The sequence below is a fragment of the Pelophylax lessonae genome, assembly GCF_965119305.1.
Source record: "Pelophylax lessonae genome assembly, chromosome: 12".
Classification (NCBI taxonomy): domain Eukaryota; kingdom Metazoa; phylum Chordata; class Amphibia; order Anura; family Ranidae; genus Pelophylax; species Pelophylax lessonae.
This window is the reverse complement of record NC_138779.1, coordinates 126,140,630-126,201,577: the sequence shown is the minus strand read 5'-3', so window position 1 is coordinate 126,201,577 and position 60,948 is coordinate 126,140,630. Positions and strand designations below refer to the sequence as shown.

At 43.1% G+C, this 60,948-nt stretch overlaps 1 protein-coding gene across 1 annotated transcript; it reads right to left on the bottom strand.

Moving 5' to 3' along the window:
* Nucleotides 1–2,421: 2,421 nt before the first annotated feature.
* Nucleotides 2,422–32,105, bottom strand: THY1 (Thy-1 cell surface antigen). Its single transcript, XM_082274462.1, has 4 exons — nt 32,007–32,105; nt 15,228–15,283; nt 8,851–9,198; nt 2,422–2,762 (listed from the first exon to the last, which is right to left on the bottom strand). The coding sequence occupies exons 2-4, from the start codon at nt 15,262–15,264 to the stop codon at nt 2,653–2,655; spliced, it is 495 nt and encodes a 164-aa protein (XP_082130588.1). The 5' UTR covers nt 15,265–15,283; nt 32,007–32,105; the 3' UTR covers nt 2,422–2,652.
* Nucleotides 32,106–60,948: the final 28,843 nt, after the last annotated feature.

Genomic DNA, 60,948 nt, shown 5'->3' with positions numbered 1-60,948 from the left:
TAGGGGCTGCTCACAGTGAGTGCACATGTGGGGCTGTGTAGTCATATACACTTTGAGGGGTTGAACGAGTTTTTAAGGATAGTATTTAATTCTATCAACACATAACTAAGGGGTTAAATAATATAGGTAAAAATAGTGCTAATAATGACAATAATAATAATAATATTAATATTAATAGTCATAATAATTATTTTGAGTGCGCAAGTGGGAGCGTATATTCATATAACTAGCTTTTTTAAGGTAGTATTTAATTTTATCAACACACAACCAAGGAGTTAAATAATAGAAGTAAAAATGGTGCTAATAATGATAATAAGAATAATAATGGAAATTCTTTTGAATGCACAAGTGGGGCTGTGTATTCATATACACTTGGAGGGGTGTAACAAGTTTTTTAAGGTAGTATTTAATTTTATCAGCACATAACTAAGAAGTAAAATAATAGTAAAAATGGTGCTAATAATGACAATAATATTAATAATAGTAATTTTTTTGAGTACACAAGTGGGAGTGTGTATTCATTTTCACTTGGAGGGGTGTAACTAGTTTTTTTAATGCAGTATTTAATTTTATCAACACACACAACGAAGGAGATTAAAAATAATAGTAAAAATGGTGTTAATTATGACAATAAAAATTTTAGTAATTCTTTTGAGTGCGCAAGTGGGAGTGTGTATTCATATACACTTGGAGGGGTGTAACTCGTTTTTTTTAAGATAGTATTTCATTTTATCAATACACAACTAAAGAGTTTAGTAATAATAGTAAAAATGGAGCTAATAATAATAATAATTATTTGAGTTTAATCATATACAGTAGTAATAATAATAATAATAGCAACCATAATAATTTCTTGAGAATATTAATAATACAAAGAAAAATATTATTAATTATTCTACTTTGCAAAAAGGAAAGATCAGATGATAAGTTGTTATATGTAGCATAACTGTACACCCAAATGTATTAAAAAGTAATTTTATGTTTATTTTGAAAAGAATGTGGAAGCATTCGATTCTCTGTTTTTTTCTCTGGTTTTTATTGCTGTCTGTGTCTCAGCTGGAAATATTCATCCTCTGTATTTGTCCTAGTGGCCAGTGTCTTTGGTACAAAAAGTTATAGGAAATAAACATTTTTGAGTTTGCACAGAAAAATGAGGTGAGGAGAAATCATCTAAGGCTGGGTTCACACTTACGCGAATTGGATGTGGGTTTCCCTGCATCCAATTTGCATGATAGGAGAGTGTGACGTGCTCTCAATGCGGTCCGCATTTGGAAAGGGTCCTGTGCGTCTTTGGCTCTGGATCAGGTGCGAATTCAGGCAGAAATTCAGACCTGATTCGCACTTGATTCGGTGAACAGGGATGCACCGGACCCTTGCTGTGAACAAGGACTAATGGGAAACCTGTTCTGGTGACAGTTGTCTCAGAGGAGACTTCTATGTACTAAGGATGGATTCCTCTTTTTGCTGTGTCTCTGGGACAGGGCATGAAGGGAAATCTCCTCAACATGACATAGATGGCAGAAAAAAAACGTATTACCTACTCCAGCCAAAATGTTTGTTTTTTTGGTTAAACATACACTTTAACAGTGCTTTCTATTCAATTGACATCGTCAGGTATAAACAATGTATCTATTGCATTATTTATTGAGTAATATGGCTTGGTTTTTAGTAGATTTGTTAAATTGAGTACACTTTTTGTTCAATCCTTTTGTATTTGAATGTTTTATTGTAAACTTATTGAATTGCACAGAACATACAGTATTGTAATCATGTTTAGAAAATGTATGATCTGGAAGATGCGTTTTATATGCCCCTCCATCCGTAGAACAAAGCCCATCAGTAAGCTTGTCCACTTCCCCTCCAACCATAGAACACAGCCCATCAGTAAGCTTGCCCACTGCCCCTCCATCCGTAGAACACAGCCCATCAGTAAGCTTGTCCACTTCCCCTCCAACCATAGAACACAGCCCATCAGTAAGCTTGTCCACTGCCCCTCCATCCGTAGAACACAGCCCATCAGTAAGCTTGCCCACTGCCCCTCCATCCGTAGAACACAGCCCATCAGTAAGCTTGTCCACTTCCCCTCCAACCATAGAACACAGCCCATCAGTAAGCTTGTCCACTGCCCCTCCATCCGTAGAACACAGCCCATCAGTAAGCTTGCCCACTGCCCCTCCATCCGTAGAACACAGCCCATCAGTAAGCTTGCCCACTGCATAGTCCTTTAGAAGGTCACATATTTTTTTCTCTTACAATAACACATGGACACCAGATCAAAAATCTTTTTTGTATTTTTATAGGTTTGTATTTTTTTATGAGGGTGATGAGTTGTTGTGTCACAGCATAGCCAATTGTTGGAGCACTGAAGAAACTGAGGGTCACACATGGTGCTGTGGAGAGGAATTGGTCCAGCAGTAGCCCTGGCCTTATGTAGGGATTTGGCATTACTACAATGTACAATGAATAATTGTCTTAATTGGGTTACATGAAGAAGTTATATAATTGATACTACTATGTTGCCATATACATTTAAATGGTATAGAATATGCTGAGATAATAATGCACATGGGCTGTTTATAAAACAATATGAAATCAGAACTTATCTTCTCCATGTTGATATAAAACATTTTTTTCTTCAAAAGGTTATTTTTACTAGTATAAGGAGACTCCAGCTTGGAGAATAGGCAGGAAGAGGGGCAGAAGAAGAGGCCACGGTGTACAAAGGGAAAAAATGCTCATTCCACCACACGTCTCGAGTTTGTCTGTAGAATGATAAAGAATAGTCAGATGCTTTGTTTAGTTCAATGTAAGTGCTTACACAGAGACAGTTTGCTCAATACATGCATTGACATGTGCTATACAGTATATAATCAGAAGCACCAGTAAATCAAGGCACCCAATGCGCAACTCAACTCAACATGACTGATTTACTGTTGGAGTTGAGAACCTTCACTCAAAAAATCCCTCCTGTTGAGTGCCCCCACAGCAAGCAGCTTGCTTTGGGGGCACCCGAGCCGAGTCGCTGCTCTGTGTATCCATTCAGACACGAAGCTACCGTTCAGACCCCCCCCCCTCTCCTGATTGGCTAACTGAGTTTGACTGACAGTAGTGGGAGCCAATAGCGCCGCTGCTGTGCCTCAGCCAATCAGGAGAGAGAGTCCCGGACGGCTGAGGCACTCGTGGACATCGCTGGATAGAGAGGGGGCTCTGGTGAGTATTAGGGGGTGCTGGGGAGGGTGCTCCACACAGAATGCATTAAGATACAAAAACTAGGGAAACCTCTGACTTTACAATCCCTTTTAACTTCAGCTATCCAATTATATGAAAAACAAAAAAAACACCCTTTGATCCCTTTCAACATGATTAGATAATTAAAGTTGATAAACATTCAATTTTTTACTTTCAAATTCCCAACTCCTTTAGTAAATCAGCCTATTTATGTATATTCATTTGACTTTATACAGCTCCATGCACACTGGGCTTAAAAAAACACCAGTTCCCTTGGCAGAAAAAAAACGTTCATATAGAGCTTTTCATGTACATAGTTTAGATGAGTTTAGGAGAGTTTTAAATTTTTCTGCCAGACAGCGCCAATCAGAAACGCAAACCAGAAGTATTTCTTTTGCTGCCTCTAAAGGTTGAGCTTAACCACTTACCGACCAGCCGCCGTACTTATACAGCGGCAAGCCGGCTCTGTCCCACAAAACGATGTACCTGTACGTAGTTTCACGGGACAGCTAGTGGGGGCGCCCACACGCCGATTGGCCACAAGGGGAGCCAATCAGCAGGTCCAGCGGACGTGATGTCTGCCAGGCACTCACGATTGCTTCCTATGGAGACAGAATGGCGGTCTGCTGATGTAAACACAACAGACCACTGTTCTGTCTGTAATGAACACAGGGATCCTGTGTTCCTCCTATTTAGGAACACAGGTCTCTGTGTTCATCCAGCAAGCCCATCCCCCACAAAGTTAGAAAGCACCCCCTAGGGACACATTTAACCCTTTGATCGCCCCTGGTGTTAACCCCTTCCTTGCCAGTGTCATTAATACAGTAATAGTGCATATTTGTAGCACTGATTATTATAATAATGTCACTGGGTCCCCCCAAAAGTGTAAAAAATGTCAGGGGTCCAGTCTGTCTGCCGCAATGTCGCAGTTCCGCTAAAAATCGCTGATCGCCGCCATTACTAGTAAAAAATAAAATAAAAAAAATGACATAAATCTTCACCTAGTTTGTAGATGCGATAACTTCTGCACAGTCTACCATGATTCAGTAATGAACGAACACAGGAGTGATTGGTACCGATAGCTCACTGTGTTCATTCAGGAAAGGAAGGGACCAGTAAATGACATAGTTACTTTCTCCGCTTTCCATTCTGAAACATCTCCCTATGTGCCCATAGCAGCTGCCAGCAGGAGAGGAGAGGAGGGGTCTGGACAGAAAATGGAAGGGACACATGTGCCAGGACCAATCCTCCTGCAGTTTAGCCAGAGGGAGAAAGAGGAGGAGAAGCTGGCAGCTTGCAGGGGAAGGCAGAAGAGGATTCATGTCTGCGATAAGACAGTACAGTTGGCCCTCCTGCTCATCAGGTGCCTGGGCCCCCCTTTGGAGCTGATGGGTGCTTGGGCCCAGTACAGGAAGGCTGGTTGTACTGTCTTATCAGCGGCCCTGCCTGCGCACGCCTATGAGTGCAGTGCCTCTGCTGTGAACTTTGAGGATGAATTTATTAATAGTGCCTGCAGCTACATAGCTTTGCAGGAGCTTGTAGAATATCTAAACATCTCAATGTCTGCAGCCTGGCAACAGGTACACTTTGAATGCTTTACACATGAGTCAGCAATGTCAATAATGAGCAATGGTAAATAAAAACAAAATGTATCCTTTTTTTTTTTTCTGCAACGGATTGTATTTAAAGGTATCATTACTATAGGCTAATATAGCCATACTGTGATGCCGTGAATTCATTTTAATGTCTATGGGAAGGTTAGCAGGTTTTGTTTTCCTATAACTGCCATAGATATAAGAAGCTGAACTTGATTGACATTGGTGTTTTTTCAATTTGTATATGAAAAATGTAGCTATTGAACAACAATCCAGCTTCTAGCCAACCGTTACAAACATCAATGCTACCCACAACCTATGTTGGCGCCACCTCAAACTTAGCACTGCAAGGGTGATGCTTCACGCACACGGCCAGAAAAAAAATGCTGCTTTTAGAAGCTTTTTTTCTGAATGCAGCTCTGTTTCAGTCCATGCACATTGTGGTGTTTACATTTGTATTTTGGAGCAGCGTTCAGGGGCATTAAAAAAAGCCCCAAACCAGCGTACATGTTTATTGGACATCTCCATTGTCTCCTTGCTGGAGGGGCTATCCCATAGAACCGGATCAGCATCTGGAGGAGCTGCGGCTCCTGAACAGGAAGGATACATCTACACAGTGGACAGTTCCAATCAGGAACAATCCTGTTATCATTACTACTCTATTTTTCCAAACTGAGAGGATACTGAGCACCATATGTCTATTATCCAAACACCAATAGGATCTCCTGAGGAAGTTGCATAGCGAAACGCGTAGCGATCCATTGGAATCTATACAATAGACCGCTTCTGACCCGGACATAGGAGGTCATTTGTCCCTGTGGTCCACAGATATCATACCCTGATATTTGTCGGGCCATGCATGAGTTCTTTTGGTTCAGGAACATGCTGTTTAGCACTTTTCTGCATACTCATTCATGCAATGGTTTTTATGAATTGAATTTTTCTACTGTTACTACAATAAATTTTGTAAGTTTTTATACATTCAAGTGTCGTATATTTTTTTATGAGATTAACAGTGGGTGCCTTTAAAGTCCTATCACCCTCAGGTGTCCCCCCCCCCTTTTTTTCTTTCTACATATTAACTGTTTTGGCACCACCACATACAGGGTCATGTCTCAATTTTTGCACATGTTTATTCTAGTGAATATAATAAATGAATAATCTAGCCATTAAAATGTGTTTACCCATAAACACTTCCAAATGTCAAATGCCTGTAAACATGCAAAACTAGCATTTTTTTATTTTTATTTTTTTCTGGCAGAATAATGCAGCATAGATAGGAGAAATTTTTGTTAGATATGTGCATAACGAAAAACGTGTTTCGTTTCATTTAGATACGTTAATCTAGTTGCTTAGTTTGGATAAATTTGGTTGATTCATTTTAGTTTTAGTTTAGTTTAATTCGTATTCAGAATTCGTTCTATGTATTTTTCAAATTTACAGATTTTTTAAAAAAAAATTTTCCTCCATTCAAAATATCTGAATCGATAAGTTTTGAATCGAAAATTTTAGATTTTTTTTTTCCAATGCGGCAGCTGAGTAACCAAACATCTGATTGTTATTGATACACATTGATCTTTATTGTATTAATAATGTGTTTATTAAAAATATGTAAAGTGTTCTAATTAATAAAAGTAGTATCTTACTTTCAACATTTTACTATGTACAATACTGTGCAGAAGTTTTAGCCAGCTGAGAAAAAATAATGTTAATTTCAAATGCTTTTAAATATTTATATTTTACCGGTTTCTTTTTATCGGTTTTAGACTTGCAAAGGAAACAAACAAAAGATAAATCTTCATCAAATGATTATAATGACTCTTTAAGGCCCCTTTCACACGGGTGGTTGTTGTGGCGCTGGTAAAAGCATGTTTTGTTATTTTGAGATTCCAAGGTTCCTGGCACAAAGATTATTCACATTTGTACATTGCAATTATGTGCGATTACGTGCGTTTACATGCGGCTGCGTTTAGCTGCAGTAGTAAATTCTTGCCCTTTGTATAGCAACTGTTTACTTATTTTTTCTTTGTACTGCGATTACCTACGTTTATATACAGAAAGCTGTGGTACATCACTCCTGGATGCTGTCAACTTTTTTTCTTAACCTCCCTGGCGGCATGATTCTTTTGGATTTTAGGTGCTGAAAGCGGTACCATTATTTTGCATATAATTCTTGTGACTGAGCAGCCCAAACCAACTGTATACATTTATTACATATTATAATATATATATATATATATGTATATATATATATATGTATGTATACATATATTATGTATACATATATTATATATATACGTATATACATATATATATATATACGTATATATATATATATATATATATATATATATATATATATATATATAATGTATACAGTTGGTTTGGGCTGCTCATTCACAAGAATTACGTATATATATATATATATATATATATACGTGTATATATATATATATATACTGTATATATATATACATAAAAAGTACAGTAAAACTGCAGGAAAGGGCACTGAATGGTATCAGTGTGTTTGGTGTGTTTTTACATTTGAATTTGCCGCCGGTTCCACCCCCCTGCGAACGTCACGTCGCAGGAGACGGAAGCCGGGGCATGGAGAGGATCGGGAGGAAGAACCGCCGCTAGACACCGCCGGACACATCGCTGGATCCCGTTGACAAGGTAAGAAACCTCTTTTACAGGATCCAGCGATGCTTCTGTCGGTACCCCGAGTTTGTCTCGGGGTTACCGCTTTTGGCTCTGAAATTTAACCCCGAGCCACGCTCGGGAATACCGCTAAGGAGGTTAAACGGTATGTTATTAAAACGTTGCTAAATACAGTGTGTGGATGGGGCCATAGGGATGCATTGTCTGCATTTAGCTGCTGTAAATAAGTTCCTCTTTCCACAGCTAAAAGCTGAAATCTAAGGCCCCTTTCACACAGGCGGACAATCCAGATCCACCTGTCATTTTTTTTTGGTTTATCTGAGCGGTCACACCATACATCTCTATGGGGCATCGGATGTCAGCGGAGACATGTCCGCTGACATCCGATCCGATCCGTCAAATCTGGACAGATGGAAACCCTATTTTCTATCCGTTCAGCGGATCGGATGGGATCAGACGGTCTGTTCCCATCCGACTCCCCCATAGAGATGCATGGGGACCTGACAGCTCTGTCTCCACACACAAGGCTAAGGCCCCTTTCACACATATGGTCCCGTTCAGTTCATCAATTCAGCCACATCAAAATGTATCCGTTTTTTCATCCGTTTTTCATCCGTTTTTTTTTTACATCCACTACCAATGCAAAAATGGATGAAAAACAGACCGTTTGTCCATTTACATCCGTTTTTCGTCTGATCCGTTTTTTTTTTACAGATGAAAAATAGGGCATTCATCCGCTTCAAAAAACGGACATTAACAAAAGCGGATGAAAACGGATGTTAACGGATGATCATCCGTTTTTACGTAGAGATGCATTGATGTCCATTTTTCATCCGTCAACGGATGGATGAAAAACGGACAAACGGACCGTATCTGTGAAAGGGGCCTAACCGTTCATGTGAAAGGAGCCTAACTCACCTTTGGCTTAACAAAAAACAGCATCTTTTCTAAATAGTACGCTAATAACACACACAGTCTTTGGTTTTTAACAATGTGTTTACAGTTGGAATTCAAATGGAATTCGATGAAAAATTCATCATCGAATTTCGGAAATTCGGACAAATTTTGTTTTGTTATTCTGAGAATTCAGTAAAATTAGTTTGTACTGTAATTCGGGGATTCGGATATATCCTAATCTCTGAATAACAAAAAAAATTTCCGAATATTTATTTGGAACGAAACGGACCGCACATGTCTAAATGTAGTACCTCGTGTGCATGAAGTCCAGGACACCACAAATGCTCCCAGACTCCAGCAACTAGAATTTCCTGATTATCAGTCCATGCATGTGAAATGATTGCATTTTTATACATACAGTATATTTTCATAATGTCATGCAATTCTCCAACAGCATTCATCATCTCACCTTTTTGGACACTGATCTGGGCTGTTTGGTTCACAGTGAGGTCATTAGGAATGTTTAGAGTACAGTAATAGAGACCAACGTCAGAGGCATTGAATCGCTCAATGTGCAGCTGAACAAGACTACGTGCTGTATAAATAGTGGCTCGGTTGTGATATTTGTCAGTGAAGAAGTTAAGGTTTATTGTAGAAACAATGATCTCGGGCTCTTTATTACGTTTCAGTTTGAATTCATATTTTAAGGGACCGTTTGTAACGTTCTGATATCGGCAGTCAATCCTTAGTTTTGGACCACGTCCAGTTAGACATGCTGTGAGGCGTGTGATTTTCTGCTCATTGGATGCCTGCAGAACTAAAAAAAAATGAATATCTGTAAATAAACAAATTAAAACTTCCTCTGGTTAGCATATAGTACATTATGAGATTTACCTTGAAAAGAGCACCTGCCATACATTACATACCCCCCAATGAGAAAGAGGGATATGTATAGCACTAAATGTGTAGTGAAAGAGCACACCTCTGCCTCATCATACCGCCACCCCCCCCCCCCCTTTCTTCACAGTTATGCAGACCACAAAGAAATATTATGCAAAATAAGACCCCGTAACAAGTTTTAGTTTTAATAAAGTTTTAGGTTGTTTATCGACGTTCAAATATTTATTTAAAAAAAATAAATAAATTAAGCAATACTACTTTAACTAATAGTACTGTAAATTATAATAATATAATTATATTAATATGTATTTGGTAAACTTAATATTCTTGTGAGCACTAGCAACTCTTCCAATTGTATTCACCAGCTGCCATGGTTGTTACAGTGATGATTTTTAAAAAAAATGCATAGCAATTAGCTCTTTGATGCCACTCCTATTGCTATGGATGTTAAGTAGGGTTGGGCCGAACACCCCCCTGTTGGGTTCGCACCAGAACATCAAAAACAGAGAAAAAGTTCTAGCGAACAGGCAAACTCTATTAAAGTCTATGGGACATGAAGATGAAAAAGCAAAAGTCCTAATTTTAAAGGCTTATTTGCAAGTTTTTGTCATAAAAAGTGTATGGGGACCTGGGTACTGCCTTGGAGGACATGTATCAATGCAAACATTTTTTTTTAAAAACAATTGTTTTTAAAAGAGCAGTGATTTTATTGATGCTTAAAGTGAAACAATGAAAATGAAAAATTCCTTAAAAAATCGTGCTTGGCTGGTCTCTTTAATGTGCCTGTAAAGTGGCGCATCTGTACGATATATGGAGCCTGCTGCAGGAATACTGACATCTCTAGAAGGAAAAAATGTAATTTAAACTTGCTTGCGGCTGTAATGTTTTGCCGACTCACAGCAATACAGATAAAAAATAAATAAAAAACAAAAAAAAGCGTGCGGCACCTTGTCGACATGTTGATGGGGACAAGGGCCTCTTCCCGACAACCCTGGGCTGTGGTTGTCAGGGTCTGCGGGTGGGGGGCTTATTGGAATCTGGAAGCCCCCTTTAATTAGGGGGCCCCAGATCCCACCCCCTCAACCTGAATGGGTTTTAAGTAAATCGTACCTGTACCCATTAACCGAAAAGTGTAAAAAGAAAAAAATTTGTGTCCCTCGATGTAAATCCATCAGCAATCATGTATTGTTTGTGGAGGGAACCAGAGGAAGCCAGCCTAAGGAATGCAAAGGAATGTCCTGGAGAAAGAACCTTCCCTCTCGTGATCGTGCCTGTGATGAAAGTGTGTTTTTTTTGAGTCGCAAGAGTAGGCCTCTGGCCACTTGTGATTAAGCAAATCCCTGAAATCACAGAAGTTTTGTTTCCCAGCCCTGACACCAGTGGAAACAGGCCTTCTACTTGGTTTCAGGAGCAAATCACTATGCTCCCCCCCACTTACCTAGTTGAGGGTTCTGCAAAGTTCAGATACTCACCCACTCAATGGATCCAGCGTTGTCCTGCAGAATCATCTTCTCTTCTGCCACTAATCGAATCATGTGCCACCATGTTCTTTGTGACATTTTCAGGAGGCTGCCAACTCCGAAAAGTAGTTAATGGTGATTGAGAGAGTTTAGATCCACTTTATTTTACTTTTAGTTCCTGCAGTCTCTTCTGATATGTTTTATTCCTCTAGCCTTTTACCAATTGTGCTCTCCGTCTTTGCACTCTCTCTCTCTTATCAAAATTTTCAAAAGTAAATTCTCCAGAACTGAAAATAGCATTCTAAATGAGTTCTATCTAAACTCTACATAGTGGAATTGGGTATTAATAATTTGAACAGTATGAACAGCACTTTAGGCTTCTTTTACATGTGTTTATTTGTCCACTTTTAGCCTGTTAATAAAAGGTTTGAGTTGTAATTAAGGCCCCATTCAAACTTGTGAAGGGACCGTGTGCGACTACATTTGGGAACCCCAAAGGGGGTTTTCAGCTGTTAACTGTGAGTGGCAGCCCAATGGAAGGTTGACAGCTCCTGTAGCTAATCGCAGCCACTCACATGTTGTTGCTCATGGCGCGGTTACTTGAGAGTGATCGGCCCTTGACGCAAACTGCAAACTCCATGAGCAATTACAATTACAAGCAAATTGGTGAGGAGGAGGCTAGGCAGATAGTGATTGTAATTTTTTTTTTTTTTTAAATAACATGTTATACTTACCTCCTCTGTGCAGTTGGTTTTGCAAAGGGCAGCCTGAATCCTCCTCTTTTTTTAGGGTCCCTCGTTGCTGCTCCTAGCCCCTCCCTCCTGTTGAGTGCCCCCACAGCAAGCAGCTTGCTATGGGGGCACCCGATCCGAGCTACAGCTCCGTGTGTCCTTTCAGACACGGAGCTGCCGTTTGGCCCCGCCCCTTCTCTCTCCTGATTGGCTAACTGACTTTGAGCCAATGGTGCCATGACTGTGTCCCAGCCAATCAGGAGGGAGAGTCGTGGATAGAGAAGGAACTCAGGTAAGTATTAGAGGGTGCTGGGGAGGCTACTACACCCAGAAGGTTTTTTATTCTAATGCAAAGGATGCATTAAGATAAAAAAAAAACCTCTGACTTTACAACTCCTTTAGGTCTGAGGTACAACTACAGGGAGAATGAGAGGCAGAGTAGAAGCCTCTCTTGTTCTCCTAACATACCAGTGCACAATATGTAAGCAGATTTATGTAAGGAGGAGAGGTTCAGAGGGGGAGCATGTATGTGATTAGATAGGCATCCATCAGTTCCTCCTGTATAAGGAGTGGGTCTACATACCAGAGTGATAAAGGCACACAAAAAAGTAGGAAGACCTCCCAGAGAGCAGGTATAGAGTGACCCCAGACGATTATGCAGTAAATAATGGAACAAATTTAATGGACTCAATTAGAAAAAATATTGACATAACAAGTATCAACCCTCCACCTTATACCAAATAACAATGTTTTTATTATTTTTAAAAAACCCAAACTGGGCCCAGGAGCTTAACAGAGAAGGTATCTTCTAGCTACTAAGTATGCGGGGATGTTGGTCAAGTGATTGGCTCAGCTTAGCGATATCACTTTGACAGCATGAAGAAAATAAGAAATTATTTCTTCCCTTTAATACAGTGACAGTCTCATACACAACATAACCGCATTAGGGAAGGGGGATTCAGAGGCAATAATTAAAACTAGGATGCAGAGATTCTGTAAGAGAGATTGCAGGGGGCATAATCCAGAGTGGCAGTATTGGAGTGAACACTAAGCATGGATGCAATCAATCAGTGTATGATCGAGTTGAGCACTGTGGGAGCTGAGAGACTGTAGATGTGCTTCTTAACAGAGCCGGGATTGTAGTGTTAGTCCTCTGCAGGCATAAGCTGGGTGGCCATGCTGTATGGCAACACCTGTGTGGTATAGTGGCTAACAGCCGACTTAAAGTTAGGTGAATGTCCACACCTTGCCACAGGGTTGCCGCCACTCTCCTGAAATCATCCCAGCCAGGAGTGCAGACAGCTTCTAGCTGTCTGTGCCACAGTCGTTAGTCACGGTGCATTCATGCCAGGATTAGCTGCTCCGCTGTGTGTGCCCCCAGTGTTCCCCTCCTGTAGTGATCTCTCTTGGTTCCTAGGACTGCTAGTTGGAGAGAATGCTTCCATGGCCGTGGTGATGCATCCTTCGGTTTAAATGTTTCGCCTGCCTAAATTCATGGCAAGCTTCTTCAGAACCTGACCAACATCCCCGCATACTTGGTAACCAGGTTTTTCTCATACCTTCTCTGCTATGCTCCTGGGCCCAGTGTGTATTTTTAAAAAGAATAACAATGTTGTTATTTGGTGTATGGTCAATATTTTGTCTAATTGAGTCCAATACATTTTTTACTGCATAATCGTCGGGGGTCACTCTATACCTGCTCTCTGGGAGGTCTTCCTACTTTTTGTGCACATGAAAGCATATTTATTAGGCTGGAATGTAAGATGGAGAAAGAAGGCAATTTTATGATTAATTAACAATTATATTGTTTTATTATAGATACGACAATAACCAAAAATATTATGCAGTCTCTGCACAGTATGTAAGCAGATTAACTAGGATGCAATGTAGGAGAAAGAGAGAAAGACAAAGTAGATTTTTTTTTATAAAGAATTAAAAATTATAGTGTATTATTTCACACAGTAGTCCTATATTGCACAGTCAATGCACAGTATGTAAGCAGCATAATTAGGCCGCAATGTAAGAGGGAGAGATGAGGCTGATTTAAAAAACAAAATGGAAATTAGAGTGTATTATTGCAGAGACAATAGCCAGAAATATTGTAGATTTCATGCAGAGTATGCATGAAACTTTATTGGGTTGCAATTTATGAGGGGAAGATGATGCAAGTTTTTATCAAGAAAAAAAAATTTGAATGCATTATTTCACAGACAATAGCCAGAAATATTTTATAGGTTATACGCGGTATGTAGGTTGCTTTATTAGGCTGTGATATAAGAGTGAGAAGTGATTCAAGTTTTATCCTGAAAAAAAAGCATTATTTTAGAGGCAACAGCCACAAATAATGTACAACCGCAGGAAAGTAAGTAAACGGCATTGATAGGTCACAATGTAAAGTCAGATACAAAGAAGATTTTATGTTAAAAGCTACAGACTGGGAAACACAGAGCATAATTTACCCCACATCAAACATTTAAAATAATGCACGTGGAACCTTAATAGTACCAGAGCACTGGAATAGGGTAGAAGAGGCCACAGGAGCTTGTGGGTGGGGTTTACTGTGCCCATGTGGGGAACCCAGAGAGGGCAACAAAGGAAATATCAATTTGACACTTCAGTGCTCAGAAATCATGGGGACATCTATCATTTGAACCACATAAATGTACACCACGGTGCAACCTAGCCTGGAAGGAACTAGCGATGCTGCCCTCTTCAGATAGGGGAATCCGATACTGCATAAGAACAAAAAGGGCACGTTTGCATGCATTTCAGTTGGTTTGTGAGTATAATATATGTCACCTTTTAATAAAGTATTGAGGTTAATGCAGTTGGCATTTGCCACATCTCTGTTCTTTGTTTTCTGACCCAGAGAAAGCACAGGCTGCCATTTATTGTAAGACTGGCGTTAAGGCAGTAGGCCAACTTAAAAGCAATTCTTCCCCAAAAGAACACAACTAACTCCTTGTCATCCGGGGCCCAAGTTCTGTAACACTTCACATTATTCATGACGAACATCAGCTCCTCATTACACTCTGTGAGCTATGTATAACAGTTCATTAATATGCTTCATAACTCTTCTCTCCATATTGTGCAGCATTTATGAGCCGGTACCACTGAACCTATACTGGACTCCACAAGGCTAGTAACCCATCACCTCATTCCCAGGGACATCGATTTCACTTGAATACTAGAAAGCTTAACTCTTGTACAACCAGGGCCGGCCTTTGGGGTGTGCGAGCTGTGCGGCCGCACAGGGCGCCATGGGAAACAGGGGCGCTGTGCGGCCATCACAGCTCGAAGATGATCAGGCCGCACAGTGGGAGGTAATCGGCGACCACGGCCTCGAGAGGGTTAAGAAAAATCAAAACTCAAAGAAAACAAAGAAAATCAAACTTTTATAACATACAGCAAACAGAGACATACGCCACATTATTATGTAGGCGCCTGCTAAAGACATCAGCACCAAAACTACTAGGCCACCACTGGGTGTACATCACTCCACTTAAGAATACCGAACTGGAGTGTTTGAATTTTTAATGTTTAAAGATAATTTACTCTTGATTTCTTCTGTCTACATTTGGGTATTTTTATTCATAATTTGCATACTTTATTTATAGTGCGAAAATTATCTCTTTTTGGACTACCAATTTATTTGCATGTAAAGTTCTCATTTATGTTGTTGCCTAACCTCAGGTTTACAGGTACCTGTTTATGCTACATATAATGAACTGTCATTGTTTCGCTTTTACACTTACCAAAAAAGAAAATCACCGCTGGCAGCAAGTAATTCATTTTTCTTCTGTGTTGGCACCTGTAAGTAACAAGGAAATTAAGATCATGTATTTTATTAGATTTCAGTGCACCCCTTCATTGTGTATCAACAAATATTTGTAAGAAAAAGAGGATATAATGCAATTGAATTGTAGGCATTAGCTGGATTGAATAAATCAGGCTGGGTCTGGCAAAAAAGTATTTTCCCATCATGCCACTATACTCCAGAACAGGGCTCATTGTCAGAGGATGGAGGGACCTCATTTGTTGCATGGTCTCTATACCTATAGAGCTTTTTAATTTTAGGCTGCCCAATGTAGCACCATCTAGCTAGGTGCTAGTGTACATGTAGGTAAATTTGGCTTGGATGGCAGCCAAGCCTGGGTTAAATCTGGGTCAGGGCCGAGTGACTCAGGGAGGTTGGATGACTCATCAAGCAGCATCTCTGGTGACTCCCCCTACATTCTGTAACCTTTGAGAGGCTTCCAGTAGTAGAGGGTGGAGTGTAGGGGAAGCTGATTGAAGTATTTGAGGGCCCCAGCCAATCCCCAGCAAAATGGCCTTGCAGAGGGCAGTCCACCTCATAAGTACTCAGGTGTCATGCCAGCAGGGGCAGTCGGGTGGAAGACGGAGAAGGAGTGCTGAGGAGGCCCTCTAGTCTGGGGGGGTGACTTTGGGTCTGGGGCTCGGGTGCTGGAGGGACCCTCCACAGCACATGGAGGAAATCCTTTCAGGAGGCACGGGAGCATGGAGAGAGCAGCAGATGCAGTTTAGCACTTCCAGGAGTTCTCCAGAGGAGTCAATCAGGTAGGCTGGTGAGTGAGCAGTCTGGGAGCACTGTGGAGTCAGTAGCCAGGGGGCTAGAGAGAGAGGCAGCTGCAGCCAGGTGGGCTGGCAGTGCCTGAAGAGGTGGTGTTGAGATCGGTAGCCACAGGGTTGAGAGCTGGACACTGAACTTTGCTTTACAACCAAGGGGCCCGGGTTTCCCTGCCTGTAAAGGGCTTTCACTTTTTTATCTGACTGTTTTTTTGTCAGATTAACCATCAGTGTGCCAGTTAAAATTCTGCAAGCAAGTGTGCTGGAGGAGTTTATATAGCTGTATATAGGAAGATATGTCCCTGAAGACTTCTGAAGTCAAGTGGGCATCCAAAATTTCTCTACTCGTCATCCAAGTTTTATCCTCTCAATAAAATACAAAAAAAAAATGCTGGACTGTTTTCTGACTCTGGGATACTGTGCAAATTTGGTGTGCCTGGCTGTGCAGGGTGGTGGATCCCATTTCACCAGCGGCTCCTACGTTGGGTGCACTCTGTGCAGCACCTCTATGAGATTGAAGGATCTTAAGTAGTACAAATAAAAACAGCAGATGGCGTGATCTGAGAGTAGTAAGTAAGGTACATTTAATAATACATTTAATAATACATTTAATAATAAAAACAGCAGACTGGCAACTCAGATATAGCCAGTAGAGATTTGGTTATAATCACAAGTCAGGTTTGGGTGGTATAGATCTCAGCACAGTAGTGAGCCAAATTCCAGTCTAGGATAGAGTGTTCAGTGCTGTCATCTGGGTATACCAATAAGGCTAAGAGAACACTACAGTGCAACAGTCTGAGTGTAGCATATAAAGGCATGGTAAACACACATACAGTAGGCAACTCACAGATACGGTATGAAGAAGAATAATATAATTTGTTGGTAAATACCAGATACTGGTGGAATCAGGAAGCAAGAAGTAACTTTTTTAGTTTTGGCTTGAGAAAGAGATCGGGTGGCCTTGAAATATGTCGCCCCCCCCCCCCCCGTGATGTTTCAGGAAGTGACATCACTTCCAATTTGCTGTGTACCCCACCAACCTCACCAGCTACTTCCTGATTCCACCAGCATCTGGATTTTACGATCAAAATCGCTGCTTAATGGGAATTTTGGGACAGGACACACCTGATGCAGATACTATTGGGCTGCAGATCTGGACACCTTAAAAGGGATGATCGAACTTTTGAAAAGTTCGGTTCGGCCAGAACATCCGAACTACCCGAAAGTACGGGCCAGATTTCAGAACCCCATTGAAATCAATAGGACCCCAACTTCGGTAATCAAAAAACACCATTTTAAAGTGCTAAAACCCAATAAATGCCCGCTAAAAGGTGCCTAGGGTTCTGGGCCATGCCCCAGGGACTATTGATCACACAAAAAAGTTCTTAAAATGTTAATTTTTGATAAAAAGGCCAATTATTGAAAAAATTAAAAAAAAAAAAAAAAAGATTTTTTGATTTTTACTTTGGATTTCGTATCTGGGGGGGGGGGGGGGGGGGTCTAAAAAGTGTACCTGTGAAGTTTCAGCTCTGTAGCATGTCCAGAACCATAAAAAAAGAGATCTTTTGTATTTTGTCACTTTCAGAGCACTAATATGGCTCCGCTCCCGTCAGCATTTTTTTTTTGCTGCAGGCGTTGATAGTGCTTTTTGGAGGACATGTTTGGAGTCAGGCATGACATCTGAACATGTCTATAGGGGTATATTTATATACATACATACACCCATGTCTGTATATATATATACCTGCACATATATAGGTGTTAAAGGAGCAGAACACTATACTTTTGCTAATGAAATAATTTGCACAAATATGGCTAGGCTCCCAACACACCTATATATGTGTAAGTGTAATATACATATCAGTGTGTGTGTGTGTGTGTGTATATATATACCCCTATACAGAAGTTCAGATGTTTTGCCTGCCTCCAAAGAACCCCAAAAAATGCCCAAGAAAATGCCAGCGCCAAAAAAAAAAAAAAAAAAATGCCCAGGTTTGTTCTTGCAGGCATTTTTTGGGCATTTTTTTGGGTTCTTTGGAGGCAGGCAAAACATCTGAACTTCTGTATAGGGGTATATATATATACACACACACACTGATATGTATATTACACTTATATAGGTGAGCCTAGCCTAGCTTGAGTAAAGCATGTCTGTTCAATGGATAAGTGAGTGCTTTTTCTAACCCAATTTATCTGTGAATCGTTTTCGTTTCCTTCGTTGATTATATATATACCCTACTTTTGACTATTGCTTTTGGATTTTTCTTGATCTTAGATTTTTGATACACCAACTGCAACATCCTCGCCCCCTTTTTTACTGATTATCAGTGCACTATTAGATATATGGTTACACTACCAATATATACCGAATCTATGCAGTATTTTGGTCTGTTTAGGCCACCATTTTCTTTCAGGTCTTCTAGGTTTTTTACTAGTTGCATTCCCTTCTCCCCCCCCCCCCCTCATTTTGGCCTGGGGTTTTTCATGTGGGGAAACCTAGGATTTTTCCCAGTCTCTTCCCCCCCCCCCCCCCCCTCCCTGTCTATTTGTGTTTTTTTTTTTTTTCCCTTTCTTGAGATATGAATAAGTGTTAATGAAATATACACCTCAATCTCTGCTTTATACTTTGGAATTCTGATATTGAGTTAACTTAATTGTTAAGACGTTTTCTGTTTTTAGCACTGTTGTTGATTTATTACAACTAAGAATACAAACCCTTTTGAATTTATTACAGTGAAGTTGATACATTGTTGTTCTTTCAGGGGTAAAAGGAATCGTCTGAGGAAGCGACATGAGCGAAACGCGTCGCGATTCCAGATTTTCCACTGATGCATCCCATATAATTTTGTATTAGTATCATGATTTTATCATGACCTATTAGCTATCTCTCAACAATTGCCTTGGTTCTCAGAGGCTGGCTGGGATCCAGTGGTTTACCTGTATTGTGTTATGTACATGCATTATTTGCTATATGAATTTATACTTTTTTTTGATATTTATATAAGATTTTTATGCCTATACAAATAAATGCTATATTTTTTATATATCATTGGTGTATTCATTTTCATCAGGATCAAGATCCACTCCTAACCTCAAAAGTCCCATTTCTATGTGAGAGACTGAAGAGACCCCAGCTAGCTGTGGGATTCTCTCATCCCTCTCTCTTTGTCTTTTTATACCCTAACTACACTAGATATCCCTTTCCTCACACTAAAAATTGCTAAATGACACTTTGTAACACATTGTAACACAACAGAATTCCACTCTCTTCCATGTCCCGTATAAGAATGCTAGGAATTTGGCGGGGGCTATCTTATATACTGGGGGGCGTATTCACTAATGATTGGACTATGGACCCCCTAGTCACTCCAATCACGTTCCTAGCATTCTCCTGCCCCTCAATTGGCTTTTACTGATGGTTCTGGTCCAATCACGGGCTTTTAAAGCCCATTTCCTGAACCATTGCATTTTGGTCGGTTCTGGTTGGCAAATTCCGAACTTTTTGGGGAAAAAGTTCTAAATTCAGCCGAACCTCGAACAGCCAATGTTCAGGTCGAACCGATGGTCAACCCGAACCGTTCGATCATCCCTACTCCTTAATACACACTTATTCTTCCACATATCCGTGAGTTGCCTACTGAATGTGTGTTTACCATGCCTTTATATGCTACACTTAGTCTGACACCTCTGGTGTTCACTAAAGCCCGGTACCCACGTAGCGATTGTCGGCCGCAAATATTCGCACGCCGACCGATCGGCCGATTGTAGGCTTGTTAGTATGATGCTTCCGACAGCCGACAGCGCATTTTCGGCCGAACAGAATCTGTCGTGCAGGCATTAAAATATTTGTAGGCCAAATCCAGAACGGCCGATTGTTCGCCAGTCAGTACAGAATTTGGCCGACAATCAGCAGATTTGCAAGACTGGGCATACTCAGAGAAGAAAAAAGACATGGAAAGTTAACCATCACATGACATCACTTCTGCAGTCGGCTGTTGTTGGCCGACAAAATTCGTGTGCAGTCTTTTGCACTTTTCAGCGGACAGGACAGCCCTGGACAAAAGACGGCCGATCGTTCGGCCGACGATCGGTACGTGTGTACGGGGCTTTAGTCTTATAGGTATACCCAGCTGACAGCAACACATTATCCTGGACTGGAATCTGACTCACTACTATGCTGATATCTACACCACCCAAGCTTGACATTGATTATAGGTGAACCTTTACTGGCCATATATGAGTTGCCAATGCAGTTTTTATAAATAAATGTACCTTACCTACCACATTCAGATTGCATCCTCTTTTTTTTTTTGTGAAGAATCACTACTACTGTAATGAGGTAAGTGGTTGAATCACATGCACTCCTATCCTCCAGATTCTTAGAAATTGTTCATTTTTTTGGGTGGCTAAATGCAGTAGTGACAGTGAACAGATAGTGGGTATGTGCACTGTTATGTACCAGGCATTAAAGAAAACCTTTTGCTTTGTCCTGCACTAGGGGAGCACAGCTGTGGTTTACTTGGTTATCTGGTCATCAGTTTTAGATAAATCACTGCTTTCCACAATCTACTACGTACAGCTGCACCTCTGGCGAAGGTTGCCATTTTGGCCATTTTCCAAAAAAGATTGGGCTACTTTTAATAGCCATTGGTTGTTTTCTTTCATAAAATAAAACCAAAATATCTGTTCCGATTAAAACAGTAATTGCCTGGCTTTATAAAAGCAGTAGAGCTCTTGTGGTCTTCTATACAATAAGAGGTTTCCCAGCCAGCACAATTCCCATATGTTGAGAACGCCAAAAACATGCTCCAAATGCCTCGCTGTTCTTTTATACAATGTACTAGCAAAGGTGCGCTCCTTGCAGAATGGGAAATTTGGGGGAAAGGTCTTTGTTCTTACAGATGTACAGTATTACAGGGGGAATAGGGGTAATCTGTGCTGCACAGGGTAATTAGGGTGTGTCTGCCGTTTTAGGATTGGTGTACTGTTAGGGTGGGTGGGGAGAGAAGTTCTATGAGCAGGGGATGAGGTGGCTGAAAAGAGATGTACTGTGATTAGGGATAGAGTGACTTCTGGGGGTTAGGTGACTAGTAAAAGATGTACTGTGACTGGGTGTAAGGTGGTGAGATAGCTGGTAAGGGATGTACTGTGATGGGGGGGGCGTGGGGTAAAGGTCCAGACAGGGACGCATAGTGAAAAGGGAGTGAGGTGGTGTGGTGGCTGCAGGCAATGTACTTTGACCAGAGAGTGAGATGGCCAGGGTAGAATGCAATTTGAGCAGGGAGTGAGGTGATGAGTGAGGGGTGTACTATAATTGGGGATAAGGTGGATGGGGAAGTGGCAAGGAAGGGGTTACACTGTAAGTATTGGGGGGAGGGTGATTTTGCAGGGGAGGGTTGTAGTGTGAGCAGAGTGAGCTGTTGGGGGGGGGGGGGGTGCAAGCAGGAAGTATCGTGGCTAGAGAGGGATTTTGTGTAAATGGGAGGGGGGAGGGGTGTAGTTTGGGTGGAGGTAAAATTGCTGGAAAGGTCTGTTTGCAAACTGAGAGCTTTCACTAGTCACCCTTTGTCTCTCTTCTCCCTGACACGTGGGCCCATGCCAGCTGATGGCGGGGAGCCTGAAGGCTCAGAGTGGTAAGTATCTGGAGAAAGGTTGCTATTACAGTAGACATTTAACTGTGGAATTACAGTAGGGGCATTTCCATGGTAGCTCAGGGGCATTGCCATGGTAGCACAGGGACATTGCTATGGTAGTGCAGGAACATTGCCATGGTAGCCCCAGTGCCTTTAAATACCTTTCCTAAAAGGCTGCAACAGGGCCTCTTCTCATGGCAACCTGTTTATTTACACTCTAACGCTCCTTATGTAAGTTATGGATTGGGGATTTCGGACATTTCAGTGAGGGCTCTGCGTCATTCCCTCAGGAGGAGTAGGTTTCTTCAGTAAATAGAGAGATCACAGCAAGATGTGCATCGGTAGACGTGTGTGGGCTCCTAGGAGTGGAAAGTGAGTCCAATAATGGGCTTGGTTGTGTTGGGAGTGGTGTTGGTGGGAGTTGGGCATGCAGCATGTTTGTTTGAGGGTTGACTACATTGTCGACACCACACATAGACGGACTGCATAATTGCCATTCTAGATAGACATTCAAATACTTATGAACATAGGTGGCCCTACGGATATTTAGGGTACCATTTATCAATGGGGATCTCCACCTATTTTAGAGTATTTTATGCAGAGAACACACTTATAACTAAATTAATAAATGCAAGTATTTATAGTGATATCACTCTATTAAATAGATCCCTTTTTTGGATATGTAAGAGGTGCATCTGATAGTTATGTAACATGCTTTGTAATACAGCTGCAATACTCTGTAAATGTACCACTATATGACTGTAGGGAATCAAATATAAAGTGGTAATGATTAAGCACACAGTCAGTGTGTGAAAAGCGTCTACCTTGTCACGATTGTCATATTTGGATGTCCAGTCAATAAATCTGGATTTTGACTCAACCTGGAGTGCTGCCAATTTCCTTTATCAAGTTTCCACGGAGGCGAGCCGGGGCATGCACCGGTCGTGAGTCATCAGGCAATTACACCATCTTGAGCAGTGAGTTCTTGTCTCTTCAATTAAAATATAAAGTGGAGCTCCATCCCTAGAGTGGGAAAGGATCTGGGCCTTTGACAGGTTTTTGCCCCTCTCTGTATTCCAATTGAGAAGAAGTTTCTGCGCTTCTTGTCCTGGTAACTACACAGGAATAAAAGAAAACCATCCCAAAGTGTGGGATAATCCCATCTTTGAAAGCAGTCATTTTAAATGTCACCATTGAGAGAGTTCCTCTTTTCTTCTGTTCCAGTAACTGTAAACTTTTAGCTCTGATCTCACTTTTTGACCTTTTGTCATAAAGGGTAACTCTGACTCTTTCTCACCCTATGTAAAACTAAAACATGTGTCCCATTTTGATGCTTTTAGTACTTAATTTTTGACATTATAGTTATTATACCAGGCAATCCAAAATCACGATTACTCAATATCAGTGACCACCTGGCTACCCATTACACAGTCAGATTGTACAGTCTTTTTGCAACTTCCATAAGATACAACATGGTTTAAATTTTGTCCAGTTCACCAAATCCAAGCTGTGAGTGGGTGGCCCGTGAGTGGGTGGCCCTGTTTGCCGCACCAGGTTTGAAATATCAAATGTCAAATTCAAGGAGTCAGGTGGAAAATTGTCAGCCAAACAGTGACTGCATGTCACGGAACCATGAACCAGACGTACAACAACAGATAAGTGAAAAAGAAGGCTTTATTGAAAATCAAGCTGTAAAGCAAAAGTCCAAACGGATGGCGAAACCGAGGCAGAGTCCTTGCGAAGCCAGAGGACAGGAACCAGGAGGGTAGTCAGACGAAGCCGGGATCAGGAACCAGCAGGGTAGTCAGACGAAGCCAGGATCAGGAACCAGCAGGGTAGTCAGACGAAGCCAGGATCAGGAACCAGCAGGGTAGTCAGACAAAGCCAGGATCAGGAACCAGCAGGGTAGTCAGACGAAGCCAGGATCAGGGACCAGAAGCAGCAGCAGTCTTAGAAGCATGTGAACACAGGAGGACCAAGCAAGGAACTGAAGCCACAGACCTCCTATATATATGAGCTAGGCATCCAGCTCCTCCCAGTGGAAAGGAGGAGCCGCAGGGTGGGAGGCTACAAGAAACCCAGAAACCAAGATGGCCGCCAGCACATGTCAAACAAAGGAGAACAGCAAGAAGGTAAGACCATGACAGTACCTCCCCCTCAAGGGCCCCTCCTCCGCGGAGTAAAGAACGGTTTCTGAGGGAAGCGTGCGTGGAAGGCTCGGAGCAAGGCAGGAGCATGGACATCTGCGGAGGGAACCCAGGAATGCTCCTCTGGACCATAACCACGCCAATGAACCAAAAACTGCACCCGACCGCGGACCAGGCGTGAGTCCAGGATATTGCTCACCTCATACTCCTCACGATTTCCCACTTGGACCGGACGAGGCCGAGGAACCGAGGAAGTGAAACGATTACACACCAGTGGCTTCAACAGGGAGACATGAAACACGTTGGAGATCCGCATGCCAGGAGGAAGCGCAAGGGCATAGGCTACCGGGTTTACCCTGCGAAGCACTCGGAAGGGACCAACAAAGCGAGGCGCCAGCTTGGGAGTGGGCACTCGAAGGTTGAGGTTGCGGGTGGACAACCATACACAGTCTCCGGCCTGGTAGGAAGGAGCAGGCGCTCGTCTGCGATCAGCCTGGAGTCTCTGGCGCTGCGCAGAGACCACAAGGGACTTCTGGATCTGTACCCAAGAAGCACGTAGGACGGAAAGGTGATCCTCCACAGCCGGAATATCCTGGGGAGAGAATACCTCCGGTAACACGGCAGGTTGGAACCCATAATTGGCCATGAAGGGAGACGTCCCAGAGGAAGAGTTCACCGCCGTGTTCCTGGCAAACTCAGCCCAAGGCAGGAGGTCAACCCAATTGTCTTGGTGATCGGAGACATAGCAACGAAGGAATTGCTCCAAGGCCTGATTGGATCGTTCTGCGGCCCCATTGGACTGAGGGTGGTAGGCCGAGGAGAAGGAGAGATGAATCCCCAACTGGGAGCAAAAGGCGCGCCAGAACCTGGACACAAACTGACTCCCCCGATCCGACACAATCTCCTTGGGCAAACCATGCAACCGGAAGACCTCCCTGGCAAAAATCGTGGCCAACTCCTGTGCAGAGGGTAACTTCTTGAGAGGAACACAGTGGCACATTTTGGAAAATCGATCCACAATCATGAGAATGACCGTATGGCCTCAGGATGCAGGGAGGTCCACAATGAAATCCATCCCCAGGTGTGACCATGGGCGCTCCCCGGTGGCTATGGGTTGCAAAAGGCCCAACAGAAGGTGCCGAGGGGACTTACTCTGGGCACAAACGGAGCATGCCGCTACATATGCGGCGATGTCGGAACGTAGGGAAGGCCACCAGAACAGATGTGAAACAGCCCAGGACAGCTGATTCTTTCCAGGATGCCCGCGGTCTTGGAGTTATGGTAGATTCGCAACAACCGAGTGCGCAACTCCTCAGGCACAAAACATCTGCCGTTGGGTCTCCCAGAGAGAGCACCAGATTGAGCCGCCAAAATCTGCTCACCCAGGGGAGAGGTCAGGCTGGTGCGAATGGCGGCCAGGATCTGATTCGGAGGTATGACCGAAGTCGGAATCGACTCCTCCCTGGACAGTACTGTCGGAGTACTGCCGTGATAAGGCATCCGCCCTGATGTTCTTGGAACCGGGTAGGTAGGAAACGTGACAAGAACAGAGCCCATCTGGCCTGACGTGGTGTCAATCTCTTGGCCTCAGAAAGGTAGGTCAGATTCTTGTGGTCCGTCAGGATGAGGACCGGAACCACCGAACCCTCGAGCAAGTGCCTCCATTCTTTAAGGGCCTGCACGATGGCCAATAACTCCCTGTCACCAATCTGATAGTTGCACTCCGCGGAAGACAGTTTCCGGGAGTAAAACCCGCAAGGAAGCAGAGGACCCTCTGGTGTTCTACGCTGAGACAGAAGGGCGCCTACTCCCGTCTCAGACGCGTCCACCTCGAGGACAAAGGGCAACCCAGGGTTGGGATGCGACAGAATCGGAGCCGACACAAAGGCGGACTTTAGAGCCTCAAAAGCTCGGATGGCCTCGAGCGGCCAGACCTGGGAATTACTGCCCTTCCTGGTCAGATCCGTGAGAGGCTTGGCTAGCATGGAAAAGTCCCTGATGAACTTCCGATAATAATTGGCGAAGCCCAAAAAGCGCTGCAGGGAGCGAAGACTACTGGGCTGGGGCCACTGTAAGACAGCCGAAACCTTCTCAGGATCCATGGAGAACCCCTCAGCGGAAATGATGTAACCTAAGAAGGTTACCTGGGATCGGTGAAATTCGCATTTCTCAAGCTTACCGAACAGCTTGTTCTCTCGTAACCGTTGCAACACTCGTCTGACATCCAGAATGTGGGTCTCCATGGATTCAGAATATACCAAGATGTCATCCAAATAGACCACCACACACTGCTGCAACAGGTCACGGAAAACATCGTTAATGAATTCCTGAAAGACTGCGGGCGCATTGCACAACCCAAAGGGCATAACCAAGGATTCATAATGACCGGTCCTGGTGTTAAACGCGGTCTTCCACTCATCGCCCGCCTTGATCCTTACGAGGTTATATGCCGCCCTCAGGTCGAGTTTGGTAAAGACCGTGGCCCCTTTAAGGCGATCGAACAGCTCGGAAATCAAGGGTATCGGGTAAGCGTTCTTGATCGTGATGCGATTGAGACCCCTGTAATCGATGCAAGGCCTCAACTCACCGCCCCTCTTTTTCACAAAGAAAAATCCAGCCCCTGCCGGGGACGAGGATTTGCGAATGTGTCCGCGTGAAAGCGCCTCCTTCACGTACTCCTCCATGGCCTCATTCTCCGCTACCGACAGTGGATAGACCTTGCCACGAGGAGGAACGGCACCAGGTTGTAACTCGATGGCACAATCGTATGGACGGTGCGGAGGTAGGGCAACCGCGCGCACCTTATCGAATACATCCCGGTACTCCACGTATTCAGGAGGCAACAGAGAGTCCGAGGAAGTACACAGCAACTTGACAGGCCCATGGACGCAACTAGCCCCACACTGCGGTGACCATGAGAGGATCTCGGCCGATCTCCAATCGAAAGTCGGATTATGCTTCTGGAGCCAGGGGTACCCCAAGACCACCGAGTAGTGTGGAGACGAAATAACCTGGAAGCAGACCGACTCTCTGTGAACGGCACCAATGGCTATCCCCACTGGAAGGGTCTCATGAGTCACGTGTGGCGGCAGAAGGGGTCTGCCGTCTATCGCCTCAAGAGCCAGTGGAGAACCTCGGGCCTGCAGAGGAATGGAATTGGCGGCAGCGAACACACTATAAATGAACAAACCACCAGCACCAGAGTCCACCAACGCCTGGGTCGTCACTGAGCCCCCGACCCAGGAGAGGACAACAGTGATCAGTGGTTTGTCAACACGGGAAACCGGGGACGAGGAGACTCCACCCAAGATCTGCCCCCGACAGGATCTCAGGTGCGAGCGTTTCCCGGACGGTTCGGACATGCCAACCGAAAATGCCCACCGAGACCACAGTACATGCATCGACCCTCGCGTCTTCGGAGTACCCTCTCCCCCTCGGACAGGCGAGCAAAGCCCAGCTGCATGGGTTCACCCCCAGCCAAGTCATCCCCAGGAGGCGTGGGAGGAGAGGGAGGCACGGGTGGGACAGCAAAGGTAGGCGCCAATCTGTTAGGAGGCCTCCGCAGACTCTCCTTAAAGGAAGGTCTCTCCCCGAGTCTGGTGTCAATCAAAATCAAGAAAGAAATAAGAGACTCGAGCTCCACTGGTAGGTCCTTAGCTGCAACCTCATCCTTCAAGGCATCCGAGAGACCATGAGAGAAAGCAGCGACCAGAGCCTCATTATTCCAGCCCACCTCTGCTGCCAGGGTACGAAACTCAATGGTGTATTCAGCTACGGATCGTGAACCCTGTCTGATGGACATAAGGAGCTTCGCAGCAGAGGCAGCACGAGCCGGCACATCGAATACCCTCCGAAGAGAAGCAACAAAACCGGAAAACTCGGCAACCACCGGATTGTTGTTCTCCCATAAAGGGCTGGCCCAGGCCAAGGCCTTGTCCGAGAGCAGCGAAATTAAGAAGCCCACCTTTGATCTCTCAGTAGGAAAGGCATGTGGCAGCAACTCGAAATAAATGCCCACCTGGTTAAGGAAACCTCGGCACTGAGTTGGCTCTCCCCCAAAGCGCTGTGGAAGGGGGGCAGAACCGGTCATACCCCGAAACACCGCAGGCGCAACAACAGGTGTCGGGGTAGACTCTGGCGCAACAACCGGAGCGGCAGTAGGAGCGGGCCCAGGAGCGACAACCGACCCATCGGCAACGGGAGCGAAATGAGCCGTGCGTTCAAGCAGGGTTTGCAACGCCACGGCGAACCGACCCAACAGGTGATCCTGCTGATCAAGTCTGGCAACCAGCGTGGGTAGCGAGGATGGCCCTGTACAATCAGAATTCATGGCTTGGTCCTAATGTCACGGAACCATGAACCAGACGTACAACAACAGATAAGTGAAAAAGAAGGCTTTATTGAAAATCAAGCTGTAAAGCAAAAGTCCAAACGGATGGCGAAACCGAGGCAGAGTCCTTGCGAAGCCAGAGGACAGGAACCAGGAGGGTAGTCAGGCGAAGCCGGGATCAGGAACCAGCAGGGTAGTCAGACGAAGCCAGGATCAGGAACCAGCAGGGTAGTCAGACGAAGCCAGGATCAGGAACCAGCAGGGTAGTCAGACGAAGCCAGGATCAGGAACCAGCAGGGTAGTCAGACGAAGCCAGGATCAGGGACCAGAAGCAGCAGCAGTCTTAGAAGCATGTGAACACAGGAGGACCAAGCAAGGAACTGAAGCCACAGACCTCCTATATATATGAGCTAGGCATCCAGCTCCTCCCAGTGGAAAGGAGGAGCCGCAGGGTGGGAGGCTACAAGAAACCCAGAAACCAAGATGGCCGCCAGCACATGTCAAACGAAGGAGAACAGCAAGAAGGTAAGACCATGACACTGCATCCTATCAGAAGCAGTTACTGTTGGGGTATTCAGACACCCACAGTTCTGCAGCTGTCTGATTGCAATATCAGGCAGGGGAGATTCCTCCATCCACTCTGTTTATCAGGAATGGCGGAATCTACTTGTTTTCCCTTGTTCATTCTGAGGGCTAAATAAGAGAAATCTGTGCGTATATGGCTAGCAAAAGTAACAACTGAGTGGTGTTAGAGCCTATCTAAAGCTGGCCATACAGTGGGCAAACATCTGCCACATCCTAAAGATAGCCAATGGGGCCAGCTGTCAAAATACAATAGGCATAGCGGGAGACACAGCTGGTGTATGGCCAGCTTAACTTTCAAATATTTGACAGTTATCCATTTGTTTATGGCAAAAATAAAAAAATATTAAAAAAAAAAATTGAAAACATATTTCTAATTAGGTAAATATTACAATTCTGTTATCCAGCAGTTAAGTGGGGCTTTAGATTCATTTCATTTTGTCCTACATCTACCATGTGGTTTTTTTTTTAAGAAGAAACAGTGACATAATCAGTGTCAGTGGGCTGTTTCTGAAAGGGAGCCGATTCTTCTTTGCTAGCATTATAGGTAATTCATTGTGCTCAGGGAAACCTTTGCCATGCATCAAACATTGTAATTGTAAAGAACTGTTTGCATACAGCACAAATAAAATAACAATTTAAAATGTATTAACTTAAAATAAAATAATAATATTAATCCCCAAATATATTTTAGTTTTCCTTTAAAATCCTACAAAGGAGAATCTGTAGAATATGCATAAGACTCTCTTTTGATATTCCATCCACATAGTGGTGCATTATCAGAGCATGAATAATGAACACAGGCTAGTAAAAAAAAAAAAAAAGACAGTCTATAGAAGCTGAAAGATTCCTGCAAGCTGATACATTTCACATAACTTAAAAAAAAAAAAAAAATATATATATATATATATATATATATATATATATATATATATATATATATATATAATTTTATTTTTTTAACATAACATAAAAAAAAAAAAAAACACGTAACAGCTGCTTATGGCATTAATCATTTGGAGAGTGGTATTTTTTTTACAGACTTCAAAAAAAGACGGACGAAAATGGCAGGTCTAGTGCTGGTAGGGGTTTACTGCCTACATTCATAATACCAGAGCCCCGAGTTTTTCAGCTGCGTCCCCGTCTGTGTTAAATCTGGAGGGACCACACCCAATCCCTCCACTTATACATTAAAAGTCCTTGGACTGATAATGCTAAGATTTCTAGTGATATCAAATAAAAAATAATTTAAAGATATTAAATATATATATATATCACATTAAAAGAAATAAAGCACGAGTATTCAAATATCATGGTCCTTACATTCTTTTCATCATCATGTGCTACTGAAGGTCATTTTATATATTGAGTTTAATCTCATAACCTTATATTTGTTTTATAAAAAGTGTGATAACTTATTTTCCAACTGTTTTTTCCTGAGGAATTTGCTAAATAAAATATGTCAGATATGTGAGCTAGGGCTCATTTATACTTGCCATTGGAGGGGCAGTAAAAACACACAGTTGAGCCACTTTTTCATTGCTTCCCAACTGTTCCCCCTTAAGCTGCAATCACCCTTCAGAGGGGGGAAATGTTAGTGTAAACTAGCCCTCTGGAAACTGTGAAACATACATGATTAGGATGATTCAAGATTGCATCAACAGTTTTTAAAAAAAACATTACAGCGGTATTAACCCCAAAACCAGAAATGTATTATATTGCATCTTACCAATCAATAGATAGATTTATTTTCTTTGCCTTTATTCCCCTCTGTTTTCACCTGGCGATCTGTCCAGTAAGTAACACACCTCCAGTATTAGTGAGACAACAACTCTGGGGGGGGGGGGGGAATGAGCACAGGAGGCACAGCAGACAGCAACTCTGGGGGGAATGAGCACAGGAGGCACAGCAGACAGCAACTCTGGGGGGAATGAGCACAGGAGGCACAGCAGACAGCAACATTGGAGAAATGGGAGGAGGTCATAGGTGTGCGCACAGGGTTTGCCAGGTATGCCTGGGCACACCCTTATTATCCTACGTGTCACAGATTACCCCAGTTTAGACCCCTGATATTTCACCAAATAAATTAATACAACAAAAAAAAACTACTGACACCATCCACTGCCCTACTGACACCTATATCTGCCCTAAGGACACTGTCCATTGTTTTACTGACACCATCAATATAAAAACACATGCACACACATATGTGTTTGAGCTTTGGGGTGCACACCCTAATGCAATAGGCTGTGCACATCTATAGAGGAGGGTAGTGTTAAATATATTAGCAGATTTAGATACTGTAACACATTAAAGCCAAACTCCAGCTCACACTTTATAATCAGTTACAGAAAATCTTTTTTTTTTTTCGTTTTGGAATAAAAAAAAAAAAAAGCCGACCACTTTAATCACCTCTGTTAGTGTTAAGTGGTTTGTCTCATTCATGTAAACTGCTATATTCTGCTGGAGAGCTTGAGCTTGTGAAAAACAACAGACGTGGTGACTTGACCACCAGATGAAAACAAAAGGAGGAAAGTTTAAGGAAACAAATGCAGCCATCGTATTTAAGAGTTCATAAGCCGAAATATAATAAATGTTTGCTTTGGGTTTAACACTGCTTCGGATCAATTCACAAATCTAACCCAACAGGATAAGGTGCCCTATTTTCTAAAATTGGGGTCCAATACGATTTGGAAATTACAGTTACATGGCTAAAATAAAGCTTTTTTTCCTCTTGTGTTAAAGTTTTGCAAATTTAATCTAATGGCTCCTGGCTGACATTTAACAAATTTACCATTAATAATTAATTAAAAATTAATGATAATTTAACATTTAACTGCAATTGTCTGAATAAAAAAAAAACATGAATGATACGTAGCAATGGGATGCTCCTTGCTGAGTTATGGGACCCAGCAGGGGAGACTCGGAAGAGAAATGGCTCTTTCATGCAATTGCAAGAAGTAATGTCACCTTAGAATGACATTTACCAATAAACAAATCTTTTGCCTGACTGCTCAGTGCCTTCTTATCATTAGACAGCTAATCAGATTACATTTATGGTACCCACTATATACACATTTCTACATGCATGTATTTAAAAAAAATATATATAAGTTCATTGAGGATGAAAGTTTTATCTCCTGACCTGAATTTTTCTATCTTTTAATGTTTCCCATGTAGAAATGCCTGATTCTCATGTGATTCAGTCCATGCAGGAATGTGCGTGCATCTGTGTGTGATAGAAGCATGCTTTACCTTCCTCCCTGAGTCTGTTCATGGGCTCCTTGCAGCAGTCAGACAGATACCTCCCTCTGCCGCAATCTACAGCTTCTTACTGCAGTGATGGGAGGGAGGGAGGGATAGCTGGACCACTTCCAAACAGCAGAGAAGAAGGTGGAGCACTGCAACTTTCAAAAGACATGATAGCAATGTAGGTTACCATTACCAGTATTCTATCATTTATCCTGGGGAAAGAGATTTCTTTGATTCTGTATTTAATCGCTTCAATACCGGCCACTTTAACCCTTTTCCTGCCCAGGCCAATTTTTAGCACTGTCACACTTTGAATGAGAATTGGACAGATAGAGCTTTCTTAATCACCCCTGGGTTTTTATTTTTTTGCTAAACACAAAGACTGGAAATTTTGAAAAAAAAAAAAAACACAAAACATTTTTCTTTGTGTCTGTTATAAAATTTTGCAAAAAGGTAATTTTTCTTCTTCACTGTTGTACGCTGATGAAGCTACATTGATGGGTACTGATGAGGAGGCACTAATGTGGGGGCGCTGATAGGCTGCACTGATGAGGAGGCACTAATGTGGGGGCGCTGATAGGCTGCACTGATGAGGTGGCACTAATGAGGAGGCACTAATGTGGTGACACTGATAGGCTGCACTGATGAGGCAGCACTGATGAGGAGGCACTAAAGTGGCGGCACTGATGGGCACTTATGAAGCGACACTGATGAGAAGGCACTGATAGACTGCACTGATGGGTACTGATGAGGAGGCACTAATGTGGCTGCACTGATATGAACGGATGAGGAGGCACTAATGTGGCAGCACTGATAGGCTGCACTGATGGGCACTGATGAGGAATCACTAATGAGGAGGCACTAATATGGTGGCACTGATAGACTACACTGATGGGCACTGATGAGACAAAACTTATAGGCTGCACTGATAGGCTGCACTGATGAGGCGGGACTGATGAAGAGGTACTAATGTGGCAGCACTGACTATCAGTGTAACCAATGTGCTGACAAGCTTCCTGGTTACGTGGGAGGAAAGCAATGCTGATAACTGGCAAGTCTGTTTAGATGTTATCAGTGGTGATTGGACACCGCTGATCACAAGGTAAAGGGCAGCTGTGGAAAAAATGGACTGGATGGCAGCACAATCCCATTTATTCAAAGATGAAAAGTTAAAAAGATGAATATACCACAGCGGATATGATAACAAAGAACAGCTAACGCGTTTAGTCACTGGTGCGAAATGCATTGGAAGCGCTCCTGTGGGCGCGTGCGCGCTGCCCTGAGGCACGCGCCTGCCCCCATTAGGCAGCAGGGAAGCCAATCTCCATGGAGAGAGAACGATGGTCTGCTGTTGTAAACACCGCAGACCGTTGTTCTCTCTGGAATGAATACAGACCTCCTTTGTTCCTCCTATTTAGGATCACAGGTCTCTGTGTTTATGCCACAAGTCCCCCCCCTCACAGTAAGAAAACACCCCCTAGGCTCACACTTAACCCTTTGATTGCCCCTAGGTTAACCTAAATCTTTCCCCTAGTTTGTAGAAGGGATATCTTTTGCGCAAACCAATCAAAATACGCTTATAGGGATTTTTTTTAGGAAAGACATTCCCTGGAATTCCTAAACATGTACCTCTCCGGAACTTGTACTTGAATTTGGCTATGCTGTACCACTGTTAGAATGCGCTGAGCAGTGCCAGGACAGGGTCATCTAGAGACCAGGGCGAACATGCCAAACTGCTCCCCCACCACCAAAAAAATCGAGCACTAATCTGCATGCTTACCCCCTAAAAATAAATCCTTCCTTCCTCCCAGGACAAATCCGCCCTCCTGGCACAAAGCCCCCTTCAAAAAAATTCACCTCTTAGCACAAATTCCCTCCTCTACCATATTACCTTTTCTAGCACAACCCCCCCAAATCCCCTTTCCCAGCACAAATCCTCTTCCCCCCTTCGAGCACAACCCCCCCCCCCCCCAAATCACTATTCCTAGCACACCTCCCAAAATTTCCCCAGCCTGAACAATTCTTTCCTCCTGCTGCCCCCCCCCCCCCAAATTCACCCTGCCAACACAAATTCCCTCCCCCCAATCTCCTTGTTGTGCCCCCCCACCTCACATGATACCACAGTGCCCAGTGCACCTGCCCCTCTTGCCCTCCCCTTGTCTTGGCCCTAGCACTGAGTCACTTTCGCAAAGTCTGTCAGAGTCAGTTTTTCTCTCTGTATGCCAAAAGAGAGTTGGTTTTAATTAGCTCCGCTTTTGAATTTGGCTGCAAACTAAGGACTTGACTGATAGGGGCATGGTACAGAAACATACTGCAAATTAAGGACTTGACTGATGGGGGCATGGCCAGGAAACATACTGCAAATAAAGGCCTTGAATGATGGGGGCATGTCCAGGAAACGTGCTGCAAATGAAGGCCTTGAATGATGGGGGCATGTCCAGGAAACGTGCTGCAAATGAAGGCCTTGACTGATGCAGGTATGTCCAGGAAACATACTGCAAATAAAGGCCTTGAATGATGGGTGCATGTCCAGGAAACGTGCTGCAAATGAAGGCCTTGACTGATGGGGGCATGGCCAGGAAACCTGCTGCAAATTAAGGCCTCGACTGATGGGGGCATGGCCAGGAAACCTGCTGCAAATGAAGGCCTTGACTGATGGGGGCATGGCCAGGAAACGTGCTGCAAATGAAGGCCTTGACTCATGGGGGCATGGTCAGGAAACGTGCTGCAAATAAATGCTTAAAATGAAGGGGGCATGGCCCAGAAACATGCTGCAAATAAAGACCTTGACTGATAGGGGCATGGCCAGGAAACATGCTGCAAATGAAGGCCTTGACTGATGGGGGCATGGCCAGGAAACATGCTGCAAATGAAGGCCTTGACTGATAGGGGCAGGGTCAGGAAACCTGCTGCAAATGAAGGCATTGACTGATGGGGGCATGGCCAGGAAACGTGCTGCAAATGAAGGCCTTGACTGATGGGGGCATGGCCAGGAAACATGCTGCAAATGAAGGCCTTGACTGATAGGGGCAGGGTCAGGAAACCTGCTGCAAATGAAGGCATTGACTGATGGGGGCATGGCCAGGAAACGTGCTGCAAATGAAGGCCTTGACTGATAGGGGCATTGTCAGGCAATGTGCTGCAAATGAAGGCCTTGACTGATGAGGGCATGGCCAGGAAACAAACTGCAAATGAAGGCCTTGACTGATGGGGGCATGGCCAGGAACTGGGTGTGGTGAAACACTGTATTTAAAAGGAGTCACAGAGGATTGGATGAATATCACAGGATGATGGGCTGGGCCTGAGCTTAGTAAAATTTCTGCCCCAGGGAATTCTGGGCCTTTTCAAGAGCACATGACTGGAAGAGCTGCCCACCCACCTGTCACAGCTTTAGCAGCATTTTGTTTTTACCTTGCCATCATTCAAAGCTGCTATACTGGGCTATGCCCTTGATTGGAAGTTGGAATTAGTCTGTCTGTCCAGCACTTATGGTAAGGACAGGCTCCCTTTAAAGTTCAACTAGTTAATGTTAAAGCATACTCACAGTACAACTGTGACTGGCACTGGTGAAAAGTGTTTACATGTTCTGTATTGGAAATTAACCCCTTCACACCGACATAACACAAATATGCTGCCTTTGGCTTCAAGGGGTTGTCCTGGGGTGATGTCTGCAGCTGCAGTGTTGCCATTTTTTTACTTAAGAGATAGGATAACCGGATTATAGCAGATCTTTGATGGAGGACAAACTCACACAGGCACCATGCTTTAGTTTTCTCAGGAACACACACTGCAGTCTCTGCTGCCTCTTTTCTCTCTTTTTTTTTTTTCTTTAGTGAGTGCAACTTTATTTAAACACTTCCTGGTTAACAAACAGACAACATATTCATATGACTTTAGATCAATGGATAAGCTGTATAAGGGCATATAAACAAAATGTCTTATATCTTAACACCCCCACTTGCTCTTATACTGCTTATGAAAAATAGTTTAGTACAGTTACATCATTTTACTCTCTATACTCCAAAAATATAACTCACAAACCTATCAAGCTTAAACTTTGTTATTGGTTTAGTCATAACATCAGCTACCATTTTATCCGTAGAACAATACTCAAGATCTATCTTGCCTTCACTCAGAATAGACCTAAGGAAATGGAATTTAATGTCAATATGTTTGCATCTTTGATGGTAAACTGGGTTCTTTGCGTGAACTATCGCACTCTGATTGTCTTCAAAAATCTTCACTGGCTCAAACTGACATTCACTGTCCAATTCTCTCAGCAGTTGTGCAAGATATAGACTCTCCTGTGTGGTTGCAGCTAATGCTATATATTCAGCTTCACATGAAGATAGTGCAATTGTTGGTTGTTTCTTTGATTTCCAAGAAATCAGAGGTCCATTTTCAGTCAGGCTAAAACAATATCCTGTTGTGCTTCTCCTATCAATCTGGTCTGAGGCCCAACTGGCATCACTATACGCCTCTGGTTTTAATTTCTCTTTACATTTTCTGTAGCATAGTTCAGAATTGACAGTTGTGAAAAGTGTTGTGACAGTTTGCTTATAGTCCAACTCAAATTCGGTCTTGTACACGTAGCCACATAAATCAAACTGCCTACTATCTCCCGATAGCTTTTTATATCTGCAAGTTCACTTTTGTCGTCGAAATCTAATTTTTGTTCACAAGGAATAGATCTCGGTTTACAACCTGACATACCAAATCTTTCTATCATTTTCAAAATGTATCTGTTCTGATTCATCTTCACTGTTTCACTAGTCTGTCTAAAATCAATGCCCAAAAAATAGCTCAGTTTTCCAAGATCCTTCATTTTGAATTTTGTCGCTAGTGTTGACTTCACATCATTGAGTAGTTTTTCATTGCTTGCAGCAATGATGAGATCATCCACCCATATTAGTAATATTGCTTGTTCATCTCTGTTCTGTTTGACATATACACAATGGTCTACAGAATTTTGTATAAATGCATTTGAACATAAATAATCATGTAGCATCTTGTTCCAGTTTCTTCCCGATTGCTTAAGACCATACAGTGACTTTTTTAGTTTGAGAACTAGCTTTTTATTTGTGTCATCTTTGATCTCAAAACCTTCTGGTTGGTCTATATATATATATCACAATCAATTGGGGCATGCAAGTAAGCCGTCTTCACATCCATTTGATGCAAGATTAAATCATATTGTGCTGCCATTTGCATCAAAATGCGTAATGAAGTAAAATTCGCAGTTGGAGAAAAAGTTTCCATGTAGTCGGTTCCCTTTACTTGATTATAGCCTTTTGCCACAAATCTGGCTTTGTACGTTTCAGCTCCATTTGCATTGCTTTTTATTGCATACACCCATCTACCCCCCACTGAATGTTTGCCTTCTGGTAGTGTGGTCAATTTGAAGGTATCATTCTCCTTTAGTGACTCCAACTCATCTTTCATTGCATTTAACCAACTTTGTGACTGGGGTGTTTCCATAGCTTCTCTGAAGGTCTGAGGTACATCATGTACTCTATAGCAGTAATCTATGTTCATCAGTATCTGATCATCACCAACAGATTCTAGTACATAGTCATTTAAATACTGAGGAGTTTTCTATTTCTTGTAGGGTATCTTGTACCATGGTCTTCATCTTTGTCCTCTACAATCTCCTCTAAAGAATCTGGGGTCTCATTAGTCATTGGACCTGATACAGGAATTACACTCCTTTCCTCATAGAAATCATCATTATTGTCCAACAGCTCAGTCTGAGTTTGTTTCTCGATTACATCCTTTTCAATGAATTTTACTAGTCTGTGCTTGAAGACTTTGCCAGTTTCAGGGTAATACACTAGGTAAGAGGGACTATTTTTGTCATATCCTACAAAAATTTCTTTTGTGCATTTTGGATCCAGCTTTTTCTTATCGTGTTTGTATGCAAAATATTCTGACCCAAAAATCTTCATTTTTGAAAAGTCTGGTTTCTTCCCTGTCAGTATGTTGTATGACGTTTGCTTCAAACGATTGTTAAAACATCTATTTCGAATCATAGCTGCTGTCATCACTGCATATGTCCATAACTCTTTTGGTACTTTGCTCTCTATTAGCATACATCTTGCCATCTCTATCAGTGTTCTCCAGTTTCTTTCAGCTGTTCCATTTTGATGTGGTGAATAGGGTGCTGAAGTCTCATGTCTTATGCTCTTCTTTATGAGTAGTGACTGGAAGGCATTCGATGTGAATTCGGTACCATTGTCTGACCTCATTCTCTTGATGATCCCATAGGGGGCAGTATCAGCGATAAACTTCTCTGTGGCTAGAACTGTGTCACTCTTGTTTTTCAGAAAGTATACAAACACTGCACCAGAATAATCATCAGTGAATCCTATGACGTATTTGAATCCGTCCTTTGCAACTGGCTCTATAGGACCTGTTAAATCTGTGTGTACTAGTTCAAGTGGGTATTTTGCAAGGGTGTCAGGCTCCCTGTTTCTACTCTGAGCAAATTTTCCTTGGATACAAATCTCACAATTCAGGTTGGACTTGTCAACCTTACCTTGGATCTTCATTCCATCTACTAGTTTCTGTAGTTTCAAGATATCATCGTAATTACAATGACCTAGGATTTCATGCCATGTCTGAATATCATAACAACCGTAACAACTGTCATCGCATCCCTTATAGGTGTTCAAATAGTAAAGCCTGTTGTATTTCTTTATAACAAATTTTGTACCATTCTTATGGGCCAGAATACTGTCATCTTGTCTGAATTCAACAGACGCCCCATTTCTTGTTGCTGCTTCAACAGAGAAAATGTCTCGTGGATATGTGGGGATAAACAATGCGTTTTGTAGCAATGTCCTCCTTTGTCTTCCCTTACTGTCCATTAGGTACACCTCAGCGTCGCCTCTCTTGAGTGCTACACCGGAAGTTCTTTTCCCATCTGCCAACTCCATGTAGTGTTTCTCTGGCCTAAACGAGGTGTCAAATCTTTTAAATTTCTTGATGTCTTTGATAATATGCGATGTTGCTCCTGTATCTACCATCAGGCTTTTTGCTTTGGGATTGCTTAACTGGTCTTCGCTTATTTTAAAAGCAAATGTTTGTTCTGTATCATCCACTACATGCTTTACATTGTCTCGTTCTTTTCGTCTGCACAATGTCTCACTGTGAGTGGAGCTCTTACAATAATTACACCACTGTGTCTTCCTTTTATTCATTCTGCATGGACATGCATTGGCTTTGTGACCTTTCTGATGACAACTGTAGCAGACAATGATGTCTTTCTCGCTTGTTGGTACAACAGGGGTGCTGATCTTCATTACATTATCAGTGCTTGTGCTGCTGTGATATTTTTCAGTGTCCTCAAAAATCCTTAACTGGGTTTTAAAGTCAGTAAAAGTCATATCTTCTTTACCTTGTGTTATGTGGATTGCAAATGGTTTGAATGATTCAGGCAGGCCTTTAAGAATCATAGCGACTAACAGTCCATCACTGAGGGTCTCTCCTGCATTTCTAAGTGCTGTAATCGCTGTTTCTGTGCGTATGATATAGTCTGTGACACTTTCACATTCAGACTTCTGAAGAGATGTTAGTTCTGTGTATAAATTTATGATACGTGGCTTACCTTGGCCAGCATAATGATCTCTCAGGATTTTCAGCCCTTTTCTTCCATTATCAGTTGCTTCTCTCATTATAAGAGATAGACTTTTATCATCCAGGAATTGCATTAACTCAGCATAAGCTTCCTCATTCTTATTCCTATCTTGCACAGGGTCTGCTCCTTCTGATGGTTCTTGCAGGATTGTTTCTTTAAGATTCATCAAGCGCAGATGGCCTAGGAATTTTGTCTCCCACAGTTTATAATTTTTCTCATCTCCATTGAAAAGCAGCCTGTTCCATCGGCTTGTTCCCTCTCTCCTGGGCCCATAACCTGTTGCCATTTTTTACTTAAGAGATAGGATAACCGGATTATAGCAGATCTTTGATGGAGGACAAACTCACACAGGCACCATGCTTTAGTTTTCTCAGGAACACACACTGCAGTCTCTGCTGCCTCTTTTCTCCCTTTTTTTTTAGTGAGTGCAACTTTATTTAAACACTTCCTGGTTAACAAACAGACAACATATTCATATGACTGTAGATCAATGGATAAGCTGTATAAGGGCATATAAACAAAATGTCATATATTTTAACATGCAGGCTTCAGCCCAGTATGTTTTTAGAGCTGACGGTCGACTTTCTTGTAATAACAAGCCGCTTGGCTGTTATTACAAGCAGCCAGAGGAAACAGGCCCCTCCCCTCCTCCCGTGGCTCATCTGGGGCTCCCCCTTTCCACCTGGAGGCCCGAGCAACCAGGCCAGAACTCCCGCCGGCTGGCCGGAGACTCGCACAAAAATTGGCTTTGATCGGGTCTCTGGTCTAGTAACCCGGAACCGATGTCACTTCCTGTTTACTGGAGCCTTAAAGGTGCCAGATTTTAAAAAATTATATTATTCAAAACAGCCAAACTTTTGAATGCTTTTTAATGCAAAGGAGGGTTTTGGGTTCTTATACACCCCAGATCCCTCCATAAAGAGTACCTGTCACTTCCTATTACTGTCACAAGGGATGTTTACATTCTTTGTGACAGCAATAAAAGTGATAAAAAAAAAACATTTAAAAAGACAGTGTAAAAAAATAATAATATGCTGGGCCTGCATCACTTTAGACGTGTTCCTATTGGGAGTATCTCCCCAAAAATTACATTTTTGTTTCAGGGGATGCCAGAAATCTGACTTGTATCTTAGGCAGACTTCTGGGAAAATTGGTGAGCCAATCACACAAGCAGGAAATGATGTTTCTGGGGTGTGGTCAGTATACATTCTGTGTACTGAACACCTCCAGGTAGCCATATTGCATTGCATTTTCAGAAAATTACAACAGCTGCAGATTGAAAAGTAAAGGTAATTTTTACCAAATTTCTAACAATCAATTACAACATGATTTTTGTCGCAATTCTATACGCTATAGTGTTTTTTCTTTATTTGCTATTTTTTTCCCCCCCGCGAAAGTGGAGTTACCCTTTAAATGAGGCCTTACAAAAAAAAAAAATCAAAAGAGCTTGTAGAGAGGCAATTGAAACACCAGAGTGTTTAAAGAGGTGGTAACCCCCCCAATGTAACTTGCACCTATAGGTAAGCCTATAATAAGGCTTACCTATAGGTACTGCAAATACTGTATCTCCTAAACTTGCACTTTTTAGGAGATATTTACATTTTATGCAGCCGATGACGTCATCGGTGCATGCGCTCTGAAGGAATGGCCACCCATGCCGCTCCTTCAGAGACCTGTGCTGTGAACGGCGCCTCCCGTGTGCATGCGCAGGAGTGATGTCATCACGCCTCCAGCCAATCAGATGGCTGGAGGACGTGAACCAGGAAGCAGGACGGCCGAACCTATCAGCCGTCTCACTGCTGAGCAGGCAGCACTAGATTCATTCTAAATGAAGTATTTCATAATGAGCTAGTATGCGATGCATACTAGCTCATTATGCCTTTGTCTTACGGGTTTTTTTTTTTTTTTTTTCAATTTTTTTTTTGGAGTTTACTACCTATTTAAGGGCTCCCTGCTTGTGTTCATGCAGGCAGGAAGTGCCGTGGTTGGGATATTCAAAGACTCCCCCATCGCTCCGTGTCTCCATGCTTTATTTTGTTGAGAAATCCTTTTGAAAGACACCCCTCTTGTATTTCTAGCTGTGGCCATCTTGAGTAAGGGCAGATGATTCATTCATGTAGCATTTACTTCCTGGAATGCATGAAGACTCCTGGGATGTATGACATCATGTTGGTCTACGCCAGAAACAAGGAAGCAACTGAAGAAATGTAAAAAAAAAAAAAGTTAAAAACAAAATAAATATAATATACCTTCTTATCGATTTACTAATGCTAGCAGCAAAAGGAGTGAATGTAGCCTCGCTTTAACCACTTGTATACTGCTAGAGACCCATTGCCACCACATGTTTATCTTATAAAACGTCACATTTACCACACTGCATAAAAAAAGTAGACCAAAAGTGACCAAAATCAGGCCAACACATGCTTACAGCTTTTCTTAGAATATTAAAAGTAGGTTAAACACAAATGATTCCATTAAAAGGTATGTGAATACCTGTACTGTGCTGCACGTCAGCAAATTACTACAACAGGGCTTAAAATCACTAAAGCTTGGTTCACACAAATGCAATGCGATTTTCATGCAATTATGTAGTGTAGTTTGCGACATTGGTGCAGCTTTAATCCAACTTCAATTCGTCTTTTTTTTCAGAAGCTGCATCAACATTAGATAAGGAGCAATTCCTGTGAGACTTTGATAAGATCAGTGGCTTTTTTCCTAACCCTCACCTCTCCTCCTAGGTTATCCTTGTCATTCCATTCACACCCGAGCGGAAATGCGCATTCCCAATCGCTTTTCTTGTGCGTTTTTTACAAACATTTTAACCATTTCCGAACTGCCCACCGCAGTTATACATTGCTACTTTGACGTTAAATAATGGGGTTATAGCAGCAGATTGGTATTTTTTTACTGGGCAGGTGGTCCTCTTTCTCAAAAAAAGAGGTCCCAACGGCTAATTCACCATGGGATCACTTTTATGGGCGGCGGGAGAGGTCCCCCCCCCCCCGCTGCTTCTCGTTTTTTTTCCCCGCTTCCAGGAGCCATTGGTAGCGGGGAAAACTATCCGGTCCTCTCCCCTTCTAAGTAGGAAGTCGAGTCAGGGCAAGATGGCCCCCACTCAACAGTATGGCCTTGGAGGACTGGAGCTACGTCATACGTCGCTTCTACCCAACGATCGTAAAGGGCCCATTTTTTTTCATGATGATTTGCTTTTTAGTGTAGATGTGATATCTAAGGTCTGAGCACAGTAAAGCAAAGGTATCCACATACCTTTTAATGCAATCATTTGTGTTTAGCCTAAGAAAAGCCGTAAGCATGTGTTGGCCTGATTTTGGTCACTCTCGGGTCTGGCGACACGCTGTGTCTAATCACAGCGGGAGCCAATCAGCAGGTCTGGCGGATGCGATGTCCACCGGAACCCGCTGATCGTTCAGGAGAAAGGCAGAAACCCGGTTTTGCTAATCTGACAGAACAGAGGCAGCGGACATCTTACTACACCCAGCTATGGCTGGAATTTATGAGTGATTTTAGCAATAAATTGAATGTATATAAATAACATAGTTGCCAACATTTAAAAAAAAAATTCCAGGGACACTTTGCAGCACAGCTATCAATTACCACACCCACTTCCCTGAAGCTCCGCCCACTCTGCATAATTAATCTCGCCTACTTATCAGATTATAGAGTCTACTCAATAAAGAGAGAATTAGAGGAAATTAACCATTTTCCGACCGCTCACATGGAGCGTACTGCGGCAAAGTTGCTCGTGTTCTTCCAGCGACTTAGGTTTACGTCGCTGGACTTATCCCCTTGTGGGCGGCGCGCGCGCCGCCGGGGGCTCGCTCCCGCTGTATTCAGACAAAGCGGGAGTCGGGCCAGGGGAGGAGAGGCGGTGATCCCCGACGCTCTTCCCCGATCGGCGGGGATCGAGTGTGGAGATCCGCCCGCTTGTGTAAACAAAGCGGGGGCGGATCTCCTAAGTGACAGACAGTCACAGATTACAGGATTCAGCATAGTAAGTCAGTAAGCATGAGGCATACATTTAACCCCTTGATCACCAATAAAAGTTAACCCCTTCCCTTCCAGTGTCATTTTTACAGTAACAGTGCATATTTATAGCACTGATTACTGTAGTAATGTCACTGGTACCCCCAAAAGTGTCAAAAATGTCAGTTAGGGGTCCGATCTGTCTGCCGCAATATGGCAGTCCCACAAAAAAAATCACAGATCACCGCCAGATCGCCGCCATTACTAGTTAAAAAAAAAACAATAAAAATTACATAAATTTCCCGTAGTTAGTAGCTGCGATAACTTTTGCGCAAACCAATCAAAATACGCTTATTGCAATTTTTTTTTACCAAAAATATGTAGCAGAACACAAATTGGCCTAAAATGTTAAAACATTTTGATTTTTACATTTTTTTGGGGGGAATATCACATAAAAAAATTTGAAAAATATTGTTATTTTTTCAAAATTGTCGCTCTTTTTTTGTTTATAGCGCAAAGAGTAAAAATCGTACAGGTGATCAAATACCACCAAAAGAAAGCTCTATTTGTGGGGGGAAAAAAGGACATAAATTTAACTTGGGTACAGCGTCTGCGCAATTGTCCGTTAAAGTAACGCAGTGCCGAAATGCAAAATATGGCCTGGTCAGGGATGGGGTAAAATCTTCCAGTCTTAAAGCGGTTAAAAGTACGCTCATTGAGAATTTTTTTGTCAAAGACATGTAGCTAAATACATTTTGTCCTAAATATATGACAAAAATTGAATATATTGGATATTTTTTAACTGTCAAAGTAGAAAAATATTGTTATTTTTTTCAAAATTGTCGCGTTTTTTTATTAATATTGCAAAAAATGAAAAGTGCAGAGGTGATCAAATACCACCAAAAGAAAGCTCTGTTTGTGGGAAAAAAAGGATGTAAATTTAGTTTGGGTACGGCATTGCATGACCGCGCAATTGTCAGTTAAAGTCGCACAGTGCCGAATCGCAAAAAGTGGCCCAGACGTAAAGCAGGAAAATCCTCCGGTCCTAAAGTGGTTAAAAAGGGAATTTCAAACTTAAGGCCACAGTAGCAGAGTTGGAATATGTCTCCAATTCAGCTGCACTATTTCTGCATAACATTTATGGGCAACCCGATTAACAGGCGCTTCCAGGGACAATATAAATTACCCAGGACAGGCTCCTATTTCCAGGGACTGTCCCAGGAAAAAAGGGACAGTTGGCAAGTATGAGAACGGCGGTCTGTCTATGTAAACAAGGCAGGCTGCCATTGTGTGAGAGGGGAATGTGCTGATCCTGTGTTCCTTCTAGACAGGAACAAGGTTCTTTACATTCCCCCAGTCAAAGCACCTCCCCCCCCCCCCCCCCCGCAGTTAGTAATCACTCCCAGGGAACACACTTAAACCTTTGATTGCCCCTGTTAATCCCTTCCCTGCCAGTGTTATTAGTACAGTGACAATGCATTTTTTTTTAGCACTGATCACTCTATCGGTGTTACTGGTCCCCAAAAAGTGTCAAAAGTATCAGTTAGATTTCCGATTGGTCCGCCACAATATTGCAGTTCAGCTATGAGTTGCTGACTGCCGTCATTACTAGTACATAAAAAAAAAAAATACCATAGTTTGTAGCCGCTATAACTTTTGCGCAAAGCAATCAATATATACTTATTGGGATTTTTTTTTACCAAAAATATGTAGCAGAATACATGTTGGCCTAAATTGATGAAGACCTTTGATTTTTTACATTTTTTTTATTGGTAATGTTTTATAGCAGAAAGTAAAAAATATTGTTTTTTTTTTCTTCAAAATTGTTGGTCTTTTTTTTGTATATAGCGCCAAAAAACCCTCAAAAAAACGCAGAGGTGATCAAATACCACCAAAAGAAAGCTCTATTTAACATAGCATAGAGATGCTTTTACAGGCTAAAAAAAAAACCAAAAAAAAAAATGCCAAATGCCTGTAAAGTGGCTTTTTTAAAGCCCAGTGTGCATGAGGTCTAATGTCTCGTACACGCGATAACATTGTTGGACGAACGATCGTCCGTTTTTTTTTTTTTTTGCATGCTAGTCTCATATATCACATATATCACAAATAAAGAGTTTACTAGTTACGAAAATTCTCGTATGACAGAATAACAATTCGGAAGTAATATAATGTGTTGTATTGTATTTTATTTTATTGAATGACATCTGTACTTATTAAATGAAAATCATACTTTTTATCATACGAGAAAAATTTTCATGCTTGTCCCATGGGATATTATTGGATGAACTGTTGTGATCGGCTCTCGAAAGCTCTGTGCTATTGATCAGATTATTGTACAATTGCTTCAAAAGCTTTATTTTTCGTACAATTTTCTGATCCTGTGTACGGGCCATAAGAATCTGTGAGATAAATTGTTACTAATCCTTTCCTGCCATCTAGTGGCTTCTGTACAAAACAGCATTTGGTATAAAATGTATCTTTATCTAAAGCCCCATACACACGTACTGATTGTCGGCCAAACGATCGGCCGTCTTTTGTCCAGGGCTGTCGTGTCTGCTGAAAACTGCAAAAGACTTCACACGAATTTTGTCGGCCAACAACAGCCAACTGCAGAAGTGATGTCATGTGATGGTTAACTTTCCTTGTCTTTTTTCTTTTCTGAGCATGCCCAGTCTTGCCAATCTGCTGTCTGTCGGCCGAAATCTGTACTGACTGGCGAACAATCGGCCGTTCTGGTGACGTCCAACAAATATTTTAAAGTCTGCACCACAGATTCTGTTCGGCCGAAAATGCGCTGTCGGCTGTCGGAAGCATCATACTAACAAGCCTACAATCGGCCGAACGGTCGTCGGCCGAATATTTACGGCCGACAATCGATATGTGTGTACGGGGCTTTAGATTCAGTCTATTTTGATAAGACAACTTCATACTATTGGTTACCCCCCCCCCCCCCACACTTAATATGGGCAGTTTTCTATTTTACACAAACATAGCTGTAGTCATTGTGATGCAGTGACAAAGACAAACAACAAGTGTTTAGTACATTCCTGGAGGAAAAGGTACTTACAGATAAAAATAAGAATAACACATGTATGTGGGTTTGTGCAGTTACCCAGATAAAAGATGAAAATTTATTCAAATAGTGACATGCACAAGTAGGGTAAAGAGCATTTTGCACAAGTTTGTAAGTATAATTTCCAAAATCATGGTGGATAAATACAAACAAAAAAGTATTGTAAGTTATATAACGTCTTTGAAGGTTCTCATTTAACCAGGTTTTTATATTCATAGTGCAATAGTAGCTATTTACATTCAGCTGGATTTGTTCCATCAAGTTGAAGACATTTAAAGTGGAACTTCACAATCTCAATGAACATTGACTATTTTGAATCGTTATGCTGCTAACATTAGTAATTATATATATACAGTGCCTTGCGAATGTATTCGGCCCCCTTGAACTTTTCGACCTTTTGCCACATTTCAGGCTTCAAACATAAAGATATAAAACTGTAATTTTTTGTGAAGAATCAACAACAAGTGGGACACAATCATGAAGTGGACCAACGATTATTGGATATTTCAAACTTTTTTAACAAATAAAAAACTGAAAAATTGGACGTGCAAAATTATTCAGCCCCCTTAAGTTAATACTTTGTAGCGCCACCTTTTGCTGCGATTACAGCTATAAGTCGCTTGGGGTATGTCTCTATCAGTTTTGCACATCGAGAGACTGAAATTTTTGCCCATTCCTCCTTGCAAAACAGCTCGAGCTCAGTGAGGTTGGATGGAGAGCATTTGTGAACAGCAGTTTTCAGTTATTTCCACAGATTCTCGATTGGATTCAGGTCTGGACTTTGACTTGGCCATTCTAACACCTGGATATGTTTATCTGTGAACCATTCCATTGTAGATTTTGCTTTATGTTTTGGATCATTGTCTTGTTGGAAGACAAATCTCCGTCCCAGTCTCAGGTCTTTTGCAGACTCCATCAGGTTTTCTTCCAGAATGGTCCTGTATTTGGCTCCATCTATCTTCCCATCAATTTTAACCATCTTTCCTGTCCCTGCTGAAGAAAAGCAGGCCCAAACCATGATGCTGCCACCACCATGTTTGACAGTGGGGATGGTGTGTTCAGGGTGATGAGCTGTGTTGCTTTTACACCAAACATAACGTTTTGCATTGTTGCCAAAAAGTTCTATTTTGGTTTCATCTGACCAGAGCACCTTCTTCCACATGTTTGGTGTGTCTCCCAGGTGGCTTGTGGCAAACTTTAAACTACACTTTTTATGGATATCTTTAAGAAATGGCTTTCTTCTTGCCACTCTTCCATAAAGGCCAGATTTGTGCAGTATAGGACTGATTGTTGTCCTATGGACAGAGTCTCCCACCTCAGCTGTAGATCTCTGCAGTTCATCCAGAGTGATCATGGGCCTCTTGGCTGCATCTCTGATCAGTCTTCTCCTTGTATGAGCTGAAAGTTTAGAGGGACGGCCAGGTCTTCGTAGATTTGCAGTGGTCTGATACTCCTTCCATTTCAATATTATCGCTTGCACAGTGCTCCTTGGGATGTTTAAAGCTTGAGAAATCTTTTTGTATCCAAATCCGGCTTTAAACTTCTCCACAACAGTATCTGGGACCTGCCTGGTGTGTTCCTTGTTCTTCATGATGCTCTCTGCGCTTTAAACGGACCTCTGAGACTATCACAGTGCAGGTGCATTTATACGGAGACTTGATTACACACAGGTGGATTCTATTTCTCATCATTAGTCATTTAGGTCAACATTGGATCATTCAGAGATCCTCACTGAACTGCTGAGAGTTTGCTGCACTGAAAGTAAAGGAGCTGAATAATTTTACACGCCCAATTTTTCAGTTTTTTATTTGTTAACAAAGTTTGAAATATCCAATAAATTTTGTTCCACTTCATGATTGTGTCCCACTTGTTGATTCTTCACAAAAAATTACAGTTTTATATCTTTATGTTTGAAGCCTGAAATGTGGCAAAAGGTCGCAAAGTTCAAGGGGGCTGAATACTTTCGCAAGGCACTGTATCATATTTGCTTATTTAAAAAATATTTTAATTTTTTTTAGTTACTTCCTGGTTTCCAAGCCTAGGCAAATGGTGTCATACATCCCAGGAGTCTTCAGGAGGGGAGGAGAGGAGGAGGGGTCTTCTCAGCCAAGCACACCCTCCTGCCTGCATACTTGAACGAAGGGCAGAAGTAAATGCTACAGAAACCATCTGCCCTTACCCAAGATGGCCTTGGTCAGAAAGCCTTGGGGGGTGTTTGTGTAGCACCCTCCTAGGTAAGTGCTAGTAGGTAAAATATAGTTGGCTCCATCTGCTTATCAGGGGAGCCTGATCGGTAGTTCTGTCTGTTACATGTGTCCATGTGTGATTCACTTGGTCTGAGGGAGTGTCCCCACTATGTCCAATAGGGGAGCCTGTTGGACAGTGGAGGGAACCCAGCCAGTGACTCGCAGGCTTTGTGACTGTCCCAGAGGGTTGGCACAGGCAGTAGTGCATCCTGGGATACGCTATATAAGCCAAGGGCACATGTGACAGGGGGTCTTTGGGCGGGAAGCCAGGTCCCAGGAGGAGGGTGATGGCTGCCTCTCCTCCTGTTGCTGAGGAAGGTGGTCACAGGTGGTCGGCCTGGTGGATCAGAAGTGTGGTGCTGAACCAGGAGGTCCAGTAGATGCTGACAAGGGAGTTGGAGGCAGAGCGACCCAGGGAAAAACAGTGTCCGTGAGTACCGGGAGCTTGCCAGGGGTCTGCCCAGGAAGGGGACCACTCCGGTAGAATGTCAGCGGACAGGGGGTCAGCACACACAGCAAGTGAGAAAGGGGGTGCCAAGTTAGACCCTGAAGAGTAAACTAAACAAGAGTTCATATTCTTGTCTTCACTTCAGTGGCAAAGTGAAACAGGTGCCTTGTCGCACACACTGCAGATAGTTGTCCTCAGGATTGTGTATAGTTCAAGTTGGAGTATCCCACTCATTCCTTTCTCCCAATAAAGTTCTAAAATAAAATACAAAACACATCCCTGGACTGTTCATTGCCTGAGTCAAGAACTGTTAATGCCGTTTATCTGCTATCAGTTGCTAATGGTAACCCAGGGGAACCCAAGAAGTGTAATTCTCAGCAGCTTCCTAGGGGGCAGTGCTACATTTGTCTAAGTGATTTCTCTGCAAAATAAAGCATTGAGACATGGATGGATGGGGGAGTTTGCTTTGAATATTAAAAGTGAATTAAATAGTGTTTTCAGTTTGTGGTGCTCAGGTACAGTGTAGTTCCGCTTTTAGTTACTTCATCAGTTCAAATTGAATGTCAGGAATATACCCAGCATTTAGTGAGAAAGTCAAAGACCTGTATATTGGAGGGACAAACAATGTGGCCAACATAGACATGTGAACTCAACAGACCAGGACCCTTAAGCCTAGTAAACATGATGAGATCAGACGAATTATCTTCTGTTTTTTTTTTTTTTTGCATTCTAGTCTCCATATCGAAAACAAATAGGTTACTAAAGTACGAAAAATCTCATACGAAAGAATAAAGTTTTGGAAGTGATGTAATGTGTTGTAATGTATTTGTATTGAATTTTCAGAAGAAAATTGTACCGCCTAAACAAAAATCGCATGATCTGGTATCATACAAGAACACTGTTTGTCCCTTTTGGAAAATTTTGGATGAAAGCTGTGTACTACGATTGCTTTGTACAACAGCCAACCGTCCTTCTCCCTCAGCGGGGAGCGATCGCGGATGTCAGGCGGCAATCGGAGCCACCTGAACCGTGCATCGGCTTCCCCGCTGCCAGGTGGGGTCGGGAGCACGCCGGCGGCGGCACGCGCTCGCCCCCTAGCTTACCGCATGGGACCGAAGTTGACCTATGTCGGTTTGAGCAGGAGAGCCACCCTGCCATAGTAAAAAGGCGGCGGGTGGTTGGGAAGTGGTCAATGAACAGAGTCAGTAAAAGCAATCCACTTACAAGGAAGACGACACTGCAAAAACCACTGGTGCTGCTTAGACGTCATGGTGTGAATTCTGTACCTAAACTTGTGGCCAACCAAACTGGAATAATTTTTGCACTGCAAGAGAGAGTTGGATTTTGCTGTAAGCCAAAACTTGTGCACTAACAGTCCTGATACACTGAGTAAAAATTGGAAGTGGCCACAATCCACTTCTCTTAAATCTCGTGCTTCCCTAGTCACAGGGCTGGATTAAGAGCATCATGGGCTTGGTGCTGAGGATTTTGAAGGGCCTTAAGGGCCGTGCCTTGGCATGCACCCAGAGGAGGAAGGGTGCAGCCATGCATGCCTAATTCAACATGGGATGCTGTCTCTGAAGCCCATAAACACATCCATGCATCGGCAACTGTCCCTCCTTGTCCGGCCTTCGCGCTGTGTGGGGAGGTTCTGAGGGTGCTGCCTGGGGAAGCGAGCATAGAAGCCAGACTTCTGTGTTTACAAGTGACAGAAGAGCGGTAACAGTGAATATGGCCAACCCAGGGCCTATATAAAAGGTAGGGGCCTGGAGCTGCAGCTCCAATAGCCCCTACGTTAATCTGGCCCTGCCTAGTCACACCAGCTTCAGTATTGGCAGCACGGTGATCATGGATGAGGTCACTAATAAGCCCCGCCAACTTTCACCTCCCCCTCTTCTCCAGCAATAAGGTGTTTATCTCATTGGGTGCCTGTCCTGCCTACTTTCTCCTATACACATAAAGCTGCTGCTCGAGGGGGGTGAGAATAGAATCCTCCCTCCAGCAGCTGTTGCAGTTCCCACTCTGTGCTCTGTTCTCCAGCTGCCTGAATGAAAGGAGTGACAGCAGCAACACTCCTGTCATTTAGGTAGATCAGAGGTGGGGAACCTTTTTTCGTCTAAGGGCCATTTGGATATCTATAACATCATTTAAGGGCCGTACAAAAATATCAACCTAAAAATTAGCCTGTTATGTTTGGTCAAACATTTAATTAACTCCCCCCTAATGTGATGGCTGGAACTGCTTCTCTTTGGGGAGGTGTGTGATGTTAGCAGGTATTGGTGATGTTGCTACTTGCAACTGGTTGTTGGCTGGTGGTTGGTACTACTGGCGGGTACTGCTGGCTGGTACTGCTAGTGGGAAATGCTGGCTGGTACTGCTGGCGGGTACTGCTGGTTGGTAGTGCTGGCGGGTACAGCTGGCTGGTACTGCTGGTGGTTAATGCTGGCTGGTACTGCTGGTGGGAAATGCTGGCTGGTACTGCTGGCCGGTACTGCTGGTTGGTGCTGCTGGTGGGTACAGCTGGCTGGTACTGCTGGTGGTTACTGCTGGCTGGTACTTCTGGTGGGAAATGCTGTGTGGTACTGCTGTGGGTACTGCTGGCTGGTACTGCTGGGGGGAAATGCTGGCTGGTACTGCTAGCGGGTACTGCTGACTGGTACCGCTGGTGGGTACTGCTGGATAGAGCCCCCTTTCTAGCCCTTTCCACGCAGCCTTACTTTAAACCCCTTTCATTTGAGTCTAACAGACCCCAAATCTCTCCATAAAGAGTACATGTCACTACCTATTGCTGTCATTGGATGTCAGGTATGTTTACATTCCTTGTGATATCAATAAAAGTGATAAAAGAAAAAATGAAAGAAACAGTGTAAAAATAAAAAAAACACGTGTAGCACTTCCCCCGTAGGAGTTGCTGATTTCCGTGTCCCCACTGCTGCAAAGCCAGTCACTCAGCATTTCCTTTTTTCACTCAAATGTAAGTAATCAGTCTTTGGCTTGTTTTTGTTTTTTTATCAGGCCATGATAACTTGGACGGGGTAGGGAAATTATGGGATGCCCAACTTGAAATTGTTCAGAACACAGAACAAAAAGGTGACAACTTTCTCCCTATTTACACAGAAGATCCTCTTCTTCCTTCCTCCTACACAAACTTGGTTTTCTGTATACAGCACCTTCTGATCACTCCCATAGAATGAACAGTCTTTTATCAAATCAGCAACAGCTTATTACAGACTAGGAACATCCTGTCCCTGTGTGGATAAGCTTTAGTACATTGTGGAGTGAACAGCATCTCCTTCTGCCTTCCTGTAGACACTGAGCCCAGTTCTACTGCTGCAGAAGACTACAAACCTGCCTGGCTGCCACCAGCCCACCTGGCTATCTTCCCCCAGTCATCCTGACTGGCAGACATTCATGGAGATTCTCCAGAGCAAGGTTAGACGAAGCTTGGCACACCACGGTCTTCAAGAGAGAACGCTTTGGTCCCGCAGTGCTAGGACAAGGTAATTAAGGGCTTAGGGTGAACATGCCAAACTGTGCCCCCCCCCCCAAAAAAAAAGAATTGTATAAGCATTATGTGTCAGCAAAAATCCCCCCCCCCCCCCGGAAAAATTAAGCACTAACCTACATACTTGCCCTAATTATAAATTCCACCTCCTCCCAGTATAAATCCCCCCTCCCAGCAGAAATATTTTGCCCCCCCTCCCCACACCACCCTAGTTCAAATCCTCTCTCTCCCTTAATCTCACAACAAAGAAAAAATGACCCCTCCTAGCACAAAATGGTATATACTGTATATTTAAAATTGATCAGTTCTGATTTTGTGATGGCCTATCATTTATTGAGGCCCTAAAATTCAAGGTAAGTACAAATAAACCTCCAAATGACCCATTTTTGGAACGTAACAGTACAAAGTATTTAGTAAGAAGCATGGCGAGTTTTTTGAAGTTGTAATTTTTTTTCACTTTTTTTGGAAAATGAAGAAATTAAATAAAAAGTGTTTTTTTCCCAAAAAGTTGTCATTTTACATTATGCTGCTCCTCTGGAGTATATGGATATCACATGTGTGAGACTTTTTCATAGCCTAGCCACACAGAGAGGCTCAAAATCCAAGAAGCCCCATTAAGCATAAATAATGCATCTAATTTCCTGACTGTCTATAACAGTTATGGACACTGTGACTGACTGCAATGTTAGGGCTTGTTCACACATGAGGTTGGGGGATGATAATAACTTGAAGTTGAGATGTACACTGCTCAAATAAATTTAAGGAACACTTTTAATCAAGTCAATTAAACTCCTAGGATAATGATCTGGTCAGTTAAGTAGCAGAGGGGGTTGTTAATCAGTTTCAGCTGCTTTGGTGTTAATGAAATTAAAAACAGGTGCACTAGACGGGCAACAATGAGGCAACCCCCAAAACAGGAATGGTTTGGCAGGTGGAGGCCACTGAAATGTTTTTTCTCTACTCATTTTTTCTGACTGTTTTTCACTAGTTTTGCATTTGGCTAGGGTCAGTGTCACTACTGATAGCACGAGGCGATACCTGGACCCTATAGAGGTTTCACAGGCAGTCCAGCTCCTCCAGGATGGCACATAAATACATGCGATTGCCAGAAGGATTGCTGTGTCTCCAAGCACAGTCTCAAGAGCATAAAGGAGAATCCAGGAGACAGGCAGTTACTCCTTAATCCATCAGCAGGAGCTCGATTGGCATTTGCTATTGAACAGAGTTGAACAGAATTGGCAGGTCCGCCACTGGCGCCCTGTGCTTTTCACAGATGAGAGCAAGTTCACATGTGACAGACGTGAAAGGGTCTAGGGAAACTGTGGAGAACATTATTTTAATGGACCCCATACTCAAGAAGAGTATGTCTGCCCTATACGCTTCCCTTGGCTGGTACCAGCACGATCCAAGACCCCTTAGCCCACCCAGTCACTTGTCAAGACATCAGTGTAGGGTGGTAAAAAAACATAAGTCTGTTTATTCAAAACACAAGCACAAAGAGATATACACTCTGGGACAATCCCCCCTCCCCTTTAGCAGCTAATCCCTACAATAGACCAATGGGATACAGACACTTAACAATAACAAACCCCACCCCACCCCACCTCAAACTATCTACCATGGTCTATGAGACACTCCTACAATATTCTTTCCAACACAAACCACAAATATAGAACTTAAGATCATGGGTAAAACAAAATGCTGAGTCCGGTGTTGATGTACAGCAAGTTTGATTAGTACAGACCCAACTGGGGTTCCTGGTCACCCTGTGTCTAATAGGGGCACATAGGAGGGGCCGGGGAAGCTGGACAAGGAGTTTTGCTGATCTCTCTAAGGTATTCTGGGTTCCACAAGCCCCCGCCCAAAGTGACTCCCCTCACAGTTATGATGCATGTAACATTGTTCAGCATGACCGATTTGGTGGTGGGTCATTGATCGTCTGGGGAAGCATATCCATGGAGGGACACACTGACCTCTACAGGTGAGACAAGGGCACCCTGACTGCCATAAGGAATTGGGATGAAATCCTTGGAACCATTGTCCAACCCTATGCTGGTGCAGTGGGTCCTGAGTTCCTACTGGTGCACAACAATGCCTGGCCTTATGTGGCGAGAGTATGCAGTGAGTTCCTGAAGAATGAAAGAATTTATACCATTGAATGGCCCCTAAACTCGCCTGACCTAAATCCAATATAACACCTCTGGGACATTATGTTGTCCACCCAATGTCACCAGGTTGCACCTCAGTTTGTTTAGGAGCTGAGAGATACCCTGGTCCAGACCTAGGAGTAAATACTACAGGACCCTACCTTTCATCTCATTAGGAACATTGTCAGGCATGCATACAGTCACGTGGGGGCCATATAAACTACTATATATAGTACCATTTTGAGTTGCTGCAATTAAATTTCAGCAAAATGGACTAGTCTGCTGCATCATTTTTTCACTTAGATTTTTGGGAGTGTCCTTAAAATTCAGCCCTCAGTAAGTTGATAATTTTAATTTCCATCAAACGATGTGGCATCCTTTCTTTCCTAACCCAGTCAATATCAGTATAGATATCCAGCATGATATTTTTCCCCACTGAGATCTGATGTGTTTTCAAAGTGTTTTATTATTATGAATTATTTATACAACTTTGTTGTTTATTATTTTTTTTAAATCAAAAAATGGGGAATGGGACAGTGGACGGTGTCAGTAGGGCAGTGGACAGTGTCAGTAGAGCAGTGGATGGTGTCAGTTGAGCAGTGGATGGTGTCAGTAGTTTTTTTTAAATTTTTTAACAACTACTGACTGCAAATACTGCAGTCAGTGCAATACTGGTAGAAGAAAAGCAAGACAAAAGCTAAAGTGTATTGGACTAGTCAGTGACTACCACTGCAGTAGGGCACTCACTCACTGCAATAATTTTAAATCACTACTGCTCTACTGCAGTAGTGATTAAAATTATTGCAGCAGTGAGTGCCGTTCTACTGCAGCAGTAGTCCATTGGCACTGACTCCAATCCACTGTCTACTATGTCTATATTTTTTTCTAGCACTTTTGCACTGACTGCAGCGCAGCGCAGTCAGTGCAAAACTGCTAGAAAAAAATAGATAGACACAAGCTAGACAGTGGATTGGACAGACTCAGTGGACGGCTGGACAGACATTTTAAAATCAATACTCCCACTTAAGTAGAAGTATTAAAGTGCAGAAAGCATAACATTTCAGCATGTTCACCAGTTAAACGGCTTCTTCTGTTTTCATAAATTGCTTCCACTTCACTAAAAACACGCCCACTTGGTACTGAGGAAGGAGGAGCAGAAAGGTATCTTCTAGCATGGGAAGCAAGTTTTTTTTGTAGCGTGCCTCATTTTCTTTCCACCACTGAAGAGGATCACTTCTTTTGTCAATTACTGGTTCCTTCAAATAGAGATTAAGTTCATCATTGCATATATTTGACCACAAGGAATTTTCTCTTCTGTCCGTTGTCTTTTGGGACATTTTTTTCCTGCATCCTGCTCTTCCACATCAGAAACCTTCTCTTCTTGTCCTTGACTTTTCTTTTCCTCAGGAGGACCCTCCTGCACCTTCTGTTGAATATCTTCTGTCAGCCATTGCTTTGCCTTGGCCAATACATCATCAGAAGAGAAAGGATTGTTCTTGTATCGAGGATCCAAAAAACATGCAAGCACAACAGTTTTAGTCTCCTCGTGCTTCTAAAACCTTTTGGCAAGGCTGTCCCTCGTGGCCTGGCTACATGCTTTGATGCTATGTGTGTTGGGTCCTTCATTCTGTTGAAGAAGCATCTTCAGGACTCTCACACATGGCATCACAGAGGAAACAGATGAGTCGTAATGACTCACCTCCAGTGTCACTTCCTCAATGGGTACAAGCGTCTCTAAAATGTTGGCTACTATGTCCCACTGATCTGCAGTAGGGCAAGAAGGTCCTCCAAGTCCATATTCACCAGAATATATAGTGAGAGCTTGCTTCTGCAACAGCATCCTTTGTAAAATGTGTAGCGTTGAGTTCCATCGTGTTGGAACAGCCTGTATCAGGTTGTTTTTGGGTAGGCCAAGGTCTTCCTGAATGCACCTCAGTCGCTGCTTGGCAATAACAGAATGGTGGAAATGGCCTGCACACTTCTTCAGCATGGTAATAATGTCCAGCAAAGCTTTCTGGTTTGACAGACCATCATTTACCACCAGTTGGATGGTGTGTGCCATGCAACTGAGGTCTGACACTTTAGCAAGTCTCTTACCTTTAACCATGTTTGCTCCACTGTCTCGCAGCACAAGCATCACTTGGTCTTTGGTGATTCCCCATTTTTCTAGCATGCCTAGAAACTTTTCTTTAATGTTCTCCCCAGTGTGGGATCCTTGCATCACTTTTGTATTCTACACCAAATGCCTTCTTGTCCATCCGCTGTCAATGAAGTGGCATGTAAGACTCATTAGTGATTCTGTTTGTCCTGACCAACAGTCTGTCATTATTGAGAGTGGGTTGCCAGCATTCTCTGGTTGCAGCATAGTCTTTACTTTGTCAACAACCTTTTGGTGAATCTTTTGCAGCATTTCAGTTCGATGAAACTTGTCACTCTTTAGTGTGTACCTTGGCTCAACTATGGACATCAACCGCTTAAATCCAGAGTCAGACAAATGGCTGGTTAACAGTCACCATCATCTCTGTGATTACTCTGTCCAGCAGTTGGGAATCTGCCATCAGATTTTAGCCACCTGTTTTTTTTTTCTGAAACATATCTATTATTTCTTGTTAAAAAGAAGGGTGTGCTGATGTGTGAAAGGCTGCTCCCAGAATATGTGAAAATAATATGTTTAAATGTGACTGGTGCACTTTTCAGTGTAGAAGGCTGGCTTGCACCCCGTTCTGGGTGGCTGGCTCACTTGCACCCTGTGGTGGGTGGCTGGCTGGCTTGCACCCTGTGGTGGGTGGCCGTCTGGCACCCTATGGTGGGTGGCTGGCTTACTGGCACCCTATGGTGGGTGTCTGGCTGGTACTCTGTGGTGGGTGGCTGTCTGGCTGGCACCCAGAGGTGGTTGGGTGGCTGGCTGGCACCCTTTTGTGGCTGGCTGGCTTGCACCCTTTTGTGGCTGGCTGGCACCGGGTGGGTCGGTGGCACCCTGGCTGGCTGGCACCCTTTTGTGGCTGGCTGGCACCAGGTGGGTGGGTGGCTGTCATCAACCTTTGGTGGCTGGCTGGCACCCTTTGGTGGCTGGCTGACTGGCAGGCAGGCACCCTTTTGTGGCTGGCACCCTGTGTGGTGGCTGGCCTGGCACGTACAGGCCCAGGGCCTGTGGCTGGCTAGCTGGTACAGTCAGGACTCAGGCAGGGCCTTTGGCTGGTTGGTACACGCTACACAGTGGACTGTGTAGGACTGGGTTGCTGGCTGGCACTGGGCAGCTTTGGGTGGTGGGTGGGTGGGTGGCCGCAGCGGTTGTGTTACAGAACAGATACAGAACGTGTGTCAGAGTGTTGGTCACTGCGCTCACTACTAGATGTAGAAGAACTCTGTCCCGACTCCTGATTGACCGCCTGTGCTGCATGCAGACTCCAGTGTGGCCGCGGCGGGTAAAAGACACTGTAGGCAGAGGGAGGTGGCCTAAGAGCTGTCCAGTGCGCGGAAGCGCGTGGCACAACATACGCAATGACGTCACGAAATATCGGCAATATCGGTAAATCCAAAGGCCGATACAGATATATCAGGGAAAGTGCATATCGGTGTTGCCAATAATCGGTCGATACCTAATGTAAACTGTATGTGGCATCAGCTTTACAGAGTATATATTTCGTGCCCCAGAAGACATCTTGTGTGACGAAACACGTAGGGTGGAGCTGCCTGCTGAAGTAATTGCGTTCTATCCCTGTCATATTTTTCTTTTTTTTGCTGTTTCCAATGGGGAGATTTCACATCGCTTCTTGTCACATAGCCAGCTGCAAGTGAGAGGGAATCCCCCCAAATTTAGGGAAAACTCTTCATAATTTGGGATTTTCTTTCACTTTCACTCTTGGTGATAACGGACAATGACAAATAAAAAGGATGAATGAATCTTCCTAACAAGGACACAAAGCAATAAAAACCTGACCAGGGTTCTAATCCCTCTCAACTCAATCTAAAACTAAGTTTTGCTTTCAGTTTTACTTTAAATTGAAAATGGTATAATACAAAATATATACATTTTTACAACCAGAAGCCAGAAAAATCTGTTTGAAAAGTGAATAAAAGTCATGCGGTCAATCAAACAAAGTGTTCTGTCTTCTCTGATCCTTTCTGCATCATGTCCCTAGACAAAGTGCAACGGCCTCTGCCTTCTTCATCACAGCATGTGAAATCCACTTCACACAAATAACATGTATCCCCACATCAGGGTTCTCCTGAATGACTCACCACAGAAAAATGACCCTTATTATAACAAGGGTCACAAGAGCTTTTATATGCTGACAATTCATTTTAGATCCACTGTTGCCACAAGCTTCACCTCTTCGACAATGAATTATAAAATAAGATTGGCTCCAAAAGGTTCTTTAACATCTTTGGACTTTTTTCATTTAAACCCCAATGAAATAAAAAGAAGTTTGGGAGGAGCTGGTGTACACAGTCCATCAACAACGCTGGGCATCGGGGGCGCACAGAGCTGCTGAATACCAGCGGATGTGAGACATGGGGTAGAAGCTTTGCTATCTGGAGGCCGAGAATACTGATTTAAAGTGGTTGTAAACCTCTTATATGAAAAAGGAACACATCATGTCACATCATGTGATTTCTGTCTGCTTTTAGGTTTTAGGCCCCATTCACACTTTGTGTTGCAGGAACTCACATTCTTGCTTACAGTTTCATGTGGGCGATCTTCATGTAGTTCTGCATGTCACGCATAGTGCAGCCCATTCACTTCAATGGTCCGTCCTGTGCGCATTTGTCTCCTAAAAGAAGCTACTGCTCCTATTTGGGCAAAAAGTTTCACACCTTTTTTAAAATCCTGTCGACAATCATAGCAAAATTGCACCATATTTTGGGGTGCCTTTTATAGTGCCTTGAAAAAGTATTCATACCCCTTGAAATTTTCCACATTTTGCAACACAAACGTAATGTATTTTATTGGGATTTTATGTGATAGACCAACACAAAGGGGCACATAGCTGTGAAGTGGAAGGAAAATGATAAATGGTTTGCAAAATATTTTACAAATAAATATGTGAAAAGTGTGGCATGTATTTGTATTCAGCCCCCTTTACTCTGATGCCCCCTAAGGGCCCTTTCACACGGGCTTTCCAATCAGGTCCACCTGTCAGTTTTTCAGGCAGACCTGATCGGATGCTCCCTGCAGACCTATGGAGCAGTGGATGTCAGCGGTGACATGTCCGCATACACCCGCTGCTATCTGATCCGATCCTGTCCGTAAAATCCAGACAGATGGAAACCCTATTTTCCTTCCGTCTGGAGGATGGGATCGGATAGGATCGGATGAAAATGGACAGGCGGTCCGTTTTCATCCGATCTCCCATAGAGGAGAGCGGGGCTCTGACAGGTCTGTCTCTGCAATAAGTGGAGACGGACCTGTCATCTGCCTGCACAGCGCGGATCGGCAGATTGATCCCAGCTGAAGAAAACAGAGTCCGCTGGGCGGAAAGCCCGTGTGAAAGGACCCTTACTAAAATCTAGTAGAGAAGTCCCCTAATTAGTAAATAGAGTCCACCTGTGTGTAATTTAGAGCCCATTCACACTAGCGCGACTTGTGAGGCAACTTGTGTTGCCCCAGGTCGCCCCAGGTCGCTTGACATAACAAAAGCAATGTTAATCAATCAGTGCCATCTTAATTGGCACCACTGAAGTTGCTCCGACTTCAGAAAAGGGTCCTGTACGACTTTGATGCGACCTGTGATCCGACTGTCCCATATACTTCAATGGGAGTCGCCTCCTTATCTTAATTGAAGCGACTTGCTATCAGACTTTACAGGAAGAAGAAAGAGATTAGCCAGGCATTCCCCACATTGCAGCCATGCCTATATGTTATATATATTCCATTATCTCTGCTTGGTCTGTGTGAGTGGCAC

Bases quoted from the DNA above. Each gene is read 5' to 3' on its own strand.
- THY1 (XM_082274462.1), bottom strand. From the start codon at position 15,264: ATGAATTACTTGCTGCCAGCGGTGATTTTCTTTTTTG. The intron at 9,199-15,227 runs GTAAGTGTAAAA...ATTTTTTTTTAG, and splicing joins AGCGGTGATTTTCTTTTTTG to TTCTGCAGGCATCCAATGAG. The intron at 2,763-8,850 runs GTGAGATGATGA...ATCATTCTACAG, and splicing joins CCAGATCAGTGTCCAAAAAG to ACAAACTCGAGACGTGTGGT.